The following is a 71,919-nucleotide window of genomic DNA, read 5'->3' on the forward strand; positions in this document are numbered from 1 at the left end:
ACATTGACACAGCCCTAGCCTGAGCTAATGATGTCCACTCCACAGCTCTATGTAGGGTCGCTGTAAGAACTCAGTGAGGCTGCAACTACAAGAAGACTCCAGGCGATCCAACAGCTGTTCTGATGAGAGCTCATTTTCTGTGATTATCATGTGAGTGTCTTTAAGACTGTATGTGTGTGCAGGCGTTTTAAAAAGATGTATTTATTTTTTATTGGAAAGATTTACAGAGAGAAGGAGAGAGAGAGAGAAAGATCTTCCATCTGCTGGTTCATTCCCCAAGTGGCTGCAATGGCCAGAGTGAGTCAATCTGAAGCCAGAAGCCAGGAGATTCTTCTGAGACTCCCACCCCAGTGCAGGGTCCCAAAGCTTTGGGCCATCCTCTATTGCTTTTCCAGACCACAAGGAGGGAGCTAGATAGAAAGTGGAGCAGCTGGGACACAAAGCAGTGTCCACATAGGATCCCAGCAGATGCAAGGCTAAGATTTAGCCAGTAGGCCCAAGACTGTGTTTTGTGTATTTTTTTTTTTAGTGATCTACCTTATGACAAAAAGATAATTTAGGCATTCTGATGAGCCTGCGGTGGTGCTAACATGCATTTATCCAGTGAGTAAGAAGGAGCACGGCTGTGTGAAGACAGAGGCCTACTCCTGGGGCAGAGCACGTGACAGGCTGCCAGTTCAACGAGGTCCCCAGCCTGCCAGACCCATGGCCTTTCTGGCCTCATTAGTGTGTTGGACAGTCCCTCTAATTATCCTTCATTTAGCACCACCCAGAGTCCACGCTGGCACACAATTGGGCATTTCAGAGGGCCCAGGCTGAGCTATTGTTTGGTAAACGTGGTTTGGGCTGTGCCCAGAGGCCAGAAACCTGTTGTGCCTGCTTGCCAAGCTGCGTGCTTGCCAGCACCTCTGTTTTCTTGGCCGTGGAAGAAGCATAAATATTTGTTGGTGTTTTAGCTACCAAGCATTCCTGTGGCACCTAGGAGACAGTTTGGCGAACTGAATTCAGATATGTCTAGGGCAACTTTGAAAGTGTTTAGAAATAAACTTTTTTTCTCCTTCTCTTTCGGCAAAACATCAGGAAAGTGTTTGCTTGGCAAACCAAAACAATTCTAGGAGAAAATATTTGTGAGCCCAGCAAAGTCCTTCTTATTGCGATGCCCTAGGCCAGCCCTTGGGGTTACACATCGGGGTTGATTTTCATGAAGTGACTCTCTTTATACTGGACACACGTAACTTCCAAACTGGTGATAATTCAGACAGCACTGCTTCGAAGTTGACTTTATCACTTCTGATGAGGACAGATATACCGGTATCTGAGTGATCTGATAGGGGATATGTTTTTTTCAAGTCCTTTTTAAACTCAATGTGAACAGCTGGAACTGAAGCGCTAGCAGCAGAGGCCTGAAAGGCTATGCACGGGGCCTAACAGCGCCTTACAGCTGTGGGCAGAGTCCTGGCTTGAATCACTCCATCCCTGCAAGCTGTTTATTCACCTGTCAGGTGGCAAAGCAGGTGCTGGGATCCACACGCCAGACGGGGTGCTTTCATGAATGTTTAAAGGAACTGCCTCTGTCTCAACTCCACTGCTGGGAATTCTGTTTGTTTGCTCTGTGCAAACATTGAAGGGCATTGCTAATTTCTGCCCTCAGTAACATCCAGCACGTACAGTGCTGGGTTGCAATAAAACTGGCAGGAGACAAACAGGTCCTCAGCCGATATGCACTTTGATGCACACACGGCCCCTGATCGCTCAGATGGACATGGACTGAGATAGACAGGAACAACATGTGCTGACACTCAGGGGGAGGGAGCAGGGCTGGGCGTGAAGCCTCCTGCGTGTTCTCCTTGCCTGCCTTTGTAACTGGCTGTGAGGAGGGTGAGGGGGCTGCGCTGACTGGTTTGTGCTCCTCTTAGCAAATCACCATAATTGTAGAGGCTGGAAACAACACCAGTTTGTTGTATAGTTCTGTGGTTCAGAGGTCCAACACAGGCCTCAGTGAGCTAAAATGAGACGTTACTGCCACAGGCTCGTTCTGCAGGCCGTGCACCTGCTATTTCACCTCTCACAGCTGGCCATGACTGCCCCCGTTCATCAGCTGGCTGGTGGCCCCTTCCGTCCTCAAGCCAGCAGCTGTACCTCTCTGACTGCTTCTGTCATTGGGTGTCTTTTCTGACTTGTCTCTTCCTCCTTCCACGGTTCAGAACCAAGTGATGACCTTTGGTCCACTTAGATAACCCAAGACTGCCTCTGGCCTCAAGGTCAGCTGATTTATAACCTTCACGCTTGGCCACGGCACCTGACACACTCACAGGTCTGGGGATCACGATGTGGATGTATCAGAGGCCTTTGTTCAGTGAACTGTAGGGAACAACATGGTAGAAAACTGTCTGGGTTTCTACCCATCAAGATGGAAATGCCAATGGTTTTGCTGAGGAAGCTGCTGTGAGCATCCAGGAGCCATGGTTTTGTCCTTTGCTTTGAGACTCTGACCAAGATTTGAGGCCTTTCTCTAGAGACACTATCGCCAGAGATTGGTCTCCTGTTAATTCTCAGGGAATTCTGTGCTGTGGGACAGACTAAGCTGGCTTATCTCTGGCTGAGGTCATCGTCTGAGCTTGGGAATTCCATCTCCGTGATAAGGACCTAAAGCTCAGGATGACTGCAGAGTCAGAAATGCATGCTGGGGCTGGGGTTGTGGTATAGCAGGTTTAGCTACTCCCTATGATGTCAGTGTCCTATATGGGGGCCAATTTCTATCCCAGCAGTAGCACTTCCAATCCATCTCCCTTCTGATGTGCCTGGGAAAATCAGCAGCAGAAGGCCCAAGTGTCTGTCCCTGCACCCACATGGGACACCTGGAAGAAGTTCCTGGTTCCTGGCTTCAGGCTGGCCCAGCCCTTCCTGGCTGTTGTAGTCATTTATTTGGACGAATGAACCAGTGATGGAAGATCTTTTTCTCTCTGCCTCCCCGCCCCCGCCCTTTCTTCTCTGTATCTGCCTTTCAAATAAACAAATATTTCCTCAAAAAATTGTGGGCACACCAAGTATGCCCAGCTGCCACCTGGTGGGACCCCATTAACTTCACTCGGGTGTCTTGGTGTGTTCACCAGCCCACTGGTATGAATCCCAGGAGAATTTAGCGAAAGGACAGAATCCTGGGGCCAGGGAAGTTGCCTTTGTGCATGTTTTATTTTTGCACTTTCCTCTTGGATTCTCATGCTTGATTAAGTTGAGAACTACCTGTATATAGACCCAGGAAGCTTGGAGCGACAGGTGCTGTTGCTAAGCAATGGGCATAGAAACCACTGGGTGTCTTGCTGATCCATCTCCATTCAAAATCGCATCCAGTTGTGAGACCCATCCTTGCAGCTATTAGCTTCTCTTCTATTCCTGAAACTTGAATTGTGGTGACCACAGAACTAGTTTCAGAAATAGTGCTGCTTGGTAATCCGCATTACAGATACGGCTCTTTCTCATGTGTGTGTCATCAGGGAACCTTGTGGCAGACTTCACCGCTCCTGCAACCGTTACAAGATCAGCCCCATCAGGCAACGCCCTCTTCTCCTTTCTCAGGGTCCTTGCCAATTCCACGGTTTCTGTCGCTTGCTTGTGGATGCCCATTTCTCACTTTTCGTTGAAGCATCTGCACATGTTTCCCACGGCAGTAAAAACCTGCTTCAAACATAATTTGCGGTGTTGAGTAGTAGAACTTCTTTTAGCTCTTACAGGCCCTGCAGTGTGAGTAAGCAGACACGATGACTGTGCTTATTTTCCTTAAGGAAGCCAAGGGGTGGGAGAGGACGCCTGGCTGAGTGTTTTCACACATCTAAACAATGGCTGTGGGCACAGTGCTTGGCAGGTGGCAGACCTTCTAGGAGAAAGTGTACCAAGAGACCAATGTCTCATCTTACCAGGATTGAGAGTGAGCCCAGATTTTTCAGAGTTGAGCACAAGTGGCCCCAGGATACCACCCTTTCTCAAGGCCTCCAATCCCAAGCCCCCTGACTCGGCAGACACCTTGCTCCCTCCATCCCACATGGAATTCTCCAGCACAGGGTTGCACTCATCTGAGTAGGATGGGACCCGTGACTTGTCTCAGCCATTCTTGGCCATGCAGCTGACATTCACCTGCTGGCCTCCTCCCAACTCGTGGGATCACTGCCCTGAGCCACGGGAAGCGGGCTGTGCAGGCAGGAATGCTCCTTGCTTTAGGAAAGATGCTTCAGCAAAGTTGATTCCTGAACCTTCTAGGCTCATATATCTGCACTTCCTTATAGAATCCAGTGCTACCAAAGCCTGTCAAGTTAATTCAGCAGGAAGTCCCCGCCCTTGGTGTGTGATTGGTTTCCTCATTTTCCACTTTCTGGCATGCTCTTCACTATCTTGTCTGTCTGCCTGGCTTGCCTTCAGCAAGAATCTTGCCAGGCCAGTTTAGTTGCCGCCCCCCCCACCGCCCCCTTGCTCCTGATGATTCCTCTTGGTCATTTTCCATCTGCTGACCTGGGGTCTGCTCCATGACTATGAATTGCCACTTGCTTCTGCTGCATGGAGTTACCGTGTGTACTAATGTCCTGTGCCTGCCCCCTAGTCACACCCTAGTGTCCCCACCACATACATACCTGGATATTTCTTTTCAGAACTCAGCCCTCCTACATCGCTAAAGGATTCATGCAGAGTTCTTCCATATGACTAGCAATGCTAGTAAGGGTAGATCAGCGTGTGGTCTTCCCCAAATTCAGCTTGCAGCTGCCTTTCTCAGGAACATGGCTGTGGCTGCCAGAGAAGGTGTCCCCAGTGCTTCCTGGATGTCCACGGGGCCACGCTGAAGCCCTTCTGTAATAATCAGCCTCTCTTTCTGAGTTCTGCAGCTATTTCCACGAGACCCTTCACGATATTAAATATTGATTCATTTTAATGAATGGCAAAATTCTAACATATGATCCATAATAAGCACTGAGCTTTTTCTAGCAGCTCCTGTGCTTTGAAGCTGATCAATTAAGGCCTTGATAATGTCCTGCTAGGCACAATGGTTCAGCCCATCACAAACCGAGACCCACAGTTGAGACTGCCCATTGTTGACTAGCCTCCTCGCCCTCCTTTCACTTCCCCTCCCCGTCCCTCTCAGGTCCCAGCCCTGGCTTCTCCTCCACCCCAGATGATAGTGAATTTCCCACGTGACAGCCTAGGTCTGTTGAGGAGCAGACACTGAGACAGGATGAAAGTTGCAAGGATTTTATGAGACTAAGCACCTGTGAGCATCGATGGACTGGGTGGTAGAGGAGGCTGGACCACAGTGGGCCTGGTCTAGCAAGGGAGTCGGGGAGGAGCTTGGCAGTGGGGACCTTTGTCAATGTGGTACTCACCGTAGCTCCCCAAGGCAGGTTAAATTCTTGGGAACTTGGAATCTGGCGGTTAAAACACTGTTAACTTGAAATTAGCCATGATCCTCACTAGCAAGAGGTGATCGCTGTTCCCCTACTAGTTGTCCTTAATTGATTCTGCACCTTGCAGGATCTGGGCTTGCCTGTTTGTCCCTGCTAGGCTGGGTCACCATCGAGGTGTAGTCGACAGGGAGTGTGCCGATTCCAGAGGACAGTGGAGCAGGCTCTGTCCATCAGGTCGTGTAGCTGTACGTGATAGATAAGTCATGGTTACTCATTTTCAAACAAAGCCTAAATTGCACACCTCAGTGCCCACGGCTTTGCATGGAGGAACTCCCATCTCCTCTTTTCTGCTGAGCTTCCAAACGCCTTCCCCCACAGGGCTTCTCTGGCTGTGCCTGATCCCATGAAGACATCCCCCACTTCATCAACGCTGCCTTTGCTGTCATTGAGGCACCTCTGGGTCAATACGGCTGATACTCATCCCAGAAGGGACAAACTGCTGTCAGGGAAAAGGGCTTTCTTAGCCCTCACGGCAGGGGGTGTGCAGCCAGGCTAGACTGGACTGGGCTGGACTGTGGCCTGGGAGGCCATTGGCATTTGACATGCTCTCCCTCCAATCTCTCCTTTATGCCTCTCCTCCTCATTTCTCTGAGCATGCGTGTCTCTCTCCCACTTTCTTTCTGTCTGGTGGGGTCCTCAGAGCCCGGATCTGGCCCCTTCCCTTGAATTTCTAGGTGCAGCCTGGCTTGTGGCAGGTGCCTGCAGCTCACCCAGTGCCGTCTTGGCAGGTGACTGCCACCACAGCCCCCTCATCACCTCCAAGACTGACTGCGTGCTCTGTCCAGGAGGTCCTTCAGCCAGCAGCAGCCTTGCGTTGTAAACACCTCTGTCTTGAGTCACGGCCACAAGGTCCCTGCTCTGTTTGCTTAAACACAGAAGGGCTGGCACCATGGACCCCGTGAACATACGCCGGGTGGGTGACTCACATGGAGACTGAGTGCCTACTAGATTTGGATTTTGCCTTGTCTTACACAATCAAATTCCTTCTGGTGGGGCTGCGTCTGTGTGGACGCCACAGTTTTCATAAGATATTTTTTTTTCTGTAAAACTAGAAACAAGGAGCCTTATGATTCAGGAGGAATTGGGAGGAAATGGGTGTGTGGTATGTTATTTCTTCTCCGTGATCTTGTTTCACACCCTAGAGCATTCTAAATGCAGAAACATATGTCTGGTGTGTGCACAAAATGAGAACAGACTTCTGCAGAATCTATTTACAGGCACACACAAGAATAAACATGGGTTACTCCATCCAGAGAAACACCCTTGACGAGTGGAGAGCCAGCCGCTTTCTACCGCAGGCACCACGACGGGACTCAGGTGGGATAGCCAGGTGCTCGCTCTGGTGTGCAGAGCTGCAAGTCACAGGCCTCCGGGTAATTCTATCCTATGACTTGTCTATCAACATACCGCCTGTCCCAGGGGGCTTCCTCTGGGACTAATGGGGGCCTGCTATGTTGATTCACACTCCATATGTGAAGTTCAACAGTAATCCCAGAGGTGCCATGTAACTCCCCTTCCTGTGCCCTCCCTTCTGTGGGGGGCCATCATTCGGGTGGGCGACCTCTCCTCCTCTCCCGCTGCAGATCACGGCTGGAGCTGCTACTCAGGCGCCCTTGCTGTCTCCCCTCCCCCACCCTCTTCCTTTTCAGCTACTGCACTAGCCCACTGCCAACTCTTTTTTTTTTTTTTTTTCAGTGATTGAGTCACTGAACTGTTGATTCACTTCCCAAGTGGCTGCAACAGCCAGAGCTGAGCCAATTCAGAGCCAGGAGCCAATAGCTTCTTCTGGGTCTTCCCCACGCGTGCAGGGTCCCAAGGCTTTGGGCTTGTCCTCTGTTGCTTTCCCAGGCCACAAGCAGGAAGCTGGATGGGAAGCAGAGCAGCCGAGACACAAACTGGTACCCGTATAGGATCCCAGTGCTTGCAAGGTGAGGACTTTAGCCACTAGGCTACTGTGTTGGGTCCCACTGCCCACTCTTGAGAGATGTTTTCTCTATGTGTGGGACAGTCCATGTTTGTTTGTGTGTATGTGTGTGTGTGTGTGTGAGAGAGCTCATTTTCTCAATCTTTTGAGTAAAATTTGCTACCACTTTGTGTACTTTGTACGCATCTGCACTTAGAATGCTTGTCTAGCTGTAAGCAGAAGGATAGAGCAGAAACACACAGCATACTCACAAATAACCACTACTCCCCCTTGCCTTTCTCCTCCTCTTTAGGGTCCTGGGATGCCCCTCAATGGCCTGTGGCTGGAGCCACTCACCAGATTGCTGTCTCCTCGACAGAATGAGCTCTGACCTTTACACTTTGCCCTTTGTCTTTTCCCTGACCTTCCTCTGCTGTGGGAAATAGTATTAAATTCTGACATCTTTATGCCCAACACCTCCCGGCCCCAAAGATGTCCAACACAAAGATGGCAGTGACCTGATCAGTCTGTTATGCAAGCTGTATTTATTGATTGGTCCTTCTGCTTCTGAAATTCTATTAAAAGAGAGAGAGAGAGAGAGAGAGAGAGAGAATTGAAAGACCACAGCGAATCAGAAGTTGGGCACCCAGGCCTGCAGATGTCACAAGGGCCCCTGGAATGAGGTGCTGGTTGAAACACTATAGAACTGGTTTTCCCGCTGGATCCTGGATGCACAAGGCAGAGAAGGGAGCAGGAGCCCAGAATCCCAGGTGATGTTTATTCATGGCCACACTCTGTTCCTTCTAGGTTTCTGTCTGCACAGCCTTGCAGCGTTGTTAAAGAACATCTAAAAGGTATGAGGCCCTGAGCTTTGATCTGACTGCTTAATTGCCTTTACTAATCACACCGAGATCAAGAGGATAAAAATAGCCTCTAGGGTCAGCGGGTGAGCTGGTCCCCTTGATGCGGCTTTGGAGGGCAGTGAGGAAAGAGCTCGAATAGACTCCTGGTGACTGACTGAAATAATCGCTGTAATTAGATCAACTAACCTTAACCACCAGAGCCAGGCAAACATCTGGGCGCCAGTTGTCCACAGTTTACACAGAGCAGAGAGAGATGTGCAATCTTCCGATTCCAAATTATTTTCCCATGAGCTGTAGCCACAAGCAAAACGAAAAGTCTCTTTCCTTTTCTTTCTCTGCTCCCTGACTCCCCCATCTCTCTCACTTCCTATACATAGCAGGGTTTTTTTTTTTTTTTAAGATTTTCTTTATTTTCCTTGGAAAGGTAGATTCATAGAAAGGAGAGACAGGAAAATCTTCTATATCTTCTGGTTTCCTCCCCAAGTGGCCATGATGGCAGGAGCTGAGCTGCTCCGAAGCCAGGAGCCTCTTTTGGGTCTCCCACATGGGTGCGTGGTCCCAAGCCATCCTGTACTGCTTTCCCAGTCTGTAAGCAGGGAACTAGATGGGAAATAGAACATCTGGGTCACGAGCCGGGCCCCCATGAGATCCTGGCACTTGAAAGGGGAGCATTGGGCAACAGAGCTGTCATGATGGCCCAAGCATGCGTGTCTGACGTACCACTACAGCTGCCCCTCAGTGATTCTTACTGCTTGTAATACACTTGGAACAGGCCTACCTGGGAGATAACATACTCTCACGGGACCTCCAGGTGGTCAGAGCCTGGGAGCAAGCCAGGTAGGAACCAGCTGCATGGAAACACTTGGCCAGGCCACTCCAACATGGAAAGCTTTCTGAATTTTTAAAAACATTTTGCATTGGTCTGTAATGTTTGTACATATTTATGGTATACAATAATTCAATATATTTAATCCATATCCTAAATGAATATGAGCAAAATATATCACATGGTTTCATAGCAAAAACTGGATTCGCAAAGCATAAACATACTTGTTTTGAAGCAGTACAACCTCAAGAGTGAAGACTAATAAGTTTTATGCTTGAATTGAACCTGTGATTTTTAAAGGACTTTTCCCCCAGGTATGGCTGAGGAGGGACTTTGGGCACACAATCCAGGACCAGAGAGGGCAGAGGAAGGCTGGAAGCACCAACCACTTTGGCACAGCCTGTACATCTTATCTGGACTGACACTCACCCTGGGGAATGGAGGGAGTTGGTCTCAGACACGGCTGCTGATTCTTGAACTGTAGGATTTTCTTGGTGTACATGTAGCTTTCTCTGACCCTACCAGGTATCTTTCAGAGGTGCCATATTGTCTATACAGGAAGGCAGCTTCTCACTGTCCCTTATTTCAGGTGGCAGGAAATCTTACAGTCTATGATAGAAAGAAAAATGAAAGAGCTAACAGAAAAGACGCATCGTGTTAATGGACGGTGCAGGGGTTCAGTCTGACAAGACTTCAGCCATTTCAGACGTAACTGCCCTCTGAGGCTTTAGGTGACCCTAATGGGCATCCCTGGCTCTCTGATGGGGCAAATACAACCTTTAAGATCACCTGTCTTCCCTGTGGGCACTCCCCGCAGGGCCAGCCATTGGCATATTCCATATCTGATTCCTGGAGTATTAATATTTCTTGAAAATGCACAGGTGCGCACTTAGGTTAGTGGTGGGTCACTTTAAATTAATTTAGCATAGAAACCCTTCACTACAACCTAGGGGAACTGGGAACTAGTGACTCATAATTTTCCAAGCCTATGCTTCTGTTCACATGTTTTCCCAATAAATGTAAGTTTTATAAAAGAGAGAGAGAGAGAGAGAGAGAGAGAGAGATAAAGGAAACATTGGGTTGGGTTTCAGCCTGCTGGGAAATGAGATACTTCTTGATGCTGTGAATGCTGCAAGGGATCTGGGTATCTGGGTCCATCTGCCCAGTGGCCAGGCAGAAATCTGGGCTGCGGCAGGGCAGGGGATGAGGCTCAGTAATCAAAAAAACAAAAATAAAAACAAAAGGTGGTGAGTGGCAGGGATCCAAGTCCAGCTTGTCTAAGCAGGAGAGGAAGTGAGATTTCCAGGGGCATCTTGCCTTTGGGCCATGGCTGTACTCTAGGCCCACTCTCCTGGCCGCTGGATGGTGTCCCACAGAGGTGAGTGGCCTTGGGCCAAACTGGATCAAGCCAAGGTGTTTCCTGACACCATTGGGAAAGGAGCAGCTGCGTCATCTATCCCAGGGACCATGGGGAGGGGTGGGAGCTGTGAGGTCCTTCCCGCAGCCTGCCATAGCACAGGCCACAGCGAGCTGGGCAGTGTGGTCTCCACGGCCAGCTCTCTCGGAGTTATCTTCCTCCCAACATCACTAGGGCAGGAACCGACAAGGCTTCCAAAACTGGTGTGGCAGCTATTTCCATGATAAAAACTAGCCTCACACTGAGACATGCTATGGATGTGGTGTGATTATTTCAAGTCCACCAGGAAAGCTTTGCCCAGCTCTAAGACATCTCCTTTCCTCTTCTTCTTGTGGTGGTGGTGGTGGTAGGAGGGGGGTGGTCTCCGGCTCCTTGAATCCCACTGCCTCCATCCCTCAGGTGGCCCACTGGGTACCAACCAGAGAGGAATGCCCTCCTGCACAGGAGCCAGTAAGAAGCGGGCAGGGGTTCATGTTCATCTCGGAGGAGATGCCCTCTGCTGGGTGTGGTGGATGTAGACGTGGAAGACGCTCTAGTAGGGAGATGACACGGAAAGCCATGACTTATTGGCTAGCTGCAGCAAGGAGGACTGCCACGTGGGTGGTTCTGGGAGCTGGCTGCCCAGCCCTGGGCTTCCTTGCTGAAAGTGGTCAGCACAGAGTGGACTGGGTGTGGGCCATGACCAGCACCCAGAGAACTCCCTGATGGAGCTGGTGTGACCACCAATTGACATATTCGTATTGTCCTCTGCACTGGCCACAGGGAGAGGGCAGAGTGTTTGAAGGTGAGAGGGGCCTGCCCTGCTCTGAGTGAGCCCCGCCTTCCAAGCTAGGTGCATGCACAAAACATGAGTGGCCTGTGGTGACAATGAGAGACATCTGCCAAGCCAGGATACTTCATGGCAAGAATATTAACAGCAGTACAAACTTGTTGAAGAGATTTTGGAAAACAAAAGAAAAATGAAGAACAAAATAAAAGTCATTTTGCATCTCAGGCTTCAGACCTGAGCACCATTAACGGATCAGTATCTATTCTAGAGGGATGTGTGTGTGTGTGTGTGTGTGTGTTTGTGTGTGTGTGTGTGTGTGTGTTTGTGTGTGTGTAAGAAAGAGAATCCGGCTGACGTTCAACACATGAACAATAGTAAGAGAGTCATTCATACTATTCCAAGGAGACAAATCTAGGCTGTCTAAACAGAGAGGCCTAAAGTTAAACGGAAAGTCAGTGGCAGTTCCCAAGATTGGCTCTAGCTTCGTGAAGTTTGACCAGGAAACATGCATGATTTTTTTTAAGGTACCCTCCTTCAGTTTGTGGGATTGTAGGCTGGTACAACCACTGTGGAAGTCAGTTTAGAAACTGCTAAGTATCCCACTTCTGGGAGTATATCCAAAGGAAATGAAATCTGCATATGAGAAAGGGATCTGTAATCCTATAAGTACAGTAGCACAATCTACAACAGCAAAGACATGGAGACAACCCAGAAGCCCACTGAAAGAATAGATAAACTGTGGTACATCTACTCTATGGAATACTGAGAGGAGGGCATCTTGAGGGTGTCCCCTGGAAGAGTCTGAAGTCTTTTGTGTTTTGAAGATTCCGTTTATTTTTTGACATGCAGAATTACAGGGAGAGAGAAAGAGAGCAAGAGAGAGAGAATGAATGAGAATCTTGCATTTACTGGTTCACTCCCCAAAATGGCCACAAAGGCCAGAGCTGGACCAGACCAAAGCCAGGAGCTTCATATAGGTGTCTCACATGGGTGCAGGGACCCAAGCATTCCTTTCTCAGGCCATTAACAGGGAGCTGGATTAGAAATGGAGCATCTGGGACTTGAGCCGACAACCATTTGGGATGCCAGCATTACAGGCGATGGCTTAACCTCACGGGCCACAGTGTTGTCTCAACAGCCTGTAGGCTTCATGCTTGGAATCTTTCGACTGCTCTCTGTGGAATCCCATTCCAATGCATCACCCCTTTTAGGTCCAGCTGGTTAGGACACACCTGCTGCTGTCTCCTGACATTTTGTCTCTGGGAGTCTGTCCTGTGGGCCTGGGCCTGGATGGGCTTCACACTTGGTCACCACCCCCGAGACTAAAGCTGGAAGCTTGTCGGGATGTGAACACATGAGGTTTCTAACCTGGTACTCTTTGTGCATCTCCCCCGGTCCCAGTGCTTACACAAATTATAGTTTGTATGTTCACTTTGTTCTGGGCGTGGTCCATGCATCTGAAGAGTCCCCCGTTGAAGTGTCTTTTAGGGAAGAGGTGGGTGGTGAGGAAGGTGTGGTCTGCATATTCATCAACCTGCAGGTATGGGATGGGGACTAAGAAGCCTAGGGAAGAACCAAGACTCTTCTTAGTGAATGTAGCCCCTGAGGGGAGAGGGCCCTCAGGGGAGCCCAGGGAACAGCAGGTAGCCTAGGAGGGGTGGATCCAGGGGCATCAGGACAGGGCAGGCCCAGGGACACCTGCTGTTTTGAGGAAAGATTTCAACAGATCTAGAGCAGACCAGCGACCTTGCACAAGACAGGGCCGTGCACCTCTGAGCCTTCACACAGGGCAGGCACCCTACCTTCCCTTTCTCATGGGTGCTAGATGCTACCATGCACAGCCAGGTCCCCTTTTACAAATGAAACCCAGCTCCTCCCTGCTGGGGTTGCTATTCTGAGGCCCAGCTGCCAGCCACCTGCAGGGAACAAGTCTTGCATCAATCCACTGGCACAGGGATTTGTGTTCACCTTCCATGCATGAACTGGCTTGACCTTGAGTCTGTGCAGCTGTAGAGTCTACTGCAGCTGGTCAGAGCCCCGCCCAGGCTGGCATCTGCATGTCCGCCAAAGCTTCCTCCCTTCCCATATCCCTTACTTAGACGTTCACTGTAAACAGATCTCCTTAAAGAATGATGATATGACAATGGCTCAAGGGACTCTGCTGTGTGTGCCTTCGGCTCTCACGGTTCTGTCTCTCAGTAGAGTAAGTTGAGTCAAGGAACTGGCATTAAAGCAGATGAAAATGTAATGTAATAGAATCTACAAGATGCAGTTGGTCTTGCCCTTTTACGTGTTGAAATTTAGGCTAGGGGTGCATCTGCAATGAGCACCTGGAAAGATTAGGATGGTTCAAAAATACGAGAATCCAAGCTAACTTTAATGCTTTAGCGGAAGAATTCCTCTCAATGGATTGATTGTACCTGACTGGCTGTTTAATTGAACTGTGAAAGGTAGGAATGGTTTAAGAAACAGATACATAAAATCCTAGTTAAACTTCAAATAGAAAATAGCAAGGATATGTAATTTTCCTATTTTTTTTTTTTGTCAGTGTCAGGCCACAGCTTTTTATGGAATTTGGGTTACGGTTCTTAGCACCTTCTTTTTTTTTTTCCCATTAATTGTTTTTATTTTTTTTTTTTTACATAGTTGATTAGGGTGTTTAGGGTGAAGGGCTACACCTGTATCTGGGGAGAGGGTGGAGGCAAGGAGAGAAGCCACACCCAGGCTCCCAAATGCCTCTGCACCCTGGGATGGAGGACAGTCACCTGACACGACCCCAGGGTCCCCGATACGGGGCATGCTCTGAGAGGTCTCTCAGTACCTTCTTGTAGAAACCATATGGTGGGGGCCCGGCGCGGTGGCGCAAGTGGTTAAAGGTCCTCGCCTTGCACGCCCGGGATCCCATATGGGCGCCGGTTCTAATCCCGGCAGCCCCGCTTCCCTTCCAGCTCCCTGCCTGTGGCCCGGGAAAGCAGTGGAGGACGGCCCAAGCTTTGGGACCCTGCACCCATGTGGGAGACCCGGAAGAGTCTCCTGGCTTCGGATCAGCATAGTATCGACCCGTTGCGCTCACTTGGGGAGTGAATCATCGGACGGAAGATCTTCCTCTCTGTCTCTCCTCTCTGTATATCCGCCTTTCCAATGAAAAAATAATAAAAATAAATCTTTAAAAAAAAAAAAGAAACCATATGGTGGGCTGGGCCTGGGTTTTCTAGGTAAGTCTTTCCAAAGTGGAGTGATTGGCAAGAGGGCCAGGATCGTGATTAAGATCTCATGGGGACAGAGATGCCAGCTGGAAAGGACACTGCCCATTTCCTAAAGGTCCATGTCTTGAGCCCCGTGGTAGTCAGAATTCATCAAACTGAAGGGGTACAACCAGGGTAATGTATTTTATGCCTCAAGAAAAAATTTTAATAAGATGGATGAGAGCTAAATAGGGTGGAAATTTCTGCTTTTTATGATAATTTTTTCAGTCTTTCACAGTCATCTTGCTCATACTGAAAACACAGGTGTTGACCGAGTCTTTGCAAAGCAGTTCAACTTAATTGTCATAGAAACTTAGCATTGTTTCTGCACTGCTCATGTGTGGCTGTGTTATCTAGGGGAAGCGTGACTGACCTCTGGCGGGACACAGGCCATGCCAGCCCTGGTCTCAGCACTCCGAATCCAGGGCGGAGAGAAGAACTGATGCTTCTTTAGTCATTGCTCTGATTTATTTTGCAAACTGTAGTTTGTTCTGCTTCCCCTTTCACAGCACGCTCCCTCCCCCTGAACTTTGGCCATCTGTGTGCAGATCAACAATACAACATGAGCTGCATCCCTGCCTTCTATTCAGCTGCTGAGTCGCTTCTTTTTGCCTGTTGGTTCACTTGGCAAACAGCACTATGAGCACTACGCTACCACCAGTAACTAGTGAGCGCTGGTCACCAAACGGAGCTCACTCCTGCGGTGCCTGGGTCCAGCCCGTGGTTCCCAAGCACAGGGAAGTCCCTCCCAGCCCCACGTCGCAGAGGACGGCAGTGAGATGCTCCAGTGCAGCCGTCGTGCTGTCTCCCTGCTTCCTGCCATGACCTGCATCCCCTCGTCTTTCCCCAGAACTGAACTTCCGGGTAAGCCCTGTGGCAAACCAGGAAGGAGGAAGAGGAGAAGGACCAGCAATGACAGCAACACAAACCCAGGGCCCAGCTGGGCAGGGAAGGTGCCCTGCCAAAAAAATACCGCTCTGCCTGTTGCTGTTCAGTTTCTGACGCCTGCTACCAAGAGAGGACTACTGAAAACATGCAAGGGTGCGATAAAAGATTTATAAAATCTTACATGGAGAAACACAGTAGGGTATAAGGTTTTGTAATGCAATGTGTTAAATGGATTCTTTTCATATGTTGAAAATCTTAAAAAAAAAAAAAAGATTTGTTGGGCCTGGTATGGTAGCCTAGCAGCTAAAGTCCTCACCTTGCACACGCCAGGATCCCATATGGGCACCAGTTCTAACAGTTCAGCGACCCCACTTCACATTTAGCTCCCTATTTGTGGCCTGGGAAAACAGCCTTGGGACCGTGCACCTGCCTGGGGGACTGGAAGAGGCTCTGGGATCCTGGCTTTGAATCGGCTCAGCTCCGGCTGTTGCAGTTGCTTAGGGAGTGAATCATCAGACAGAAGAGCTTTCTCTCTGTCTCTCCTCTTTTCTGTATATCTAACTTTCCAATAAAAATAAATATATATTTTTAAAGATTTTGTTTTTATTGGAAAGTTAGATCAGATTTATGGAGAGATGGAGAAACAGAAAAAAAGATATTCCATCTGCTGGCTCATTTCCCAAATGGCTGCACTAGCCAGAGCTGAGATGATCTGAAGCCAGGATCCAGGAGCTTCTTCCAGGTCTCCCATGCGGGTGTAGGATCCCAAGGCTTTGGACCATCCTCCATTGCTTTCCCAGGCCACAAGCATGGAGCTGGAAGGGAAGCGGAACAATTGGGACATGAACTAGCACCCAGATGGGATTCCAGTGCTTGCAAGGTGAGGATTTAGCCATTGAGTCATCATCATGCCATGTGTTGAAATCTTGACCCCTAGGGTCCTGAGCTGTGACCTTATCTGAAGATAAGATCTTCCCAGAGATAATGAATGAGGTCATGAGGGCAGCCCTAATGACACAGGACTGATGTCTCTATCATGAGAATGCCGCGTGGAGCTGGCTGAAGATGACCCGTCACAGGACTGGGGACAGTCCTGGTACAGACCATTGCTCACAGCTACAGAAGTAACTGTCTGCTTGCTCCTTGACCTTGCACTGCCAGGCTCCACTGGCACGCTGCCATGCAGGGCTCGCCACTGCACGTGTGAGCTTTGCATTCCCCGAGACGAGCCACTTGGGGAGGAAGTCTGGGGGCTGCGGTGGCCCACCGTCGTCAGATGAGGGCAGCCCTGTTGTTTTAGGCATTTGATAAGCACAGAAAATGACAGGGTAATCACACAGGGCACAGGAAATGGTGGCACACAGGGAACACACTCTGCTTTGATAAGCAATCTTCTTCGAGAATCTTCCAGGAACATGCCCTTGGTGGCAGACTCCTCACCCAGACCCACTCCTAGATGTCTGCGCTCAATCCGTCCACCATTAGCACTATCCAATAGCTAATAACTTAAGACTTCCGGGTTTAAACATTTGCACGAGTTTGAGAAGCCAAATCCTGTCCAATTTTAAAACCATCAAAGAGAGAGAGAAAGAGAGAGACGTAATGGCATAATGACATGGGTCAATTATATCACATATGTCATCCTAGATAAAACAGACATGGTAAAAAACAATACTGGGTTCAGGGAACTGCTCGCATTTGGGACTCAGGCATATGTAGATGGGAGTTCTGTTTGGCAAAGTACAAGAACTTGGCAAGGTCTTATCTCTGTTTTATTGTTACGGATGCTGGAGACTTCAAGGGCAGTTACAGGCAGGCAGGGTGGCTGTAAAGATAAGGGAAGTTGGTAAACAGGAGCCAGGAGGAGCCTCGTGGTGAATGCTTGGTGACTTCCTGCCTGCCTGCGTATCACCTCCCATGAAGCAGGTGTTCCGGAATCAACAGGGAGTCCTGGTAACGGTGCAGGTTGTTGCCAGGCCGCAGCAGTCTGAGTCTATAGATCTGGGAGTTGTGGGCAATTGTCGTGTTCCTGAGTTCTGGAATTGGTGCTTCCAAAAACAACATGGGACCACTGGGAATGGGGCTGCCTAGCACCCTTGGGAGCCCTGGAGGGCCATCCCCTCTCTGCAGCTCTTAGTAGCATCCAGTATGGAAGCTCTGGGTCTCTTTCTGCTCTTTTAAGCTCTGTTCCTGTGTCAGATGGGACACATGTGTGGTTTGCAGCGCACACAGCAAGCAGCATTGCCAAAGGATCTGCTGATGGGAGGTTTCGAGTTAACTGCATTGCAAGTTCCCCTCCTGGGGCTTTCCCTGGCTGTCTGCACTCCACCTTCTGTCTCTTCCCAGAAACCCACGGCAGGTGGGCCTGTCTTTGGCCTCAAAAAGTGTCCAGCTGTCCAAGGTCCTGGGGAGGTGATGGTCTCCCTCCATCCCCAATTTCACGCAGAACTGAGGCTGGGAGCTCGAAGGAAGGGCTGGAAATTCCAGGAGTGTGTGGGAAAATGTCAAGTCCCTTAGTGATCTGTCACCAGAATGCTAACGAATTGAAATTTCAGGGTCACAACTCAGGGCCCAGCGGTGTTTGTGGACTTCAGAGGGTTGGCTGTAATTAGCATGCCCTTTAAATCAACTCGTATTTGGAATTTAAGGTTTCACTATGTCTACATGGGCTGAGAAAGCGCAGCGGATGAAGGCAGTCCTAGGACTCAGCCAGGAGGGAAGGAATGAGGACAGGTAGGGGACCTCCCCCTGAATTCCCGGGAGGGGCTGGTCCCTTAGGTGACGACATGCCTGTCACATGCAGGGTGATGTTCTGATGCTGTGCTGCTGTGCAGCCCCTTCTGGGGGTGGATAGTGCAGTGCTTCTGTTCCCTATCACTCCGGATTATTTGCTGCAAGTGTGTGATGTATCTTCCTAGTCTCTACACGGTGCTCTTCCATGGGCTCCAGCATGGGAGTGTGAAGCATACAATGTGATTGGCTGAAGGTATGGAGAGCCGTTTTCTTTACCAGGAATGAATCATTCATCCAGATGAATTTAAATGAAGTATTTAAATGCAATGCAGTAGAGACAGTAGATACTCCTCAGCCCTGCTGGCTGTCCAGGGGGCTTCATGGTCACTTCCAAGTTGGCAGCTTTGTTGTTCATCCCACCTTTTTCTTTTCTCTGACTTCGGTAGCTTTGGGCTCTTGGAAAGTGGGGCCATGCAGGCAGGCTCCCTTTCTTATAGGTGAGCTGGATCTGAAACCAGTAGTTCTCCAGGACAACAGGTGCCATCAGCCAACACGCCATCTCTCCTCACTTGTCAACCCTGATGGGGGCAAAGTGACCAGGAAAGGTTATGGCTTAAGAATACATATACCGGGCCCAGCACAATGGCTCAATTGGCTAATCCTTCCCCTTCAAGTGCTGGGATCCCATATGGGCACCAGTTCATGTCCCAGATGCTCTACTTATCATCCAGCTGCCTGACTGTGGCCTGTGAAAGCAGTGGAGAATGGGCCAAAGCCTTGGGACCCTGCACCCATGTGGGAGACCTTGAGGAGGCTCCTGGCTCCTGGCTTGAGGCCTTGCTGCCTTTTGGGGAATGAACTAACAGACGGAGATCTTTGTCTTTCCTTCTCTCTGTATCTCTGCCTTTCCATTAAAAATAAATAATTCTTTTAAAAAAAATGCATCTGCAGTAGGATTTAAATGTTTAAATGCTACTGGTGAGCTGTGTAGCAGCTGCTAGGAAGGGGGGGGAGGTTTTGACTTCATTGATTGGATTTGATTATAGGAGCCATATGATTACCCTATACAGTGTCCCCCCACCGCTGCCAGGATTCTTTGTAAAAAAAAAAAAAAAAAAGTGTATTTATTTCATTGACTTAAATGTCTGCAATTAGCTAGTGCCGGGTCAGGAATTCAGTCTGGGTCTCCCTTTGGGTGGCAAGGACCCAGGCACTTTGGCCCATCACCTCCTGTTTCCCAGAGTTCTCAGTAAAAGGAATGTAGGGTCAGGAATGGTGTGGGCGCTCTGTTATGGGGTGTGGACATCGAGAGAGGTGTCTCAACTGCTGGGCCAAATGCCTGCCTCCCAATCAAGAATGATTTTCAACCCTGGGGCTGGCCTTTTAGCACAGTGAATTAAGCCTCTGCCTGTGACAGCAGCACCAATTCCAGTTCTGGCTGCTCTGCTTCCCATCCAGCTTCCTGCTAATATGCCTGGGAGGGCAATGGAAGATGGCCCAGATTCTTGAGTCTACAATACCCACATGGGAGAGCTATACTGGATTCCAGGCTCCTGGCTTCAGCCCTGTCCCGCCCTATCTGTTGCAACCACTGGAGTGAGAAGTGTTCTTTCCTTTTTCTCTGTCACTATGTCTTTCAAAATACATCTTGAAAAAAAAAATAAATCCTTAGTCCCATCCCTAGTGTATTCTTTCTTGTCTCTCTCGGATGCTTGGAGACAAAACATGCGCATTCGTAATTTCTAACCATTGCTGCTTTTCCTTCCTGTTGTACTTTGATGCAACAGTGGCAGTTTCGGGCAGGATGTTTTCCAAACGATATCTGTTTTGTTTACAAATGCTGAGGGATGCCCTTGTGGGGCAGGGAAGGGGGAACAGCAGCCAGGCGGATCCCTTCCCTTCCCACAGGCCTTCCCTGTGTCTCTCCACAGTTCTGTCTCCTTTTCTGGGGGAGCCGGGTAAACTGCCCTCCTTCCGGGCACGACATCTAGCTGCCTGGGTCCAGGCTGGGCTGACCGCTGTGCAGAATACGGCCCAGGTTCATGACAGTCATAGCCCATGCTTGTTCTCCGTAGATGGGTTCCCAGGGCTCCAAACAAGCACTGGCAAAACTCTCCTACAAACACCAGGGGCACAGCACTGGGGATCCACTCTGCTGGGGGCTTTGTGGTTTCCCCTGGCTTCTCTTGACTTCTTCAGTTCTTCTTCCAGTCTTTAGATCTATCTCTGCTGTGGTTCCCCCAACAGGTCCACCACTCACACTGGTCTGCCAACTCCCATGTGGCAATGTTGCTTTGTTTTCCTAGCACCCAACACCTGTCAGCCTGTGGGTGGGGTCTGGGAGTGGTGATAGTGTGTCTGCGCTTGGACTCGTGGCATCCTAACCTAGTGGCATCAAGAACTGAGCTCCATGGGATCCTAGAACAGCCCAGAGTTGACTACAGGATCCTTAGTGGAGCTGTGTGGCACCCCGGTAGAATGCCAATAGTCAAACAACATCACTGTCTTGGCCCCAAATTTTACTTCTTCCACTTTCTGCTCTCTTTGATGAAACTTTTTGTCCTCTGTCTTTTCCGCCTCTTCTGATCACAGCCGAAGAATCTAGATTTGCCTTTGTAAAGCCAGTGCCATCCCTCTGGCCGTTCCAGGAAGCCTGTTTATGGCTCCTCTGTGGCTTTCAGACTATCCTGTAATCAGTCACTGGGGCACCCACCCCTGGTTTGGAGTACAGTGGTCTCCTGCAGCTGAGCAGGAGAGGATTCCCTAGCTTTGACAGAGCGACCGAACTGGGCTTCCTTCTGGTGTCCAGCTATCTGCCTAGGAGCATTTGCTCCAGATCAAAAGCAGCAATCATGACCCCTGATTAGCCTTCAAGTACTGTCATAGCTGAGCCCAACAGTCCAGAGGCAGGTGGCTTTTAAAATAAGATTTATTTGTTGGAAGGGTAGAGTTACAGAGAGGCGGCGAGAGAGAGAGAAGGAGAGACAGAGACCTTCCATTGGCTGGTTCACTCCCCAAATGGCCATAATGGCTGGGGCTGGGCCAGGTTGAAACCAGGAAGCTGGAGTTCCATCCGGGTCTCCCACAAGAATGGCAAAGGCCCAGGGATGTGGGCCATCTCCTGCTATTTTCCCAAGCACATGAGCAGGGAGCAGGATTGGAAGTGGAGCAGCCCAGACTTGAGCCAGGGTCCATATGGGCTATGACAGCTTACTCTGTGATGCCCTATCACCAGTTCCACTGGCCCCACCTGCTGGGAGAAATCCCTTGGTCCCAGCCCCAAAGGAGTATAACTTCAAATGGAGTCTATTCGTGACAACACAGGTGGAATTACCGGAACTACTCCAGATTGAACCCTAGGACGTCACACGTACTTGGAAGGAGGAGGAATGCTCTTCCCAGCCCTGGGGAGGAAGTTCTAGCTGTGAGGGACTATTGCAGTAGGGTCCCCTTCATCCCTTCACTGCCAGGACTGCTGCCAGGACAGCAGGCTGAGTGTGGCCTCACTGAGGTTACCTATCCCCCAAAGACTGACTAATGAAGGAATTTAAGGCCTGCTTCTGGGAGAGTCTGCTTATAACATAGCCTTGTCATTTATCCTACTTGTCCCCATGTTTTAAATAGTGTCAAAGAGAATGAGTGTGGGCCCGGCATGATAGCATAGTGGTTAAAGTCCTCACCTTTAATGCGCCGGGATCCCATATGGTTGCCGGTTCTAATTCCGGCAGCCCATCCAGCTCCCTGCTTGTGGCCTGGGAAAGCAGTCAAGGATGACCCAAAGCTTTGGGACCCTGCACCCACATGGGAGACCAGGAAGAGCTCCTGGCTTCAGATTGGCTCGGCTCCAGGCGTTGTGGCCGCTTGGGGAGTGAACCATCGGGCGGAAGATCTTCCTCTCTGTCTCTCCTCCTCTGTATATCCGCCTTTCCAATAAAAATAAATAAATCTTAGAGAGAGAGAGAATGAGTGTGACTGTGTGGTTCTGCACTGCCCTAGTTCAGAGCACCAGGAGCAGGTGCTCCAGTACAGCTTTGGCACACGCAGCCCATCTGACACCTTCCTTCCCCAGGAGCCAATCTTACCTTACCCTCTCCCTCTAAGCTCCCGGTCTTCTTCCTGCTGGATGGGCATGTTGGGCAAGGTCAGGAGTGGGGAGGATAATGAGGTGGCTCGGTGGGATCCCTGTCCTGTGATTGCTATCAGAGTTGGATAGGAGAAGTCCAGGCTGTGGGCTGGAGACTCAACTCTTGTACAAGTATGCGGATACTGAGACACACCCACAGCGAGGCCAGAGGCCCAGGGCAGGAACTGGGGACAGGATCGGAAAGCCACAGCAGTAGAGCCCTGGGGCCAGAGGTCCAGCCTGAACAGGGAGCCTGTCTGACTTATCAGTGACACCTTTGCTGCAGGTGTGGTGATGTTTGCTGATTGTGCGTGGACCAGCGAGCCCTGGGTGTAGGGATGAGGTGGGGTGGCCTAAGGCCAGAGCCCAGCACTGGAGACTAATTCTGAAGCTTCACTGACCTGTTTTGCCAGCTCCACTGTCCCTCAGTTGTGCTTGTTGCTTGATGAACAAATTCATTTCCTTGACTCCCTAAAGCATGGCTTGGAAACATTGGACTCTGGGTAGATATTTGTCCATAATAGAATTTTGGCTGGTATATGACCAAATGAGTGAAAATGGATGATTTTGTTTTACACTGCACATTGTTAAAAAAAAAAAAAAAAAACCTCACAAGTGGAGGAGGGCATTCAGTATCATTGCACAGTTAACTAGTGATTGGAAAGTAGGCACGTAGGGAAGTACCACCCAGCCATTTTACTCAAGAAGTGCCATTATACCATCAGGCCTCCTATAAGAGACAGCTGCCGTTGGCCTGCTGGCGCCTGCTCTCCCCAGGCAATGTGCCATGCAGGTAGACTCACTCTTATGTTCTTGCCTTCTTGCTTCTCCACATTGCCACAAGGAGATGTCCCATGCTGCTTTGCATAGCTGAGTTTTATTCATTGTCTCGCCACGGAGCAATGCACTTGAGTTAACTACAGCTCACATCTCCATTTCAGTCCTGGTGGAAACGGGTCTTTCTATCCCTCATTCTATTTCTTTTTTTGCTCTTTCTGCTGCTATTATATAGCATGCTGCTCATGAACATGTCTGCCCACGTTTCTTCATGTGCCACACAGCTGGATCTCTCTAGGCCGTGCTTTCTCAGTGGGGACATTGTTCACAGGGTGCTGCTGGACTGTGCTAGCACTGTAGGGTGCTGGTCGCATTCCTGGCTCCCATTTGTTGAATGCCGGAGTCCCTGTACCCCTCCCCAAGTCCCAACAATCAAAGAAATCTCCAGACATTGCTAAACACAAATCATAGCAACAGCTTGTAGCTCACAGTGAAATTGCTCAGTCACAGGAGCCATGGATCCTCAGATTCCTCAGCAAATGCCAAATCAATTGCATGAGATTTTCCTTTTTGGAACTCATGTTTATTTCTTTAGGAGCTAGAGAGAGACAGAGAGTGAAAGACGAAGGGAAAGAGAGGGTGCTCCCATCTGTTGATGGAATTCCTAGTTGTATGCCAGCCAGGCAGCCAGGAACTCAGTCCAGGTCCCCAATGTGGGTGGCAGGGACCCACCACTTGAACCGCCACCGCTGCCTTTAAGGTCTGCATTGGCGGAGAGCAGGAATTAGGAGTCGGAACCAGTCGAAGAAGCCAGGTCCTCCAACATGGGAGTCCAAGTTTTCATGCATGTATGGGTTTTTAAAAAAAAAAATTAAGAGAAAGAATTTTGTTCTAATTGTCTTAATTTTTGTCATTAAAATGGCCTTGAAAAGTTAAGAGCCTTTGAAAGCTCTTACTTGATGAAGGAAATGTGGTCTCCCTACCTTGGTTCCCAAATATGTGCTGGAATAGTCCTTGTTGACACATGGCCAGGTCTGAGGTTCTGAAGGTGTCCGTGCATCTAAGGCCCTCTCTGGTTCTTCCGGCTCCCTCTCAGCCACTCTTCCAGGGCTGTGACACTGCTTCTGTGGAGTAGCCACCATTCCTGCAGCGTGGCCAGGCCTCTGCGACTGTGTGTCTCATATGTCCCCACCTTCCCGAATGTCTTATTTTTTTTTTTTTAAAGAGCTTCATTTATTTTTATTGGAAAGGTAGATTGCATTTATGGAGAGAAGGGGAGACAGACAGAAAGATTTTCCATCCTCTGGTTTCATTTCCCAAGTGACCACAAAGGCCGGAGTTGAGCCGATCTAAAGCCAAGAGACAGGGCCTTCTTCCAGGTCTCCCACATGGGAGCAGAGTCTCAAGGCTTTGGGCCATCCTCCACTGCTTTCCCAGACCACCAGCAGGAAGCTGGATGGGAAATGGAGCAGCTGAGACACAAATTGCTGCCCATATAAGATCCTAGTGCTTGCAAGGTAAAGATTTAGCAACTTGGCCATTGTGCTGGGCACCCTTCCTGGATATCCCTAAGAGAGGCTCTGACTTTCTGAGGACACCCTGATCTGGCCTGGTTATGTCTCAGGGGAATAACAGGATAGCCCTGTTACTTAGAATTACACTTGAGGGGGCCTCGCTGAAGCCCCTTGAGGGATGAACTCCACTTGGGTGCTGCAGGCCAGGACAGCCCTGTTCAGGCTTTGGTGGGCATCAGCCTATCTCACTACCATCTTCCATGGCTTATAGGTGGGAACATGCAGACAGCTCACTGCTCTTCCAAGTCTTCAGTGATCAGGCCGGGGGTGGTGCAGGTGCTTGCCATACCCGGAGGCATAGGCTAGATGTTACAGGTATGCTACATAAGCCACTCCCCAGCCCCCAGGACTACTTGGCAGAACACAGCACAAACCACCCCTTGTCCTCCTTCCAGCTTGCAGGAAGAGGTGGAGTCTGAGAAGGGATTGGACTTCAGATTGCAAGTTATCTAAGGAAGGAATGATAGTCATGGGAGAGGCTGTGCATTCCAACTGCATGTAATTACAGGGCTTAAAGCTGCGGAGGGAGGAGGGGAGGAGAAGAGTTATGTGTGTGGCTTTGATGCCAGAGCCAGCCAGTGATTCAAAAAGAGAAATAGCTGCATCCATCTTGGGTTCTGGGAGAAGAAGAGAGATGTTGACTCAGAACAGGCCACTTAGACTAAGCAAAAGCTATCTTGGGCAGGTGCATGGTTGTCTGAAAAATGCTGTCGCTCTTTTTAACGATCTATTTTGTGTTTATTGGAAAGGCAGATTTAGAGAGAGAGGATGAGACAGAAGACGCTGTCATTTTCTTGCTTGTTTAAAGGCTGAGTCTCTCTGAGCTGTTCTTCCTCTTTTACCCTCCCAGAGCCCTCGGTAGCACGAAGACCCTGATGTACAGCTCGACCTGTCCATCAGAACCAAAATGTGGGCCCTAGTGGTCATGGGACCTCACTTGCCTGTTCCCCTTCCTGCTTGACCTGACCTGTCAGCTTTCAGCAAAGGTCACTGTGCCAGCAGGCTGTGTGTCCTGGCCCGTGCAGCGCACTGCATGAAGTGGGCTCCGATGCACTCTGTGGCTGTAACATTGTGAGGAAACGTGCAGGGTTTTCAGACGGACACAAGAAATACAACCCTGTCTCTGAGTAAGGGTCTACCAACATGACACAACATGACATTAGCAGTGCTAACAAAACATAATCAATCCTTTTAAAGGCATTTGTATACCCTGGGTCAGCAGCATCCAATTGTGACCACGGCATTGACATCTGCCACCAGTAATGAAGACAGCCTTGGTCCAGGTGCCTTGAAGCAGACACCTGAAGTCGTTACCCCCATTTTACCCAATGAAGACCCGGAGGTTCATCTTCTGAAAGTTCATATGCAAACAACTCATATGCCAGGCTGAAACCAGGCTCAGGATTTGGCCAGCACTACTCGGCATGGGCCTGGCAGTGCAGAGGGCTGCGGGTCAGCGGAGACAGATCCTGCTGAAAACTGGCAGCAGCGCACTCAGTTCTGTCCCGAGTCTTCCTTCCACCTGCTGTAGGACTTGACCTCTAACCATTGCTTCTCCCCTCTTCCTGCCTGAGACATCCTCTTCCATGTTTATGATCCTGCCTCATACCCTCACCTTGTCCCTTCAGTATAAGTTAAGCGACATATCCTAAAATATGTCTGAGTTTGCATGTGACTGCCATGCTGTGCTCCTCATGCTTTCCTCGCTGAGCCCTTGGACGAAGACGGTGGATGGCAATTAAACTGGTGGGTCAAAAAGAGGGAATTTCAGACAGAGAGCAAGTTATGAAAGAGTTGAAAATGAAAGTGTTACATCAACCTCAGTGGTTGACTGCATCCGCAGCAGCTACTGTGAGTGGGGCTGGAGGTGTATTTCAAGAGGCTAGTCCCATTGAGCCAGACCCAAGGCAGGGACTGCTGGGGCACTGTGGCCTTCAGCGAGCAGGCAGAGGGAACATTGCAGGTCAAAGGTTGAAGCCTAGTCCACAGGGTGTTCTTGTAGAACAAAGTTAACTAACGCAACAGGAAGCAGGCTTCTGATAGTTCAGTCATTCCTGCCTGCAAGTAGAGGCCATTCAATCAGAGGTGCATAGAAACAGAAGCCTTGAAACTAAGGCTCATGGGTATATCCATAACTTCCAAGAAACAAGTCTTTGGTGGGGCGCTGGGATCTGAGCACCTTATGGTCAATGGAAGCCCTCAGGAGTGGGAATTGGGCTTCTTTGGATGCAAGGCTGCTTCCTCTTTACATGGACACACTGCAAATGGGAAAATTAGTGGTTAGTAGTCCGCTTCCAGGAATTGCAAATAAGACGTCTGATCATTTCCCCAAACATATGGAGAAATCTCTTGCTGACACCCCAGCCACATGTAGATATGTTGGTTAACATGCAAGCCACCATTTGACATTTGACCAAGCCTGATGATCTTGTCGGCTCCAGTCCTACAAGAAGTCAGCATTTTTTTTAAAGATTTATTTATTATTTATTGGAAAGTCAGATATACAGAGAGGAGGAGAGACAGAGAGGAAGATCTTCTGTCCGATGATTCACTCCCCAAGTGAGCACAACGGCCGATGCTATGCTGATCTGAAGCCAGGATCCAGGAACTTCTTCTGGGTATGCCACATGGGTGCAGGGTCCCAAAGCTTTGGGCTGTCTTCGACTGCTTTCCCAGGCCATAAGCAGGGAGCTGGATGGGAAGTGGAGCTGCCGGGATTAGAACCGGCGCCCATATGGGATCCCGGCGCGTTCAAGGCGAGGACTTAAGGCAAGGACTTTAGCCGCTAGGCCACGCCGCCGGGCCCAAGAAGTCAGCATTTTGAGGACTGTCCCTTGCTTCCTCAGACAGAGATGGTGGCCACTCCAGGGGAAGATCAGGGAGATGAGGCCAGGGGAGGAATGGTCCTAAGACTGTCGACAATGAACTTTTTATCACGTGCCTGCCTCATCCACATCTACTTCACCATCAGGAAGCTGACATGCTGATCCCTGGAGACTTTTGGAGGAAATGAATGAGAACTGTTCTCATTGAACTGACTCAGGTTTAGGTTGTGGGGTGTGTGGACTCCAGGCATGCAGTGGCTGCCGGTGGGGTTAGAGGTATGGGGCTAGGGGCCTAGCCCATCCATGCCCACTGGCTTTCCTGCTCAAGGCTGTCCTTGAGCCATTCAGTGGAGCGCTTAGTCTCCTCTTGGCTGCTCAGGTGGCCTGGGTTCTCCTGATGTCTGCTGCAGCTGTCTGGCTTGCTCCTCCTGATTTCTTGGCCTTGACCATGGCAGGTCACAGGTCGGTTCTAGTGGACAGATAGGCTCTGTGAACCACAGTGTCTCAGGGTGTCAATGGCAGGTGCCTCTGTTAACTGAAGCCAACCTCTCCCGCACCTGAGCAATCATGATAACTTTACCTTACTAGAAATTCTTCCCAAATCTCAATGTTAAGGTTTCCCAAAGACATTGCTATTGTTGGGGGTCACAGGAAGTTTGCCAAATCTAGGGCAAGTGCTTGGCGCAGCATCTTAAGTCACCTCTTGGTATGCCCCATCCCATATCCGAGTCTTTGCTGCTCCACTTCTAATCCAGGTTCCTGCTAAGCTGCTTTCTAGAGACGTGATAGGAGATGGTTCAAGAACTTGAGGCTTTGTCACCCAGGTGGGAGATCTGACTCCTGACTAGGCCCTGCTTTGGTCACTGTAGGCATCTGGAGAGTGACCCAATGGGTGGAAGCTGTCTCTCTAACTCCCTACCTTTCAAATGCAAGCTGCACCCTGGAGGGTAGTAGCCAGGGTAGGCAGATGGTAGGTACCTGGTAAGTGCAAATTCTGGGAGCACAGGGGAGGATTACAGGGCCAGGTCTTTGTCCCAGCCACTTCCTCTGTGCAGGTGTCCCCTGCTTAACTGCTTAATCAACCAATCCAGAAGGATGGCAGGTCATTTGTGCAACAGCATTAAGAAAGGAAAGAAAGTCTGGAAAAAGAAATGCATTCATCTACATGGAGATCAGCTTTGCCCACTTCCCCAAGAAGGCAAAGGATGAAAGTGCTTAGGCGTTAAAAAAAAAAAAAAAGGTCTTACTAAGCTAGAGTTTTAAATAAAGCAAGAATTTCATAATATCTCTCACAAGTGCCTTTAAAGTAGGCTCTGACACCTATTTTTGGTCAATGAAAAGAGGAAGAGACAGTGGCCCCAGACAGAGGTCACATATAGGAGATGCTGAGTGGCCTTTGAGCCAGTGTCTGCTTCCTGGGGACCAAGAGGTAAGCCAGGGACAGCTGGAAGAGTGTCCTGTGTCAGCAGATGTGATCTACAGGGCACAGCACCTAGCAGGGAAGAAGCGAAAAGCACAACCAGGTGGGCGAGGGGCTGCGGTAGCGATGGAGGCCCACCTGCAGCTCATCCTGCTCCCTGACAGGCAGGTGAGGGGTGATGGCAGAGAGACCAGGAGCAGAGGAGCTGACCTCTGGAGAGCAGATTCTGCCACCGGATTAAGTCCAAGAGTTACCAGGCTGCTCGTTAGAAAGCATGGAGACACAGAGCAGTCCTGGGGCCCTAGGACCCCTGCAGATACGGCGGGTACCGAGGTTCACCTCGCTCTCCCTCTGCTGCCTGCAGGCACTGCCCACTCGGCCTAATCAGCTCTGGGTGGCTCAGCAGGGACTCACAGCCAGCCACAGGTGGCGGTGTGGGGCGGTCAAGCAGGATCCATGCTCCATAGGATTCTAACTTCCAGATCCTCAGTGGCCCAGAAGGAGTTTGAAGGCCTGAGCTGGGGTGAGGGTGGGGGTGATCCTAAGCACTGCTAAAGGGTTAAGTAAACTACAGAGAGACCTCACCAAGACCTGGCCCACCAAAGTGTGTTGCTCATGGCAGCGTGAGCACAAAGAGACACGTGCAGGAGTGTGCCTCGGTGTGCAAGGGAGCATGGAGAGAGGGAGAAGGATGGAGAAGACCTGTCAAGTGGCATGGAGTTGCACATCACAGCAAACCTGTAAAACCGAATATGCACGTGGACAGGATGTGGCAGATGCAGGCACAGATAAAAGCCTTGTTCTGATCAAGCTTTTGTGACATAATCCAGAAGAAAGTTGGCCTGAAGCGCAGGAGTGTTGGGGAAGGGCGGGAGAGAGCCCTGCAATGGGTGGGGCAGAGAGGGCCTTGGCCTGGGCTGAGGCAAGCTGAGCTCATCTTCCCACCAATCCCCCAACCTCTGCACTCTGCAAAGCCTCCCATTTGTGACCAGGGAGTCAGGCTGTGCAGAAGCAGGGTCTCTGGTCTCTGCATTCAGACCCTTCCCAGCCAACAGGCTAGCACAGAGGAGAGGGCGGAACTGGCTCCCAGGTCTGCAGAGACCTGTCTTGTGAACGAGGGATTGCCCTGGTGAAAACGTGGTTGGAATTTGCTAGGGCAGCGACAGCTGCAGGGTGACAAGATCGGCCTGTTCCCACGGGGGGCAATGGCCCGGTTGCTCTTGAAAGCAGTGGCCAGGCTGTTCAGGAGCACTGTTGGGCCCAGGTGCGAAGGCCTCTGTTGGAACACAGGTGCACCTGTCTTCTGGCACCCACCTCCTCCACTCTTAGGCCACACACTCAGGGACTTGGTGGGTCCAAGAAACACTCTATCCCTCCATCTGCTTGCGTGTCTGTCCAGTGCCGCTCCTGGCATCTGCCCGTTATAGCGGGAGGAGAGCATTCAGCAGAGGAAGTCTCTGAGCAATGTGGACCTCCGCCGTTTCTATCTCCTGAACAACAAGCAGTTCCAAGACCTGTTTGGATGTCAGTATCATCTGGAAGGTGGTTCCGGACTCAGAAGTCAGATGGCGTGCCTGGTTCGGCTGTTCTCAGCCAGTGTTCCAGTCCCTCCATTCTTGACCACAAATGGGGAAGCCAAGGCGGTAGTGCTTGCCTCAGAGGCTCAGTGAAAATTAAGTGAGTCAATATTTGCAAAGGGCTTTTGGCGATGCCTGGGAAATAGAAAGCTCCAGGTGTTTGCTCTTCCTCCCGCTCACCTGCGAGGCTCAGCCGACAGGTGACTCGGTACACAGAACAGTGATGTTCTGGGAGGGGTTTGGGGCAAGACCCGGAGCTTGGGTTCTGTTTTCGAGAACTCTTCACACTTCTAGAAATCACCAAGTCCTCCAAAAAGCATTTGGCTTGCACGGGTTGAAAGCATCAGCATGCAAGTTAGAAACTGACCGTATTAGTAACTAAAACGGACAACACGCAGAGGGATGATTAGTTTATTAGCAACATGGGGCTGGCATTGTTGCCAAGTGAAGCCAACTACCTTCAGTGTTAGCTTTCCGTACAGGCACCTGTTCAAGTCCTGGCTGCTCCACTTCTGATCCAGCTCCCTGTGGATGCTCCTGGGAAAGCGGAAGATGATCTATCAAGTGGGAGCGGGGGGCCGGGGGGGGAGGTCCTGCTACCCACATGAGGGACCCAGATAGAGTTCTGAGTTCCTGACTTCATCCTGGGCCAGTCCAGGCTGTTGTTTGTTACATGAAATAGCAGATACAAGATCTCTCTCCCTCCTGTACCATGTGTGTCATCCTACCTTTCAAATAAATAAATCTGGGCCTGCTGCAGTAGCCTAGTGGCTAAGTCCTTGCCTTGCATGCGCCAGGATCGCATATGGGCACTAGCACATGTCCCGGAGGCCCCAGTTCCCATTCAGCTCCCTGCTTCTGGCCAGGGAAAGCAGTGGAAGATGGCCAAAAGTCTTGGGACCCTGCACCTGCGTGGGAGACCTGGCGGAGGCTCCGGGCTCCTGGCTTCAGCTCAAGTTCAGTTCTGGCCATTGTGGCCATTTGGGGAGTGAACCAGTGGAAGTAGGATTTTTCTCTTTGCTCTCCTTCTCTCTGAAAATCTGCCTTTCCAATAAAAAAAAAAGGATCTTTTACAAACATAAGAACAAATCTTTTATATTTGAACATCAATATTTCATGACCCACAGCTCTGGTTTCCTACACAAAGCAACAGTAGTAGAGAGAACAGTGGCATTTTGACGTAGTTTGGCAGCTTTTGTTGAACATTTCATTTTCCTGTCTGCTTCTGCATTACTTCTCCATGTTCCAAAATGTAACGTCCTTTGGGTTGAAGAGTATTCAGGAGACCTAGAGATGTGCAGATGTAAAACTGGCAAGGGGAGGACCTTGTGTCTCCCTTGAGAAGGGCTTAGGGCCTCCAGGGCTCCAGAAATGCAACTGAGAACCATGCATGTGGAATTCCAGGGAGGTAAACGTTTCTATCAGGCTTACCTCTTGCGTTAAATGTTTGTAGAAGAAAGGTAAGTATGAAGTGCTCTAGGACATGAAGTTGTTCTGGAAAGCTAAGGCCTGGCACAGGTTCCACAGAGGCAGAGCCCAGGTTTGGACGCTGCCCCAAGGCCCCCCACTGACCCTGTCACTTGCTCCGAGTCTGCCTTGCTGCTGGCTGGCTGGGTCACTCAGTTGCCTGGTTTTTATCTTGGTCTCTTCCCCAGCACATGTCCTTGTTCAAGTTTATTCACTTACTTCCCATGCAGTCCAAAGCCAGAGCGTCTGAGGATGGTCACTGCCAAGTCCCCAGTGCCTTGATGAGCTGTCCTGAGGAACCAAGACGGCGAGGGTCACTGCCAAGTCCCCAGTGCCTTGATGAGCTGTCCTGAGGAACCAAGATGGCGAGGGTCACTGCCAAGTCCCCAGTGCCTTGATGAGCTGTCCTGAGGAACCAAGGTGGCAGAGGCCCTTGAATCTCTCCTGTGTTTCTCTGTGGCCTCATGGATCTGTTTCTTTGCAGGAGGCTCTGCTCATCCCAGCCACTGGCTGAGTGTTCCTTCTGTGAGACGGGTGCCCAGCACCTCCTTCACCAACACTTGTGGTGCCCAGGACTCCTGGAATTCTGTCTTTAGCCTCATAGGGCTCCCTCCAGGACCGCGGTGTGTGTGTGAGTGTGTGTGTATGTGTGTGTGCGCGCACATCCATGGATATAGGAAGCAGGGGGAGCTGTGGCATGAATGTGGAAGGCCAAGGGCTGAGCCTGAGCATGCGCTGTCCTGATCCACCTGATCCACCTGATCCACTGTCCTTGATCCTGATTCTGGAGGCAACAACTCCCACGTGTCTTTTGTCCTGCCCTCCTCTCATTAACAATAGTGTTCACGGAAGCAGGAAGAACCAGACAGAAGTCCTGCGGGAAGGCAAGCTTTCAGGAATGGCCCTCTCTTCTCTCCTGTGTGCATGGGGCTGCCATGATCTGAGAACTGGACCACAAGAAGGGGGAGCTCACCCCTCAGCTAGTGGATGAGGCCAGGCTCCGAGCGGGGGGCTGAGCCAGCAGCAGCAGCAGCAACTTGATCTTGGACTTTGAGGCCTCAGCTGCCTGGGCACCCCCTTGGCTTCCCGGCTCTGGGTTCCACTGAGCCCTTCAATGCCTGCTCCATCCATTTCCGCTTAGAGCTTCCAGCCTCCAGGCTCACCCAGCCTTCCACGAGGATGCATAGAATACATATAAATGTGTGTGCACACTGGTGACAAACAGAAAGTGAACGGAGCAACTGAGGGAGGAGCCACAAAACCTTCCTCCAGAGGAGGAACCAGGGACCCTGTCTCTACCTGGGGCCACCCAAGACTATCCAACTGGCGGCTTAACTTGTGGCTAAAGTGTCCTGATAAAATGGGAGCTCAGCCAAGTCTGTGAAGTTTAGTTAATGCAGAGTCCAGAGGTACACATTGCCAGATGTCAATCACAAATGTCAATCATAAGTGTCGCAGCCAATTGCCAATCAATGCCCCTCATTGGATAAAAGCCTCGGGCTAAGCAGAGGAGATATCGTCTTTCGTCTGGCCTGTTCCTCTCTTGGAACATACTTTAGTAAACTTTACTAGTCCTATTCATCTTACCGATGAATAAAAATCAGGGCAAATTGGCTTCCAATGGCATGTATGCGTATCATTTTATATATGTAGGAAATGTGCGAACACACAGTCACACCCTATATAGGAATGCTTTGTTCAGCAGCTGACCGTGTATGTGACAGTAATTCATTTCCTAGATTACAATGGAGCCAAGATCTCCATGGCTGGTGACATCATAGCATTGTGATGTCCCAGCACAGGACATGGTGATTTGCAGGGGTGTAGATACCCAGACCTGCCGTGCTGCCAGTCCTGCAGCAATGCAGCACGTGTAGGGACTGGCACTGTGGCCCAGCAGATCAAGTTGCCACCTGAGACAATGGCATCCCATATGGGGATGACTAATTCAAGTCCTTGGCTTCCCCACTTCTCATTCTAGCTCCTTGCTGACGCACGCGAGAAAGCAGCAGGAAACGACTCAAGAGTTTGGGCCCGGGTCATCCACGTGGGAGATCCAGATGGAGTCCAGGCTCCTAGCTTCTGCTTGGCCCAGAAGCAACATAGGCAGCTGTTTAGGGAGTGAACCAGCAAACGGAAAAATCTCTCTTTTTCCCGTTTTTCTTCCCTACCCCCTCATATCAGTAACTCTGCCTTTCAAGTTAACAAAACACATCTTTCATGAAGTGTAGTGCTTGTCATTGTCTGCAGCAGATAATACTTGATAACAACAATAAATGGCTCTGTGACTGGTTTGCATTTCTTATCCCTATCTTAGAGTGACTGTAAATAGAAACATATGATGTGTGTGTTTATATGACACACATACATAGCAAGAGGGGCTACACGCGCTGGACTCACACTGACCATGGAGGTGAAGTCCCAGGACCTGCAGTCAGCGAGCTGGAGACCCAGGAGAGCTGAGGGTGTGAGTTCCAGGCTGACAGAAGGGGAAGCCTGACATTTCACCATGGAGGGAAGCAGGCAGAGGGAGAAAATTCCTCTTCATTGTTCTTTCGTTCTACCCAGCTGATTGGTGGACTCCCACCCATGTTGGGAGGAGCTGTGGCTGACCTCAGCGGGCGGGCCCACAGCTTCAAATGCTGGTCTCATGCAGATACCCCTGGGTGCCTGTCAGGTGTACACAATGAACTATTACAGCTGGTGATGGCTGCCTGGGTTCCTCTCTTCCCAGAGTGGGGCAGAGCATGATCAGCATGTGACCCAGTCTTACTGATTTCTTTGTGCACTAGAGAGCTAAGGGAAGATGTGGTGCTACCTTCCAGGCCTCAGCCTGGAGTAGCAATGGCCTTACTGTAGGGCAAACTTCCCGTTGGTCACTCTCCCAGCTCCTGTATCCCAGGGGTTGGTATATGAGAACTCTGCGGGGCGAATGCTGGAGTCAGTCCTTTCTGCAGCTGCTGGCTGGAGTGCTGGATCTGAGAAAATGTGGTCTCCAGGCTGGCAGACCTTGCACAGCCTCCCTCCAGCATGCCCTCTCCTAGAATCCTTGGCAAGGGTCTTGCCTACCTGAGTCCAAGTTGGAAGGCCGGCTATAAACAATTTCCTAATGTTCTCCAGAAATCTGCTTTAGGAGTGTGTGCCACAAAGCCGGGTGAGGCTTACAGAACACACGGGAAACCAATCTGTAAACTGATTGGTGGAGAGGTCACCTGCCAGCTGCAAGGGCAGTTGGTCTCCCTTCGTGGTACTGGCCCTGTGGGCAGTAGTGTGCTGGGCATTCAGCACCGTACGCTGCACAGAACACTGGCCCAGCCCTGGGCACCTGGGAGGCCAGACACCGCGCTTCCATGTGCCACACCTCTTCACTACAGCCTTTGCTGGCACCAGGGCAGACTTGATGGTTGCTTACAAGAAGCTGTGGCCAATATGAAGTCTTTTTTTGGAACTAAAATCCAATTTTAAAATGATGAATGGTTTTTATATTGTGAGTTTTAGGTGAACTCAGTGAAGACGCCTCAGATATAAAACAAAGTATAAATCTTTGGTGTGTCATTCAGTGTAATCTCTACATGCATGTACTTGCGTGTTTCAGACCCACGTCATGGTACAGACCACAACCATCCCTTAGATACTCTTGCCTCCATGTCTTCTGATGTTTTTCACCACAAATTACTTTGACTTACTTTAGTATTTGACAAAGACAGAACCAAACAACTTGTGTTTTGTGTGTATGTGTGTGTGCGTGTGTGTGTAAATTCTTGCTCACTCAGCATGTTTTGGGGATGCATCTATCTATGTGGTTGCTAGTACCAGAGGTAGTTTCATTTTTGTTATGAAATAGTATTTTACTGTCTGAACGTGCCAGTCTCCTGTTGGTGGATACTTGGACTTCCAGCTTAGGGTGTAAGGTCTTAAGATGATTAGGGGCTGACACTGTGGTATAGCATGCTAATCCTCTACCTTCAAGTGCCAGTATCCCATATGGGCACTAGTTCCTGTCCTGGCTGCCCCATTTTCAATCTAGCTCTCTGCCTGTGGCCTGGAAAGGCAGCAGAGGACGGCCCAAATCCTTGGGACTCTGCTCCCATGTGGGAGATCCAGAAGAAGCTCCTGGCTGCTGGTTTGAGATTGGCTTAGCTCTGAGCATTGCAGCCATTTGGGGAGTGAACCAGTGGATGGAATTTTTTTTTTTCCTGTCTGTTACTTTGCATCTCAACTAAAACTAAATTTTCAAAACAATTTTAAAAAGAAAAGATGATCATAGGGACTGCATTATGGCATGCCACTTAGCAGACTGACATCCCATATGGTGCCAGTTTAAGGCTCAGCTGCTCCAGTTGTGATCCAGCTCCTTGCAAATGCACCTGGACATCCAGGGGAAGATGACCTGAGTCCAACCCTTGCACCCACATGGGAGACCTGGATGAGCTCTTGGTTCCCGGCTTTTGTTTGACCCAGCTTTGGTTGATGTGACAATTTGGGGAGTCAATTTAAGGATCTCTTTGTCTCTACCTTTCTCTGTGTGTAATTATGCCTTTCAAGTAAGTAAATAAATCTTAAAAATTAAAAAAAAGATGAATATAGAAAAGAAACCAAAAGTTAAACCTGGGTAGTTTTGTCCACTGATTTCTCCTTCTACAAATTGGAATGACATGGACACAGTTCAGGGTGGAAGGGATGGGCCCTGTGCCCCACCTCCAGGATCCTTAATGTTTGTGTGTGTAGCGGGGGGCTGGCATTCGTGAACACTGCCTCATTTCAATTTTGCATTTGATGGGGATAGCATTGAGGCCCAGAGAAGCTGCCCTGTTCGGGGTCGGGATTGCTCCAGTTTCCTGCTTCTAAATCTAACAAGTTGGTTCCTAGAGTGTTGATTCCCAACGTGGCTGCCTGGGAGATGTTAAAAAATAAAACGCTGGGCACTGCCCATCCTGAACATCACCCAGGGAGTTGCAGGCCTTGGCTTTTTTGGAAAGTTCCTGGAAATTCTAATTCTCAGCCTTGCCTGAGAATTCCCTCTAGTATAGGCTGGATGGGGAAGGGGCTGTTTTGCGGTGCTGGTTCGCTTTATGTGCAAAGTGGGGGGAGATGCAGAAGACTGAAGGTTCTTGATTGTAGATCTATGAGAACTGAAGAGCTGTCTGGACACCTGTGTCCAAAGACTTGCAGGGATGGGACTTGACCACCTCAGGTGTTGGGAAGTAGGCTGTTCCCAATAAGGGTCACTTGGGCCACAGGAAATACAATCCATGGACCATGTGGGTAGCCGGGGCACTGCTCAGATCCTTCAGGACTGAGGCCTTGTCTTGTTGTCAGTGGCAATGTGAGCTGCTGACTGCTCACCGCTGGGTCCCTTTCTGGAATTGCCTTCAGAGAGGGAGCTGCCTTACCCAATGTCATAGCCCTCCTGAGGGCTCGTTCCCATTCCATGATGGATGGATGGATGGATGGATGATACAGGCATTGGTCCTCTTCCCTGTCATGGCAGCTTCTGTGTTCCCCAGGGGAGCAGATTCCTGGCAGAACCTGCTGTCGTGGCTGGGCCTTCCACCTGGCCCAGTCCTCACCCTCCCTACAGGTGATGTTTTCAAGGGCACTCTCCAGAAAACTCCCTTCAATTTCTGCTTTAGTGACTGTTTCCCCAGAGTCTAGCTCCAGATGGTAACCTTGGAGAGTAGAAGAGCTGAACGGGGAGTCTGTGGTGAGGGGGAGGGGCAGGGTGGGCACCCAGCCCACCTCCTATCAGCAGAAAACAGATAGTATGCTCATCTACCTGAGTGCACAGTGGTGCAGAAGGGTCCTTAGTTAATCTTTTGGCGTTAGTGGGCCTTAGTATTTTGGCTGGCTAAATGAAGGAATTAAGTGAATTCATTTCTAAAAAACATATTATATAGGGTGTATATATTTAATATATAGTAAACTCTTCAGTTTTGTTCTTTCTGCACTTTCTTAAGGGATCAATAAAAACATAATCCAATGGCAAAACAGGGATCCCGAAGAAGGTTCTGATTAGACATAAGACAAACTGTTGGACTGGCATGTGGCACAGCAGGTAGTCCAGTTTCCTGCTTTTGCAAACTCTGAGAGGCAGCAGGTCAAGTACCTGGGTCCATGCTTCCCACGCGGATCTGAGCTTCTCACGTTGGTGACACAAATTAAGTTCTGGGCTTGTGGCTTCCTCACTATAGTGGGCATTTGGTGAGTAAACCAGCAGGTGGAAGATCTCTTTCTGTTGAAAATAAGTTTTTAAAAAGGAAGAGTACACAAGTCTGAGCTCAACTTGTGCTACCACCAGCTTCAGCAAGCCTGTTGTTCCTCATCCCATTTCCTCACGTGTACAGTGGGAGGTTTGGAAGCTGAGTCCGTGTTTGGAATAAGCATGCAGGCTAAGGCATTATCGTTAGAGTCAGCATGGATGGTTACCATCGATGGTAAATAAAACACCTTCTTTGGTTTCCATTTCCCTATGTGTGAAATGTTGGATTGGCATTTGATGATCTCAAGGTCTCATTCCTTTCCCCTGTACTTTAAGGATGGCTGATCAGACCAGTTTTCAGTAACCATAGTGATCAGGTTGCTATGGGGACACTGCAATTAAAGCCGGCTGGGACCATAATTCTGGCAGTGGGCCTGGCTGGACCTGGAGTGAGGCTTCCCCGCCTCACATGCATATGTGATTGTGGTGTGTCTGGCACCTTGGCAACGGCAGTGGGGGACCCTGTGCGGGCTGAGCATGGCTGTGGTTTGAGAACTCTCACTTCTCTCCGGACATCTGCCTGAGCAGAAGTCTGCTCATCTGTGAGGAAGCTGTTAGAGTAGCAACAGTATGACCAGGCTCGGTCAGAAAGCTAGTCCGGCGAGCGTGGTTCTTAAGGTCACTGCCAAGCTCCAATGCCAGACCGTTGCCTCACTCCCATCTTTTCCTGAGCCAGACATTGACCTTTTACTTCATTCTTAGAGAAATAAAAAGCCATGTGGCAAACGAGTGCCCCTGTGAAAGCCTCCAGCTGTGTACAGACATACACAGCAAAAGATGAGAGCCCTTCCCTCCCCGGCTTTCCATCCACTGGTCTCCTCTGAGCTAAGCGGCTCTTCCTCCTACTAAACATTTTGCAGAGAAGAGACATGGCAGCAAAGTACGGTGTCACCTTCTTTGTTGGTGTGCCGGTGGGCTGATGCTACACAGATGGTTAGGTAACTTGGCCTTTTCACAAAACAGAGTGACTTGAAGGTCTTTGCATGTCAATGAATTGGATGCATTTCAGCCTCTTCTATGGTTGCCAAGTGGCAATGATGCTCAAATGTTTTGGCCCTGGACTTTGGTATGTCCTCAAAAAGTGGTTGAGGACTCTGAAGAGTTCCTGCTATAATAGGCTATATCACTGTTGTTTGCGATAAGTATCATTAAAAGGAAGAAACTGGAGCTGGTGTTGTGGCACAGTGGGTTAGGCCAGTCTTGTGGTTCCATATCCCTGAAAAGTACTGATTTAAGTCCCAGTTGCTCCATTTCTGAACCAGCTTCCTGCTAATGGACTTGGGAAAGCAGTGGAAGATGGTCCAAGTACTTGGGAGATCTGAATGAAATTACACATCAAGAGAGAGCCTATATGTTTTTATTTATTTAAAAGTTAGAATTAGAGGGCCCAGTGCAATGGCTCAGTGGATAAATCCTCTCTTTGCATGCATCAGGATCCCATATGGCACTGATTCATATCCCAGCAGCTCCACTTCCCATCCAGCTCCCTGCTTGTGGTCTGGGAAAGCAGCAGAGGACAGTGCAAAGCCTTGAGATCCTGCACCCATGTGGGACACCCAAAAGAAGCTCCTGGCTTCTGGCTTCGGATCAGCTCAGCTCAGCTTTATTTGTTGCAGCCACTTGGGGAGTGAACCAGTGGACAGAGGATCTTTCTCTCTGTCTCTCCTTCTCTCTCTAAATCTGACTTTACAATAAAAACAAATCTTGAAAAAAACACATGAAAGTTAAAATTAGAGTGAGAAAAGGAGAGAGATCATTTATCCTTCGATTCTCTCCCTAAACGACTACAATGGCCAGGGTAGATTTGGGCCAAAGCCAGGAACCAGGAAACTTCCCGAGTCTCCAAGTAGTCTAATGCTCCATGATGTGTCTCCCGTGGCTTCAGTTAGGCCATAATTTTAGCATTGTCAAGCAAAAAAAGTTTCACATTCTACTTTTTCATTGTCAGCTTCTCTATTTCTGGTCAAGATATGTGACTAAATATATCTTTCTTTTTCCCAATTCACTTAGATTTCTCCAGTTATTCTTGATTGGTTATAATTCATTCTTCAGTAGTTTCTTGGAGAATAAGTCATGTGCAACACAGCCCCTAACGTTCTCACACATTCAGAACCATTCGCATACAACCTTCAGATATGAAAGTTGCATGAAGAATCATTTTTCCACAAGATTCTGCTACTGATGAGCTCATTGACATGATGGGCTCTGATACTAATGAAATTTTCATGTGAGGAATAGCTTGACCTTTTTGACTGGATACCTGAAAAAATTTTGGCATTCGTTAGGTTTCGTTATTCATAAAATCAGGGGAAATAAAATCTAAAGCAAAAAGGATCGTATCTTCACTCCTTCTCTGCCTTTTATTTCCTTCCCTTGGGAAAATATTAATTAACAGTGAAAAGCTGGCATACTTGTTTGGTTGCATATCTTAGAGGAAATATATCTATATGCCTCAACTGAGGCATATCTCAATAACTATAGGTCTGCTAGATTTACATATATGTACATTATTATAAAATAAACGCAGGATTTTATTGAAAAACTCCACTAGCTTAAAATCTTTAAATTTTGTTATGTGCCTTTGAGGCTTACACATGTTGTCATGGGATACGCAAAGTTGTCACTAGAGTGGAGCGGATGAACATGTCAACACATTGTCGCTTATTTTGTGTGTGGACAAGACCAGCTGAAATCTACTTATTTAACAGAAGTTTGAAATGTGATACAATTTGGTTCACTCTTGTCCTAATATTATGCATGAGTTTTCTGGACTTGTTCCTATACAGATAATACTTGAATCCTTTGATCTGCTGATTTGTACAAGCTGTTTTAGTGTTGACTGTCTGACCAATTTTATCCCACATATATAGGTTCTGCTTTTTTTAGTTTCAGAAAAATCTTGCTAAGATGCATGCGAATATGTTTATCCTAGTCTCTTTTGTCAGTTTTTATTGTCTCAGACTGTGGATAAGCACGTATTAGATATGTTCTACTGCTTTTTCTAGCAATCATTTTTACCATTCACTGTTTTCTATAATTATAATGTTCCTTTTTATCTGTTTCATTTGATCAATTTTTTAATTTTTTAAAAAAATTTTTATTGAAAAGGCAGATTTACAGAGAGAAAGAGACAGAGAAAGATCTTCTATCTGCTGGTTCACTCCCTAGTGACCACAATGGTCAAAGCTGAACCAGGAGCTTCTTCCGGGTAGCCTAAATGGGGTGCAGGGTCCTAAGGCTTTGGGCCATTCTTCGCTGTTTTCCCAGACCATAAGCAGGGCGCTGAAAGGGAAGTGAAACAGCTGGGACATGAATTGGGGCCCATAGGGGATGCTGGCACATGCAAGGCAAGGATTTAGCCACTAGACCATCGCACCGGGTCCTCATTTTATGAATTTACTTATCTCCTATATGAGGAGCCTTCGAGCAATTCATGGAAATAGGTATTGGGGGAAAACAGCATGCCTGAATTTCAAAATTTACAACAAGATAGACTTAATTCCCAAATATTGTTACCTGTGGGTACATGCAGTTTTCTTTCATCCATCTTCCTCTTTGCAGCCTACCGGGGAGGCTGACACTTTTCTAGTTGTGAAATTTCTGTACCAGTGACATGATCCTCCTCAGAGGGTCTGCTGCTGAGGCAGGGAGAGGCCAGGAGAGCTTGCTAAGCATGGGGAGACTCAGGGCTCCTTCACCTGCCCTTCAATGTTAGTCTTTACAAAGATTCAAGACCACATCGCCTTCACAATCTCATAAGAGCTAGAATCTTGTTTGTCAAACCCAAATGCTACCCCTGATCCCCCTCAGATTCCTGCTTCTTTTATAAACAGAACAGTACAGATTTAGTCTAACCTGTCATGACCCTGCCCATCCCATCTCCCTTCCTCTCTTTCTAGTTACAGATTCGATTGTCTTGGGGCTCTTTGGTGATCTCCAGGGCTCTGTGCTCCCCACCTTGATGAAGTATTGAGGTGAAGCACTTTGCATCAACCAACCCCTCTTGCTGGGTATCTCTGGCTACTCCTTATATTGGCAGGAGGGTCCTCCTGTCAGCATGATCAGGCTTGTTGGAGTATGAGCCCCTCTTGCAGGCTTCCCCTCTCTCCAAGTTCACTCTAAGCATCTTTGGATTCCCTGATTCATCTTAGAGTTTTAGAGAGCAAAAAGTCAAGAAGAGCAGCTCACAGGACTGTCACCAACCTCCTCCAGGATAGTCAAGACATTGGTGCTACTTGCTTCAATGGGAAAAACAGAAGAGGAGAAATAGAGCAAGAGAAACACCTAAAACGTCTTCCATCATGGCGAGAAGGATCAAACTCGGATCCCAGAAATTCAGAGCAGGTAAAAGCTTCCTGGAGAGGACATCCACATCAAAGAGAGAGGTATCAGGGAGGCACCTTCCTTAGTGAGAAATCAGTCATCCAAAAAAAAAAAAATCTTGGATACAGATGTTGCTCTGAATGCAAGTGTATAAAGAGAGGTGGGGGAAGTGAGGATGGAGAGGGAGAGAGAGAGAGAGAGAGAGAGAGAGAGAGAGAGAGAGAGAGAGAGATGCATAGAGAAATGAGAAATAGTGTATGATGTTATCAGTAGAAGAAACTGGAAACTATTTAAATGTTTCATGGTAGGATGTGGATGATATTCATTCATTTCTGTTCACTCACAGGATGAAATTCTTTGTGGTATGCAAGACAACAATCAAAGAGGAATGTCAATCACACTGGAGGATTGTTATATGCATCTATGACTGAATATACATTTTGAGCCCAGATACATGTGTGTATGTGTGCATGTGCACATGCATATAATATAAAATAAAATAAAATAAAATAAAATAAAATAAAATATAATATAATATAGTCTTGTGTGTGTGCACATGTTTGAGAAAAACAAAGCGGAGGAAAACAAAAATTAGGAGTCATAGGAGCTGGTCTTGTGGTGCAGGGAGCTACACCACTGCCTGCAATGTGGGCGCCCCATATAAGAACTTTCGTTTGAGTCCAGGCTGTTCCACTACTGTTCTACTTTCTGCTAATATGCCTGGGAAGGCAGCCGAGGGTGATCCAAGTGTTCATTTCACCCAAGTTGGAGACTCATCCCAAGTTCCAGGCTCCCGACTTTAGCTAGGACCAACCCTGCTATGAGGCCATTTGGGAAGTAAAGTAGCGAATGGAAAATTTTTCTCTCTCTCCCCTGCACTCCTCTATCACTCTGCCTTTCAAATCGAAAATAAATAAACAAACCAGTAAAACAGCAAGAAGAGGAGACGCTGTAAAGGCATACGTTGGAATGCTAATAATTTTGGATCGTGAGACTACAGGTGGATTTTTATTATTTTGTTAATCTTTAGTGTGCCTTCTAAGATGCCTAAAAATTAAATGTAACTTTATTTCCTTATGTTTCTCACTCATCAAGATTTGAACTGGGATCTCCTGTGAATACCACAATGGATTCTTCTTTGTGGACTCAACTGGTATTTTCCTGCACAAGCAGCAGCATTTCAGCATGGAAGCCCTGTCCCTTCTAGCAAACGCCATTGTTGATCACATTTCTCAAGAGTTTATAGGACACGTGGTGTTCTCAGGTGTGGGACTGGTACTCTGAGGGTCTTCCCTTGATTTTCAGCCATGTGCCCAGTGTCATCAGAGCTCTGATCCTCACAAGAACATGGCATCTGGAGTGGAAAAAACATCCAGTTCCCCAATCCAGCTCTGCTCTTGTTTTATAGTCTTGGGAAATCATGTGGTTTCTCTGAGCTCTGTCCATAAAATGGATTGAATGGTATCTCTGCCACTCCTGGTCCTCGGATTTTAGGCTGTATCCAAAAGTTAATGTCCATGGAGCTGCTTTGTAAAGCACTACGGCACCAAAGCACTGTTGATGGATAAACACAGCTGTGTTTGCAATTCTCCTTCGGTCTTTCAACTTGATTGACAGTTGTGTGGTGTAAGTAAGTCTCAGAATTCTGTGAAGGCAGATGTATGTCCTGCACACAGTTCCAGGACGTCACACTTTTCCTCTGCATTTCTTCTTGCTTGTTGGTCTATTTTAGGTCTTTATTCAATTTGAACAGTTCCTTAATTCTGATGGCAAATCTTTCTCCAGGTTGTTAATAAAATCTTGAGGGGCTGTGGGCCCTTCGGACTCTTGGTTTTCGAGTTGACAGTCTAAGAAAGGCAGGCTGTGATGGCCTAGAAACAGACTGCTTCTGGCCAAGAAGGGGTTGGTGTAGACTCTGGCCCAGCTTCCAATGGGCAGAGCTGGCCAGGCCTGAGGGGAAGCACAGCCTCGTGGAGAGTTCTGCTCCATCTTTTGCTTTCAGACTTGAAGAACACAAGCCGTTCTTTGTTCCTCGTGTCTGGGCTGGTCAGTAACGTGCTCTGCAGGGAAGAGAGCTGGGTGACCTCCTCTTTAAGTGACCTGAACTCTTGTTTTCTGACATTGTGAATGATCTCATTTTGGAGGCCACGACCTTGGAGACTGATGATGACCTGAGCCCATCACGCTGGTGGACTGCACTGGGTACATGCAGAGAGGAATGCAAACTCCGATTTTATTTGGAATTCTACGATGTATGAGGGATCTTCATAGAAAGTCACAGAAAGTTATATTATGAACCAACCAACTGTGCTTGATTTTCAGAATTTTTTGAAGAAGTATTGATTGATTTGAAAGGGGATGGGGGAGAAAGGGAGGGAAGGAGAGAGAGAGAGAGAGAGAGAGAGAGAGAGAGAGAAATTCTATCTACTGGTTCACTCTCCAGATACCTGCAATGGCCAGAGATGGAACAAGCTAAAGCCAGGAGCTCGGAGCCAGGAGCTTCATCAGGATCTCCCATGTAGGTAGCAGGAGTCTAAGCACTTGGACCAACTTTAGTTGCTCCCAAGCAGGGAGCTAGATTGGAAGTGGAGCACCCAGGATATAAACCATTACCCAGTACACCACAATGCCAACTCTTCTAAAATTTTTCCACCCAAACAAACTTTTGATTTCCCTTTGCATGAACTTTTTGAAGTATCTAGTTGTACTTGAAGCCTAAGCAGATAATCCGGGATGAAAAATCCCCCCCTTAAGACCATGAACCTCATCACATCTTTTGCCACGAAAGGTCACATACTCCAGCCCCGTGGTCACTCTTTCCTTTGCATCATGAGCTCTAGCCACTGACTTGGAACGTTACATTCAATTCCTGAAGTCTGTGTTGTAATGTCTAACCTGCACGTGCTGCTTCTGGAGACACACTCCCTGGAACCGGGGGCTGTGTCTCAACAGCTAGTTCTGAGAAGAGTGCTGGCATCCTGGAGACAACTGCTCAATAAATCCTTGTCAGCGGTTCTCCAGGTCCTCCTCTCCTTCCATGGCAGGCTTCGTTTCTTCTCTGCAGCTACCCCCGTCTACCTGCTAGAGCCTTATCCTCCTTGGGTCTGGGGAAAGGCTTCTGCTTTTCTCTTCAATGCTCTCCATGGTTTTGTCAGTATAACTTGTCTCTCTTACAGCCTTACTTTGTCCAGCTAAGAGCGTCTTCCAGTTTCCCTCTGTCTGTGTGCACCCCGGTCTTAAAGGCTGTGTTGGTCATTTTCCCAGAGGTTGATTTTATTTATTTTTTTTTAAAGATTTATTATTTTTTTTATTGGAAAGGCAGATATACAGAGAGAAGAGACAGAGAGGAAGATCTTCCATCCGATGATTCACTCCCCAAGTGAGCGCAACGGGTCGATACTATGCCGATCCGAAACCAGGAGCCTCTTCCGGGTCTCCCACACAGGTGCAGGTTCCCAAAGCCTTGGGCCGTCCTCGACTGCTTTCCCGGGCCACAGGCAGGGAGCTGGAAGGGAAGAGGGGCTGCCGGGATTAGAACCAGCGCCCATATGGGATCCCGGGCGTGCAAGGCGAGGACCTTTAATCACTTGCGCCACCGTGCCGGGCCCCAGAGGTTGATTTTAAACATCTCGATTGTCTCTCAGCCTCCTCACCTACTTCAACAAGTTTGACAAGGTTGAGTATATTCTTAAAATGTTAAAAGGAAGCCTCTCACGGAAATAAACATGGAACAAACGCATTGATTTATCAACCCGAAGAACTGGCAAAATACTGAGGTTTGTTCAAAGTGTCAGGGAAAAAAGATTCTGTTTCATCAGCCTAGGCAGACATGGCAAAGTCAGTCTGCCAAACGAGGGGCAAAGTGATCGATGCCCTACAGGGAAATAAAGCTGCAACCTTTGGCTTTGTTTTCTCTTCTCAGACAGAAATCATTGGCATTTCTACTGACAAAAAGTCTGCAGATTAACATGTAACTTCACAAAGTCTGGGTCCTAATCAATAGTAAATAACAAGTGAAATCAAGGGACGTTAGATCATTAAGCAAACCTGGGGTGGAAGTACGGGTAGGCTGGGTTCCAAGGTAGAATTGGGTAATGGGGTGCCAACGGTCATTTGCCTTCCTGTTAAGTGTTGGGTGATTTTTTAGGACATAGGAGTTTCTGGGTATGACTGCCAGGGCGCAGAGCTCGCCCTGCCCCAAACTTGCTTTTCCAAGTTTCCTGGGATTCTTTGCACAGAAGCCAGAGTACATACTCCTGAGGGAGAGGCAAGAGTCAGGAACTAGAATCCAGGCCAATGCCAACAGGGCACAGCACAGTGCCAGCTCTTGGAATGCTGGAAGAACAAGTTTGGATATGGAGGAATTTGGGGCTTAAGAGGAAGACCCCCCCCCCCAAAAAAAAAACAGCATGGGTGGGAGAAAGGGTAGCTGGAAGCACTTCTCCGGAAGGTGCTCCCTGAACAATGAGGCCAGCATCTCTCTGGAGTGACAGGTGTAGTTCCCTGCTCCCCTCAAACAGCCTTCAGCTTCACTGTTTTTCTCTCATCATTCTGAGTCCCCACTCCCTTCCCCGGTCCTCACAAGTTGAGAGTAGGGACACTGGGAGGGAGAGATAAGCTTGACTGAAACACACTGTGATGTCTGGGGAGACTCCTCCCTTCCTGCAGGTGCCTCCTCCACCCACTCCACCCAGCATTCTGGAACATCAGGGACTCTGCATTCTGAGAGTGGAGTGTGGGTGTGGTCGGAGTGCCAGGCAGGGGTCCCTGGGAGTCCTGAATCTCTTTGAGAGGTTCTGCGAGCTTAAGCTTTCCCACAAAAATATCCAGGTGCCTTTTGCTTCTTCCCTGTCCCATATGTCCATGCAGTGGGGTCTTGCAGAGGTGGAAAGATGCAAGGTACAGGAATAGCGGACTCATTGTAGCTCCATTCTTTGCAGTCATCTTTTCTGCTTGGGAAGCTGTGGTTGCGTTGCAGGAATGTTCTGCATGGCAAGTAATGGGTGTTACCACTATTTAAAAGGGATTTAGCTGGCGTTATTTTTAGTGCTTTAGTTTTCCCTTGTGATTTGGTTGTCAGTGCGAAATGTAATCAAATTCTGTGGGGCTCTCTCCTTTCAAAGGGATCCCCAAACCAGAAAGTTTACAGGCCCAAATTCCACATTCTCCCATCTTTTCAAAACAAAAATTTATTTTTATTGGAAAGTCAGATATACAGAGAGGAAGAGCTGATGATTCACTTCCCAAATGGCTGCAACAGTTGGAGCTGTGCTGATCTGAAGCCAGGAACCCAGAGCCTCCTCCAGGTCTCCCATGTGGGTGCAGGTGCAGGGTCCCAAGGCTTTGGACCATCCTCGACTGCCTTCCCAGGCCACAAGCAGGGCTGCCAGGACATGAACCAGCACCCATATGGAATCCTGGTGTGTGCAAGATGAGGACTTTAGCTGCTAGGCTACCGTGCTGGGTCCTCTTGTCTTTTCTGGAAGTAAATCTGAGGCTTGAGTGGGGGCAGCAGATGGCCAGAACAGGCACTTCTTGAGCTCTGCCTGCCTGCCCTAAGGAGCAGGTGTCATTTCTTCTTAGATGGAAGACTTGGCCCAGACTCCTGTGAGGAGAGATCTTTGAGGTGCCCATGGCCCCCACTGCCTCTCTGTCCCCCAGAGGCCTGTCTGTCTCCTGCCCTCAGTGCAGCATCAAGTTCCTGGCTCTTCTGCCCACCCACCCAAGTGCAGCCACTGTAGATGCCAGCTGGATTGATGAAAGTGGATCCCTCCTTAGATACAGAGACCAAAGACATAGGTTTGGGAGACTGGCAGAAGTGCCCTCCATTTTCTCAGCATCAGAAGTGTGTGCTGTCCCCCAGGCGGCCCTGCCTGTTGAGCCCCATGGCCTGGCAGCCCTTCCATCCATTCTCTGTAAGCCCCAGCTACCCCGGCTGAGGCCTGTGGTCAGCCCCACCCCACCGAATCCTTACACCTGCCGCATCAGTAGCTTAAAATGTTTGGTTTAAGTAAAGAGTAAAAACAAATAGGTGAGACTCCCTTCAACTGTGCTGCTCATCACACTGTCCTTTCCACAGGTAATTCATTAAAAAATATGTCAGTGACCAGCTCTTTTTGGGGGGGTACCAACTCTTTGAAATCCAGTGTCGCACCTTCTCCAGCCATTAAAGTGAAACTTAGTCTACAGAACAACGAAGTGCCTTTCAAGGAAGAATCATTGGTTCCGTGTCCATCCTTCGATTTCAATTTGCCAGAATTACAAATTTGGTTTTCAGCCAAACTGGGTTTCCCTTTGTGGACTGCCAGCCACAGGCCCGGTGGGAGCGGGGGAACGAGAGCCAGCTCTGCCTGGCATGAGTGCCACTCAGTGGCCATGTCTGGTAGTGCAGTCCCTTGAGGGATTTGAGAACATTCCAACACCTCTAGGTTAAGATCTTGTTTGAGTTTTCCATCGGCTTTTCTGTAACAGACTGTGGGATTGAGCCAATAGGGACAGAGCAGGCTTCGACAGCGTACCAGAGGAGGGCTTGCCCTGCAGTACTACTCAGGGGGGCCAGGCCGTCACAAGAGAGGAGCAGTACAAATGCCAGGAAACCAATCCAAATGAGATCTTCATGACCCAAGTTAAGCTGTCTTCATTATAATACTAAGTTATCTGCCAGGGCAGGAGACAGCCACCATTTTCCAAACATACAATGTACAAAGATGCATGTGGCTTATGTGCACAAGCAGGAGGGGCCGGCCTGCCACCCCTGTCCTTTTGCTAGATACAAGACACTCCTCCAGACACTCCTCCTATCCCATCACAGTCCCAAGCTACCAGGGCTCCACCCTTACCATCTCACAGAGTTCCTCTCTCCAAATGCAGTCCCACAGGGGGGTTTGCGTTCCAGCCCAGGCTTTTCGGAGGATACAGTTCTGTCCTTACTGTAGCAGTTAGTCCATTCCACAGCTAAGCAACAGACGCTCCAAAAGCCATGACACAGCCAGCGTCAGAGACGTCTTGTCACCGCACCGATTGCTAATGGGTTTTGCTCATCTCTTCCCAACTGAGCCTAGAAGGGCCCGTTATGGAAAGACCCGCAGGCTGCGGTAAGGAGGACTGTTTTCTGGGTAAGCAGTTCTCGAACATGCTGTAGATTTTGCTGGGCTTGTGTTACCAACTCAGTGCTGGGTCTCCAATTCAGGCAGTCTGGGGTGGGCCAGGAATTTCTATCCCTAATCAGCTCTGTTCTATTTTAGAGATGTTCCAGAGCTGACATTGCATCACCAAGGGATTTAGGTCATGGCAAGGCCAATCATTGTTACGAATTGCTGGGCAATTTACCGTGGCTTTTTCTATCCTTAGGATTAGTCTCCAATGCCACCCTGGATAGGCATCCCTGCCCTAACTTGGTCAAAGACAGATCGTCTAGCTGGCAGTAACCTCCTTCAGTCCTTTCAATAAGCTCCATGTGGCTCAATTACTCAAGTGAAAGATTTTTTTTTTTTTTTCGTAGTAGAAACAACTTTGTTTAAAACTCAGGGACCCAACAAGGTAGCCCAGTGGCTAAAGTCCTCATCTTGAAAGCGCTGGGAACCCATATGGGCGCCGGTTTGAATCCCGGCAGCCCTGCTTCCCATCCAGCTCCTTGCTGGTGGCCTGGGAAGGCAGTCAAGGACGGCCCAAAACCTTGGGTCCCTGCACCCATGTGGGAGACCTGGAAGAAGCTCTTGGCTCCTGGTTTCGGATTGGCACAGCTCTGGTCATTGCGGCCACTTGGGGAGTGAGTCAATGGACAGAAGATCTTCCTCTCTGTCCCTTCTCCTCTCTGTATATCTGATTTTTGCAATAAAAATAAATAAATCTTAAAAAAAAAAAAGCTCAGATGCAGCAAGTGTAGCAGACTTTCATTCCCAAACATGGCATCCCTGCTCCTCGGTTCTGACAGCACGCCCTCCTCAGACCCTGGTCCACACACCTCCTAACTCCATGCATGGCATTCTGCAGAAATGCTGGTGAGCTTGGACATGCTGTCTCCAAGGGCCTCCACATGATACACTCAAGTCTGTGATAATGAACCTAGAAAAAAACACAGGACTAGCAAAGGTGTCAAGAAAACTTGACCTGAGGAACAACGGCCCCAAGTTTGAAAGCAGAGAGGGGCACTGACTTGGAAAGATGCAGACATGAGGCTGAGGCTACTGAAGATGGCGCCTGGGGTCGGAGTGCACGGTGAGTCAGATAAAAAGAAGAGGCTGAGACACCCACGGGAGAAACGTGAGCCTGGAAGCCATTCCGGATCCCAGAGGACGGTGCTGGTGGGGACTCTGTCTCACACACCCAAATCACACGAGGCAAGACTGCCATGGACGACTGGATGCCAATGACATTCCTTCTCTAACAAGAGAATTACCTGTCACAGGGACTGGCATCCTCAAAGACCCCGAGCAGAGCACACCGGCTACAGGCAGACACAAATCATGATCTCAAAGTTGGCCAGGGCATTTGGAGACACACCTTGGAAACCACAGGTCCTGGATGTCGGGCGGTACCACGCCTGTGTCCTTCACATCAGGGAGAAGCCAGGGAGGAAAAGGGTGGGGTTTTTTGGAGCTAGGGGAGGACTGTTGATTTTATGTCTGTTGGACAATTTTATCCTTTTCAGAGACTTGAACCGTAAAGCCCAAGTCACATTTCTCTTTGTTCTAGAAAAGTGGGCAGGTAACTTATTTTTCCTTAAGAAAGTAAATCAAAGGTCATCTGACTACATTCTGTCATTCAGGGCCGTCAGCAGCGTTGCTATAAATGTCTATTAAGGATTGCTAAAAAGACCCAGACAGCACCACTCACATAAAGCTACTCCTCCAAAGGCTGATTGGCTGCTGGGCAGGCAATGGACACAGAGAAAAAAGAGGAGGGAAAGAAGTAGAAGGAGGAGGAGGAGAAAAAGGAGAAGGCAAGAGAGAGAGAAGGGTGAGTGGGTTGTGAGAGAGAGAAGAGTGAGAACAGAAGAGAGAGGAGAGATAGAGGAGAGTGAGAAGGGGTGGGGTTTTGGAAAGGAAGGAGGTGGAGGACTGGGAAATTGTTCTGGGCACATCCAACAAGGAGCAGGCATGAGCCACATCCAGCCAACCTTTTAGAATCAGAGCTAGGCTCCTCTGACAGCCGTATGCATGCTGAGTGGCTCTTCACAGGCAATCCGGGAATGTTTGGTGCCCCCTCCTTCGGGCTTGTAATACTTTCTCAGTTCCATATGATTTAGCATCCCCGAAGTCCATGGATATAGGGTAAGGCCATGGTACAGTCCCTTTACGACCCTTAGGTTCCCTGAGATGTTGGGATACAGAGGCCATTGTCAGCTCAGTGGCCCTGGAGACCTTCCCAGATCCAGTACCTCTGCTGTGCCTGTCCGGTGTGGTCCAGATGACTGGGGTGCGCACAGCTGATGTGGTCAGCAGGATGAACAGAGATGTCATCTATACTCTAATTCTGTAATGGGGAAATGGAGGCTGTGTAGTGCATAGTTCACTTGACCTAAACATAAATTTGGCTTTGTACTGTTGCACAGGAGTATTTTTATTTGCCTGGGGGCTTTGGCAGTGCACAGTCTATCGGCATGACTTACAGCAGGTGTTTTGGAACTTAACATCAGCGCTAAGCTCTGGAGGGAATGAAGACCTGAGAGCAGTCACAAGGCAGCGTGTGGTCTCACCCCCGCCACAACACAGCAGCAGCTACCCAGGTTGTACTAGTCCTACATGCTGTCACACATCAGGGGGACCCAGACCGAGCAAATGTGAGAAAAACTAGGGGTACCTGTTACAAACGCTAAACAAACAATACGAAAAAATACAGCTTGAAGCATATGCCTTAATAGGAAGGGGAAGATTTCTTTTCAAGGAAGCACTGGTTCCTGAGGAAGCATACAAGATGGACTCCATGGGAAGTCGCAGAGCTCCGAGGGCAGGCTCCCACTCCTTTGCAATGTTTGTCCTCAGGGAGGCTCCATCCTGAGAGCTCAGGATGAGCTCTTTGGAGTGTGGGGTGAGGATGATCCTGATGACAGAAGCCTTCATCCTGCAGCACGTGCTGTTCCCAAGCCAGCACTGCTGCTTCCTTCTTTGGTTAAGGACAGTTCCCTCTGTAAACGTAAATACATGAGGCATTTTGAAAGGTTCATGGCACGTGTGTTTTGTGAAAAACCCATGCATGGTTTTCTAAAATTTCATCTTGAAAAATAAATTTATCTTTTGATTCCATTTTCTAGGAAGTTTTTAAGGGCCTCTCAACTTTGCTGGCAATAAAATCAGTGGGCTCTGAAAAAGGGAGCAGCAAAACAGTGGCTGAAAAAAAAAGAGGGTTTTGTCGTTATTTTCAGGGGAAGAATCCAGGCTATGTTCTTTCCTAAGGTTTCCCACCGCTGGATTTGGAGCCTACATCATTTAGGGTGGTCTCAATCTGAGATTCCAAATCCTAGAAACAACTTAGTCCAACTGTGGTCACATGTGCCAGTTCTGGGTGGACAAAACTTTGGGGACCACACTTCAACGTGCTCCAACTGATCATCACAGATGAAGGTGCAGCCAACATGGCTTTTCAAAGCCTCTGGAGGATCAACTTCTGCCACCATAGTCCCAAGGAACAGGCCACTTTTAATGCAATGCTTAAAAAGAAGAGCACTTTATTTCCATTGGACTGTAGTTAATGGGGTATCTGCTGGGATTGGTGCTTGTATCATGGTTTGCATGTGTCCCTCCCTCCGAATTTCTTGTTGGGAGATTCCTCCCCAAATTCATGTGTCGATGACATTTTGAGCTAGGGCTTTTGGGAGGTCAATAAGGCTTAGTTGAGGGCCTGCAGCTGAGACTACTGCGATGGAATAGGAGGAGTCAGCTGAGTTGGCATGCCTGCTTTGTCTTGTCCTGTGACATGTCATGATGCAATATGGGGTCCCACCAGAAGCTGACACAGTGTCTTTGGTCTCCAGAACTGAGAGCCTCGTGAAGTCTTATCCTTCACTAATCCCCTGATCTCAGGTATTCAGCTGTAGCAAACAGCAGGAAGCAGACTAGGACAGAAGGGCTTGCGACAGACTGTGGGCTGGATTCAGAACTGCTCTGCACCTCTCATTTTCCTTGGACCAGGAGACACCCAGGGCGTGGACTCCCTATGATGTGTAGTTGGAGCGCATGAGATGATGACAAAAGACCTAAGATTACTTTAGACCTCTGTATCATCCTTTTCTTCACAGTCTACTGGCCATTGTCAGTCACCTGGACTAGCCCAACCTCTGGCATGGGGAAGAGTACTCCACCCACAAAGAAAGGAGCAGAAAGGTTCTGTGACAAAGGGCATGGGTATGTAATCTTCTTATAGGAGGAGAGATGAGGAGCAGTATCCGCTCTACTACAGGTGCATGCAAAGGAGTGTCACAGCCACTTCATGCAGTATGTGCCCACTTTGCTCCATCAACAATGACCACCCCAGTCACCATTCTGGCACTGCATGGTGAGAGTCTTCATATCATCCCAGCCTGCTAACACTAGGCAATTTCCCAGCTTTGGGCAACCAAAACACTACCACTCTTTAAAAACTGGTGTTTCCATGGTTACTAGCAGGTAGGATGTTTCATTACTTCCTTGATGTCCTATTGGATTCCTTTTCTGGAAGTTACCCCGTTCAGACCATTTGTTTGTCCCCGTTCCCCGCAGTTAGGTCACCATCTTTGTCTTGTTGGTTCGTAGGATTTTGTACTCCTTAATTGGGGACATTACAGCATCTTCCTTTATGTACAAGTCAGCTTTTAGTTACAACTAAGAGACTTTAGAGGAGCTTCTAAAGAAGAGGGTGTCCTCTCACCCGCAGCTTTGGGGGTTCACAGTCACAGATTGGACAGTCCAAGAAACATGGCATTTGAGGAGGAGCACACACAGGGCAGGGATCACATGGCAAGCCAGGAAGCCAAGAGAAAAGCCAGGCCGAACTCAGCTGGCAGAACCAACGTCTCCTGAGAACAACCTTGTAAGGCAAGCTCCTGATGGAATAAGGACCCCCCAGCCCCAGGCTACCTCCTGGAAAATTAAAGCAAGTCTCCGCCTTTATCCATCAGCCATTAACCTTAGCCCATTTATCCCATCAACTTAGGAATTCGGGGACCAAATATCTGGACTTTCGGGAGATATTCAAGGTTTATTTGCTCTGCTTTCTGCTACTCTGCTCCAGAATCCTGTTATACAGAAACCGTCAAGCTATTATGCTTTCATGTAATCAGATGCACAGGAAGGTCCTGCAGGCAGAACTACTGTGATGGAATTAGTGGCTGTGTGTGTGTGTGTGTGTGTGTGTGTGTGTGTGTGTGTGTCTATGTGTGTATCTGATTCAGAAGTTTTGTTTTAGAAGTCTTTCTCTACTTCCAAGATCATAAACATATTCTGAAAATTTCTCCCAGGAACTCTGTGGTGCCACCTTTCACAGTGAGATTTTCCTGTCGCTCAAGTCCATCTTCACATGTGGAGAGATGGGAATCCATTTCTATTTTTCTTTGAGAAAGTTTAATTTTGGTTCATGATATTACTTATACTTAATTTCTCAATTTATTCTAGGGTTTTTTTTTGTAAGATGCAGCTATTTTTCTATGGAAGAGGACAAGTACAACTTGTGTCGAAAGTTAGAAAGAGATTTCATAACTGGTGGCTACAATTTCTTGTGAAATACACAATGTCTGCTAGTGACCTAGCTATGACACAATAAATGAGTTAAAAATTGATTTCTAGCTTAGTGCTTGGAGAAATCATTAAACTTGACATTCTGTTCTGTTTGAGGTTAGAACCTTTATGAGAACTAAAAATAATTCCAATTTACTTCTTTTTCCATGTCCTGGAAAGAACATTTCATGGCCTAAATAATACAAAACATAATGAGAATAAGACATTCCAAAGTGGAATAATTGTGAGAACTTAATTTTATGCCAATAACTAGGCAGTGTAATCACTTCCTTTTCCTTTTGTGCTTTAGATAATTTTAGGGTTTTTTTTTTATAAAAACATTCTTTTTCCTTTTTTCCATTTCTTTTCTCAGTCTCATATCCCAACCTCCTTTTACTCTCTACTAATTTGAATTAATTTTTGAAACACAGAAAGCCTTGAGCAAGCAAGATTTAGATTTAGATTTAGATTTAGATTTAGATTTAGATTTTACTAAATCTAATCTATGCATAACACACATACTTAAAAGTATATCAACTGTACACTACGAATTTCATAGTACAATCAGCTCCAGATCAAAAAATTAAACCTCTGACATGTCTGAAGTCATTTTGTGCCCCATTCAGCAACTATTGCACTCAAGAAAACCTGGGGCTGTTGCTCAACAGCCTGGACTAACGGTGTCTGGCCCTCAGCTTCAACTCGGCGCACTCACAGAAGGTGTGCCTCTGTGTGTGGTGTTCTTTTACCAATGTGTTTATAGCATCTGTCTGTATTGTGATGTCTACCAGGATCTGTTCTGTTTGCATTTGTGTAGGGTAATGCACTGCGTAAATGTTCCACAATTTATTTCTCTATTGTGGTATTACAAATGTTGGCTTCTTCTCTGTTTGGGACTATCATGGATAGTGCTACTGTAAACTTCCCTTTTTGTTGTAACTTTTATTTACTTGAGAGGCAAAATGAAACAGAGAGAGAGAGAGAGAGAACAAGCATTTCCACTCTCTGATGCTCAGTTGCTCACAATAGCCCGGTTGGGCTGGGTCAAACGGGGCACCAGGTGCTCAGCTCAGGTCTTGCACGTGGGACTCGACCCATCAGCCGCTGTCTTCCAGGGTCCTCTGGCAGAGAGCTGCAGCCAGAAGTCAGGGCCAGCTGCTGAACCCTGACACTCCGGTGTGGGTTGCAATGACATGAACATCTTGAAGACATAAACATGCATAAACTTCAGATTTCTTGCACCAAGTAAGCTTATTATTAAGTTCATGTTCCAGAAATGTTTTGATGTACCTTCTTGTACTTATTTTGTCTGTCTTTTTCTTTTTATCTTGCCACAGGGTGGGAAGTGATACCTCCTTATGATTTTTTTTTGCATTTTCTGATGGTTAATGAAGTTGAACTTTTTAAATGTGTATTTAAGCCATTTACATATACTCACATGACATTCCTATTTCCCCACATTTCCTTATTGATTTATAGATTATGAAAAATATACATAAGCATATCCTGGAGATATTGTATGTTTAGTACAATGAGCTATATGAATTTTTGGGTTTCCCATTATTTGTAGAAGTTATGTCTATATTATACTATAGTCCAGCACATTTAATAACATATGTCTTTAAAAATTATACTTCTTAACAAAATCAACAACAGAAAGAAAAAAATTAACAACATGATGAAGTTAAATAACATGCTACTGAATGACTAATGTGTCACTGAAGAAATAAAAAAGAAAACCAAGAACCTTCTTGAAAAAAAATGATGCTATTGTATGGCGTATGAGTCATTGAAGAATTTGAGAAGAACGTGTTTTTGAAGAGGTAAAATTAGCAAAAAAAAAAATCAAAATCCATGAGATATAGTTTCCACTGATCTTTATTGGTGAAGTGCATCTTCTGTAGGCAACAAATAGATGAGTTTTGGTTTTAATTCAATCTGTTAATGTATGACATTTGACTGATACATTTAAGTCATTGATATTCAGGGTTAATATGAATGGGTGGTGGTTTGGTCCTGTCATTTTAGCAATGGGTTATTCATTGATTTAGTCTTCTGTTGTTGTTTTACTGGGATGTTGATTTTGTTTTCTGGATTTCCGTTTAAGGAGATGTATAGTAGCTGTGTAATGGAGACTATCATATGTAGCAGAATGTTATTTAACTTCATGGCATTATAAATTTTTATTTTTCTTCCTGTTGTTGATTTTGTATTGTGGCTTTTCATTTAAGGGGATGTATAGTAACTGTGTAATGGAGACTATCGTATCCAGATGTGAGGATACAATGCAATATGCATCTCTACTTCCAGACTATAAACTCCCAATGAAACTGTTTACTATATCTTGACAATAGGATGCTGGACTCTCTGCTATTGTCCATGCCTGCAATGATGGAAATATGACTATGTGTGAAGAACTATACTGTAATAATGATATAGGAAAACTCGGTGAGGGGGGAGGCAACTGGGGAGGGGATATGGCAAATCCCAGGGCCTATGGAACTGTATTATATAATAATAATAATAAAGTACATTTTTAAAAAATGAGTTTACAAAGGGAAAAAAGTATACTTCTTAATTTACGGTTAGTTTCTTGCTAAAAGCATGCTGCTAAGGATCACCAGAGCTTTCTGTAGGGTAGAATGCTAACACTCTCAGGATCTGTCTGATACACACTTCACAGTGAAAACCTCAACAAATGTTTGAGTGGAAGGTGACCCTGGATGGCTTTTCTATCAACAGGATTCCTCCTTTTGACAGCAAGTGTTCCCTGGGCAACCTGGACACCCTTTATAGATGAGTTCCACATGGAAAGATCTACTTTTATCTTGCTATAGCCCGCTAATGATCTAACAGATCAAGTCAGGGCACAGAGCTGTGGAACAGACCAGGGGGACCAGAGCATGCAGAGCACAGGGTCTCGGTGGCTACATCAGAAAGGAATTGAGAAAGAGCTTGGTGAGCAGTGCAGGCAGCATTTGCATGTGTAGGACCAGATGAGAAGCCTTCGAAAAGGACTGGATTTTCTGCTCGTAGATGATTCAGACTTCAGGTGGTTTGACTTGGCAGTTCCTCAGTTTCAGGTTAGGCATAACAGCCAGTCTATTATTATTATTTTTTTTAACCTTCAGTACAGTATTCAGTGAATTACATGAGCGATTCAAGCCTTTATTATAAAATGGACTTCATGTTAGATGATTTTGCCCAACTACAGGTTAAGGTAAACGTTCTGAGAATATTTAAGGCACAGTAGGCAAAGTTATGATTTTTGGTAGGTGAAGTGCGTTAAATGTACAATAGACTTCCTGGGATGCAGCCCGATCGTAAGTCAAGGAACATCTGTGTTCCTATAACACACAGCCTCTGGAGACTCAGTCCACTGTGACACAGGGAGTCCGCTCCGGGCGTAGAGCCTGCTGGAGCTGCACGCTGGCACTGGTCACGATGCTTTTTCACCCTTGATGCTTCACATGCACGTTTTTTTTTTTCTCATTTATTTTTTCATCCACCTTGTGAAGAAAGGTGCTGATATTTTACACAGGAAGAACTGAGGCTTCAAAGGATTAAACAACTTGCTCAAGGTCACCCCAAGTGTAAGAGGTGGATCCAGGATTGGAACCAGGCAGCCTCCAGACCTGCTGATTAATAATCAGAAGCCCTGAGCCCTAGGAGGATCAGCAGGCTCCCTTGAACTCCCCGGAGTTTGGTTCTATTTTTCATTTTTCCATCTGTTGGCTCCAACAGCTTTGGCCAGATGGTGACGTCAGCTCCTGCTCAGGTTCATTTTCTTCTCAGGAAGGGGTGCTAATGTGCTGGTTGTGGCAAATTGCAGAAGCAAAGCGGAGGGAGATGCCTGGAGTTGTGGGGGTGGGAATGGGTATCAGAGAGAGAGAGAGAGAGAGAGAGAGAGAGAGAGAACAATGGGAGACTCCCATTGATGTGTGCTGTGGCACTGAAATAATAAAGTGCTCCGAAGTGTGGGGACATGAAGAGCATGTCAATCTAGAGGCATCTAGGCTGTATGGATAAATAGAATAGTGGCAAAATTTGGAATACAAATCCTGATTCACAAACTTCCATTTAGTGCTCTCTTCTCAATACACAGATGCCAGCTGGGATCACCAAGACCAGAAAACCATAAGCTCAGTTTCCATCAGCCTAGGGCAATATTGGCCTTGCCTGCTAGGTCACGGTACAACTAGTCAAACCCTTTATAAGGACACAGCACTGCCTTTATCTTTCTAACCAATTGGTAATAGCAGTCGCAGATACAAAGAAGTACATATATGGTCTGAAACTCTAAAACTCATGTTGATCATTTATTTATTTGCAATATTTGTTTATTTGAAAGTTAGAATTATATAGAGAGAGGAAGAGACAGAGAGATCTTCCATCTGCTGGATTGCCCTCTACTTGGCTGCACTGGCTGGGGCTGAGCCAGGCCTAAGGCAGGAGCCAGAAGCTTCTTCCAGAACCATCACTTATGTGGCAAGGACCCAAACTTTCAGGGCATCTTTTGCTGCTTGTCTTGGGCCATTAGCAGGGAATTGTATCAGGAACACAACAACTGTAACATGAATTGGTGTCCACCTGCCTACTCAACCACAAGGCCAGTCCCTCGTGTTGAAATGTAGTTGCCATTAGCCGTGTGAAGAGGCAGGGACAAGAAGCAGTAGGGCTGCTGGGCTAGGAATGCAGGATCACGGATGCATTCACTTGGAAAACTGGCATTTTTAAAATCTCAGTGAGCTCCATGAAATTATCCCTCTGTGAATCCAAATAGTTGAATATTGGAAATACCATTTGGTTTAAATTGATGAGACTATGAATTCTAGTTAGGATGTCTGTGAGACACAAAATGGCAGAAGGTGGAAAAGCATGGGTGGCGGACTTGACCATCTCAGTGGGGTCAAACCAGGGCCAGCAGGTGGGCAAGATAAAGCAGGCGGACACTGACACAGCAGAGGGAATGCGGTTCCATGATGACAAGACCCAGGCGATGTCATGAGAAGGAGAGAGAGATAACCAAGATGCGCCACAGCCTTCATGGTGCCTGTGTCTCAGGATTGATCCTAAGGTGACTTTAAATGTAAAAAGAAGATACTGTTGGTCAGCTGATTTTGCTCAGTCCAGGGAGGTAAGGCTATGGGAATCTGAGGCTACCCAGTGACTTGGTGGTTACACCCTTTCTATTTTATATTTTACTTCTTGAATGCTCCTGTTGTTCTTCCATTAAGAGCTCTTGGTAGACCGATGGTTCAGGAACCACAGATTTTTTTTTTTTTAAGATTTATTTATTTATTATGAAAGAGATATATAGAGAGAGGGAAAGAGAAATAGAGAGATCCTCCATCCTTGGTTTCACTCTTCATAGCTGTAATGGTCAAGTGGGTCCAATGTCTCATGTGCTTTGGCTGCTAGGGAGGCTCAGGCCCAGGCTAGGTTTCACATGCATGGCAACTGGGCTGCCATGAGGTCATATGTGGAGGGTGGACATGACAAGAGGAGTCAAACATTAGGAGGGAAGCATCAAGAAGGCAAGGGGTGTCCCATGATGTGAAAATGCTATCTTTGCTGAATGAGAGGTGGGCAGGCCAGACGAATCCATTGCACATGCTGGCAGGCATAGGAACCAGAGCTGGGAGCCTGTCCAGTGAGGGCTACTGGAGCTTGTTCTGACGGGGCTATAGTTCCCCCTGATGTACTTGAGGGCTGAACATGTGATGGGTAGGCCAGGGCTGGGCTGCATCACCAATGGTTCAGAGAGGAAGGAGGGCAGAACCAATTGAACAGCTACCCCAGTGAAACTAGACAGCAAACTTCTGGGTGAATGGAGACTCAGAGGTGAACTGTGTCAGCCAATTGACCTTGGAAGGATTTCCTCATCCTTGGAGCAGCATATTAGCAGCATCTCAGAACTATCGGAACTACTTGAGTGGAATCCTCAGAAATTGCTCCACAATGAGGACCCTGGGATGACATCGGGTGCTGGGAGGCTGGGCGTGGTCTCTTCCATTGTATCCTCCCCTCCTCCAGATACAGGAAGAAGAAAAACAATGATCTTGCCCACTTTTCCCTGATTTTTGACCCTTTCCACCCTGGTCAACTACATAAGCATCATCAAAAATAAAATTTTGAAAAAATTTTAAAAAGAAAAAGAAATAGTCTCTTTATTTTGACGGATCAAATTATTAAAGCAGCATATGGAATTAGTTACATTCCTGCACCAGACAATGTCACAGGGATATTTCACCCAGGGACTCTGCAGCCAGGGGCATGAGGGTTAAAGTTTGTAGTGACTCTGGGAGCCAGCTTGGTCCTTATTCTTGACACTTACCTCTAGCCCATACTTTTGACCTGGCCCAAATCCTGACCGCCCCCAGCATTGTAATTTTCATTCTTTCTCCATGCTGTCTATTATATCTGGCCCTGCTCAGGAAGCAGACTTCTTCTGTTTCTTGGCACATTCTTAGCCTTCACTTCACCAGGTCCTCATCATGATATGCCTCTAGGTCCTTCAATGGCCACCTCTGGCTATGATCACCTGCCTTCATGATCAAGGCCTCTACCTGAGCCGGTGACTATGACTGGCATGATGGGCAGCATTGAAGGGGCAAGGAAATAAGAGGTCTCACAGGTAAGACGGTGAGTCCAGACAAGGCTTGAAGCACCTGTCACCTACTGTACGTCCATCTTAATGGCCTTCCAGAAATTGGTGCAATTATTGTGCATTAGATTATAACCCGCAGGGGTTTATGGGCAGTTCAGAGAGATGAACTCTAAATGACACCTGATGTAATCAATTATTTTAGTTTATGTTGTTTCAGATTGGGCTGTGGTTCCAAATCTTGATATGACCCAAGGGCAAAAACACTTCTCCACCCCTTCACCATGGCATCACCCAACGTCAACACGTAATTGCTTGTCTTTTGCCTATTATTTCCAATAATAAATTGAAAGCCTGTGGCTTTCCAGCCTAGATATTTTTTTGATGATGTCAAGGGTGTCTGGAAGTTGATGACTTAATTTTCTCAACTGCTCTAGTATCATCTGTCACTGCCCAAGAAAATGAAAATTGCAGCTTTCTGCCCAGGAGTGCAGTCACTTCTGATTTGGGGAAGGTGAGAGAGTTGAATGTGTCTGGGTCAGTGTGAGGGAAGGACATTGCTGAAGACTAGAAGGAATTCGTTAGCATCTTGGTTAAAATTCTTGCTAGTACATGCCAGAAACTGCAATAGTGAGGGGCCACCTCAGTAGGAAAAAGAGCCTTGCTCGACTATTAGGCATTTCAGAAAGAAAATGCTGATCATTTAATGTTTATTTCACTCACTAGAATCTACATTCCAAAAGGTCAGGAAAGTGGCAGAGGGAACACAGCTGTCAACTAGGCAAGATCCTCCCTAAGACGGGTCCTGCTTCTGCAGCAGGAAAGATTCATCTCAGTTTGGGACATGGTCTGTGGCCAGGAAAGAGTCCACGATGCCTGAAGGTGGACTTCCGTTGGGTAAAAGGAGCTGACACCCCCGGGGCCCCAATGAGGGAAACGGCATTCTTTGGTGACCCAGGATGCTGAGGGAGAATATTTTAGCCTGGGAGAGAGCAGACAAGGATGGAGAACCTAGAAATTCATGAAAATCTAAGGTGGGAAGTAGGAAACTCTGAATTGTTGGGTTGGATCATCTCATCTGTATAAACAACAGATAGATGCAACCATCTTTGCCAAGACTAGATTATGTGAGGGGCTGGCACGCTGGCTCAACTAGCTAAACCTCTGCCTGCATGTGCAGGCATTCCATATAGGTGCCTGGCTGCTCCACTTCTGATCCAGCACTCTGCTTATGGCCTGGGAAAGCAGTGGAGAATGGCTCAAGTCCTTGGATCCCAGAGCCCACATGGGGACTCCTGGCTGCTGGCGTTGGATCAGTTCAGCTCTAACTTTATGGTCATTTGGTGAGTGAACAAGTTCTTTCTCTCTGTGTCTCTCCTCTCTGTAAATGAACTTTTCCAATAAAAAAAAAAATAAGTAATTTTTTTTACAAAAATAATAGCTCATGTGGCAATTGAAGTAATTGCCATGATTCGCAAATTTAGACTATTTGAGTTGTGAATGACTTAAAATGAACTCAAAAGAAAAAGAAAATTTTTTCTTTGGCTCACACTTTTGGCAAGTCCAGGTATGAAGCTGGTGTCTATTCATAGTCGTAAGTCATGTCACAGATATTTCTCACCCCTGACTTCTGCATCCTTTCTCTGTTTGTTTTATTCTTGGGCAGATTTGATCCCCAAGAGTGACTGGTCTCCATCTTGTGTATAAAGGGAAGAAGTGAGATTAAGAGATTAAATGGATGTGGGGAGCAGAGGGGGGCCATTTGGAAGACAGGCAGCATTTACTTGCTACATTGTCAAAACATCTACAATGCTATGAAGATTCAGTCACATTCAGCAACACAACCCCATTCTATTATCTATTTGAATTAATGAATAGAAGGTAGATTGCAAGTGTTCTCATAGACTACGGTTACAGAAAGAGGCTACTAGAGCTCAAAGATTTGGTGCAGTAGCAGAATTTTCTATCTAGCAAGGAGCCCAGTGGAACAGACCCTTGGCAAAACAAAAAAGTTCCTTTATTTGTTTTGCTTGGAAGCATTACAGAGAGGGGGGAAACAGAGGTTTTTCATCTGCTGGCAGAGCTGGGCCAGTCCAAAGAAGCCAGGAGCTTCTTCCAGGTCTTCCACAATAGTGCGATAGGTCAAGGATTTGGGCCACCCTTCATTGCTTTCCCAGGTCATTAGTATGGAGGTGGATGTGAAGTGGAGCAGCCCAAACTCGAAATGGTACCTATATGGGATACCCACGACACAGGTAGAGGGTTAGCCCACATTGCCACCATGCTGGCTCCTCCACCCTTCCTGTCCTAATCCAACAGACTCTTGATGGGCTCTTGAGGATAGAGCTCAGAGGAATAGGAATGGGGTAGGTCTTTGAGGTTTGAAGTGCTTCATTCTCTGTTTGGAAAGTGTCTGAGTGATAGGATTGGAGGAAATGCAAACTTCCTGGGGAGCAGACATTAGATTGCCTTAGTTAGACTGCATCACTTGCAGGGTTGCTTTGGGACATGGCATCCAGCTGCCCTCTGCTGGCACGTGAGGTCCCTGCCTCTGTGTGCGTCTAGGTACCTCATGACAGTCAAGCCTGTCTTGGTATCAGCAGCCTTGGGATTCTGGCGAGTTTATCAACAGGAAAATGTGCTGGAGGTAGCGTCAATAACGTGGCTAAGCTCTCATTGTGTTATCAGTTGCTCCATTTCTAGTCACAAATCATAAAATGTGAGTGACAGCGCCACGGTAAGCACACAAGCCTCTAGACACAGCCTTCATCCCATAAGGAAAAGATACACACATGGCAATTTAATATTATCCTGGAGAACTCGGAACACATGGGCACATAGAGGTCAAGAGGCAGTGGTCCTTCCAGAAGGATGGCTCCCACACACGCACTGTGTCTCATGGAACACAGTACAGGAGACAAAGGCTGTCAGAGCTGATGGTGAGAGGCAGTCATGACACACTGTCCAGAGGTAAAGCTAGCAAAGAACTCAGCAAGCTATTGACAAAAAGCTTTCTATTAAGAGTAACACTGTAAACCAGCTTTGTTATAGGGCAATAGAATACAAGACAGACTAGCAAAGTCCCCCTGCCTCGAAGTCCATTACACACAGTTAAAATTTTAATCAGGTTTCTTAAAAAAAAAAAAGAGGAGAGACAGAGAGGAAGATCTTCCGTCCAATGATTCACTCCCCAAGCACTGCAATGGTCGGACTGTGCCAGGAGCCAGGAGCTTCTTCCAGGTCTTCCATGTGGGTACAGGATCCCAAGGTTTTGGGTCATCCTCAACTGTTTTCCCAGGCCATAAGCAGGGAATTGGATGGGAAGTGGGGCTGCCGGGATTAGAACCGGCACCCATATGGGATCCTGATACGTGCAAGGGGAGAACTTTAGCCACTAGGCTGCCACGCAGGGCCCTTAATCAGGTTTTTTAGTTGGTTATACTGGCTTCCCTTGCTACGATATTTGGTACTTAGTCACTCCCTCCAAAATTGTGGGCGTTTGGAGACAAATCTGAAGAATTGTTTAATATTATAGTTATCCAAATAAAAATGAAAAAGGAGCGATGGCATAGCATCTTTTTAGATAAACAATCAGATTAAATCTTTTTAAATCTTTTTAAATCAAATAATCAGACAGGAGAGGAATGAACCCAAAACTTTCTGCAGCTTATTTCTCATTATTGTATAGTTCTACAGGCTCTGGGATTTCCCGTCCCCTTCATCAAGTCCTCTCCCTCTGCTGATTTCCCCCCTAGTATTAATGGGTAGTCCTTCACGAACAGTCGGAAGTCCATCATTCTGTGGATTATATATACTTATATATGTATTATATATATTTCACATATGCTACTGAGCTATTCCTCGATGTACAACAGGATCCCTAGAAATCCCTCGTAGGTTGAAAATATCTGAAGCTCAAAATGTCACTCTGTGTCACCTCGCAAATAGCGTCACTTAGGCTAACCTACTTTGTCTTTCAAGCACTGACGCTAACCTGCAGTTGAGTCATGCCTAGAACACATAGCCTAGTTATAATGTGGTGTTGGATAACTCATTTCATGTGTTGGGTATTTATCTCCAGAGACCACTGGCAGCACAGAACACCAGAGAGGATTGCTGGTTGCCTCTGTTATGGCATGGGTGATCGACAGCCACAGCTGCTGTGACCAGAGACGATGGTGTGACTGAATGGATATCATGTTCACACCATTGTCAAATCCAAAAACTGTCAGACTAAGCAACTTAAGTTGGGGCCCCCCAAAGCCTATGAAAATTCTGTACAAGGTGAGGGGGCCTCTAGTACCACTGTCAGACGCCATGTTCAGGTAAAGAGAAACACAAGCCAATGGTTCTTCTGACACAAGGACAATGAGCAGAATGGAATTTTTCCCTTCCTCTGAAATCAAGAAGAAACCTGAACACTGAATGCATTCAGATTTGGTCAGATAAAGATTTCACTGGAATCCACGCTGCCAAGTGTTTGCATTTGTTATTTTTTTTTTCAAAAAAAAAATATTGTTAAAATGTTGATTGTTCCAGCAATTCAAATCATTACTGAGTCTATGCACAATTTTTTTCTAGGGATATGTTAGCATGAAACCGACGCTCAGGGGCTCTTCTCTTCTTAAAATCTTTGCAGATAAAACTTAATCTCAAAGGGCTCCATACCCATAGCCTCATGTATTTAGAATCCACAGTTTCTTTATGAAAAGGTCAATATCTTCGAAAAACAGCAAGTCAATAACTTGGCAGGAGATGTATGCCGTGGAGCTTTCAGTCTGGCCTGTAGGGAGGCCACTTTCCAGGAAAGATCTTCATCACAGGATTACAAACGACTGGGTGTGGCAGGTGGCCACAGCGATCCTTGCACATCCGAATTTACACTCGAGCTATCAACTCCCTTGAGTGTGGTCAGATGTACTACCTTTCCACGTATCCTTCTTCCTCTTCCTCCTCTTCTAAGTTATTCCTCTTTTAACTTGACTTATTTGAAAGACAGAACACATACACACCCAAAGAGGGTGAGAGAGGTTTTCTACTTGTTGGTTCGCTACCCAAACGCTGCAACACACAGGGTTGGGCTAGGCCTTAGCCAGGAGCTAGGAACTCCATTCAGATGTCTCCCACGAAGTACCTGGGCCATCCCTTGCTGCCTCCCATTTTCTTCTTTGGAATTGCGCATGTTTTTTGTCCATTAGCAGAAAGCTGGATTCAAAGTGGTGCAGCCAGCACTCCGACATCTGATGAAGGGCTCTCAAGCAGTGGTTCAGTCTGCTCTGAGAATCATCACGCAAACAGGAAGAACAACACGTAGACAGGAAACATCACGCTCTAGGACTTAGCACTTGTCATCACTGTGCAAATTGTCAGTTACGCTGAGAGCCCCACCGATGGGACGTTTCCACCTACTGGAACGGTGCTCAGTGCTGTAGAATTCCCTGTTGGGAACGAAACTGTCAGATCTCTGAATGCACTCACAGAAATTCTTTTTTTCTGTCAAACGTGGGAATCATCGCCTAGAGAACTGGACAAAGAGCCAAGTTTATTTACCTTTGCTAGGATGGAATCTTTGACATCTGCCTGAATTGTTGTCAAACAGCATTTCTGTATATTTTTTTTTAAGACAATTGAACCGAACGGTATCTTGAGACTGATTCACTGAAATAAAATAGAGAGAGAAAAGTAAATCTGAAGGATAGAATCATCTGGTTTTAAAATGGAATTTTTAGGTGTTTTTTTTTTACATAATATACAGTGAATAGACATCTGTACTATTTTAAAGAGGAAAACAAATACTGACAAGTAGCTCTGTGAGAGGAAAAACCCAAAGACTGACTGTGCAGGCATAGTGCAAAAGCATTGTGACAGCTGACTGTAGACTCTTCTGCAAGCCCTTCCAATTCCACCCTTGGTCACGATCTCTTACCTTCTGCAGGTGTCATCACAGAAAGGAAAGATGGAATTCCAGATCATTGTTCTGGACAAGAGATGCTTCATGCAATCACTTCTCAAAATAAACTATATTTAACACTAATTCTGTCATAAAAACCTCTGTGATCCATGCAATACATCATGACACATTGTATTCTTCTATTGTTCTTTTATGATTATATTTGCAAACTCACCTTCTTGTCTTCAGGAAAACAAGCTAATAAATCCTCAAGTTACTCAAACAAGACTTAAAATCATTTGAGTAACTGGGAAGAGTAAGATCAGGTAGGGGTCATTTTAAGTGTATGCTCAGTGTCCACCAGAGAATTTAGACACTCTTTAGAGTGTCTGTCTCATTTGCACCTTAAATTATACTCTGTAATGATAAAAACTAAAGATCTTCACCAACCTGTAGCTCCTTATGTTAGCAGGATCTCAAGCAAAGTAGGTAGAACCTCAAGTGACCCAATCTTGATGTCCTGAGCCAAGGTGTATGTGTGAGCATCTTTGTATTCCTTGTGTTGTGTGTATGTGTGTGTCCTTGTGTCTGTGTGTCTGAAATTATTAAGATGTCAGTTACAGATAAAGATACTGAAGATCCTGTTTCGACAATCTCCAAATTCTTTCCGACTTTCCGGCACTGAAGCCAGGAATCTCTCCTTTGAGTAAGTTTGCATTCGTAAAACGTCACTGTGCTGCTAGGAACACTGACACGAACAGGCCTCTCCCTGACCCAGGCTGCTTCATTCTGAGATGCTCAACATCAATCTTTTCTCTCTGCCTGTTCAAAGACTCACAGCTTGTAAGCCAGGTGTTTTGTAGTTCGTGGCTATGGCCTAGGTGTCATCACAGGTCATACAAATGAGACAAGGGGATGAGCTGTGTAGGATGTTAGGAAGAAAGCCTGCAAATCATGGGGACTGTCAGAATGAAGTCAGTTTCCCCAAAGTTCTTATCTCTCTCTTGACACCTGTAATCTAACCACAGTAAGGGAAAGCAGGGCATCCTCACCTGCATGAGGAATGTTATTTGTGCAAGACTCATGAAAATGGGACATCCCAAGTCCAGCGATTATAAGAAAGATGGTATCCAAAACTAAAATAAAATAAATGTAGTCAATTTAACGTGTTAATTTGGAAACAATGATGGCATTATATTCCCAATGTTGATCTCCAACTTCTCAGAATAAATCTCATTCTGTTCCAGTATGAGGACTGTGTTGTGTCTCTCCCCAAATCCATAGATTGAAGACTGTGCCCTCTGAGAGTGTGGGAGAAGGCGCAAATGAAGGAGCGATTGAGTTGAAAATAGTACAAGATTGAGATGCTGATCTGTCTCTTTAGTGTCAAGTGTGATTGATGAATAGTGTTTCTGTTATATATGCCTGTCCTTGTCTTGGCATTAATATTAAGCTTCCAAAGCAAATCAAGACATTTTCGAACTTTTCCTGTTTTCTAGAATGGTTTGAAAGGCCAAGCAATTTTCTGTTAAAAGATGTGCATTTTTGTATTATGTATTAGTTACTTTGTTGGTGCCTGGTGTTTGGTGGAGGAGTCTATGCACTGCCTGAGGATGAGGTGCTCCGGGGCATCCCTGCTCTGTCATTTGCTGACAGAGGGCAGGGCGGTGCAGCCTGCTCCCTCATTGATTCATGTTGTATGTGTGTGAGATTCGAGACATTTCATGGAAAATGGCATTTAAGGTAGCTCACTAAATGTGAGCCCTTTAAAAATGAATTTTACCCTTTTAGATATACTACCTCTTGTTTCAGAGTCTGTTAGTTTGAATAAATGTGAAGGAAGCAACGTGGAGCAATGCCAGTGCCCTGCTGCTCAGACCAGTCCCTGCAGACAGAGTGTGGGGACTCCAGCCTTGCCTGGACCTCAGGGTCTTGGCTCCCTTCATGGTCTCTGTTCACTCAGCAGAAACTCTAGGCAGATCTTTGGGCCATTGTTGTAGATCTTCATTCTTCCAGACTCAGCAATAGACAGCCCAGTGGCATCACTAGTCTTGTTATTTTTTTGGACATTTTAATTCAAATGTGCTCTTCGGTGGAACTTTGCGTGCTCTTGTCTGCTTCTGTGTGTGGTCTTTCCTCCTGCAAAAATCAAATCATGACAGCACATTCTGGGCCCTGGGCATAACATGTCAATTGAATGAAAATAATCAAGAACTACCTTGTGAGGCTGAGAAGGGGAAGAAGGAGTTCAGGGTTCCTGTGCTAGACTTCCCGTCCAGTTCCCATTATCTTACTCCACTAGCTTCTTGCAGGAGCCTACCCCAGAGCCGTATTGCACTAGCTGGGACAGGTCTTTGTTTAGGAAGCAAGTCTGTTTCCTATATACCATTAACTTTCCATTTCTAGAATTATTTCCTGGGATATGATGCCTCAAGATAGGGCATACTTCCTAGATGTTCTTCTACTCTTCACTGTTTGTTTATTATTCATTCAATGAGTATATATCAGGTTTCATGCTAAACCCTGAGTACTGAATGTGAGAAAGATACTGCCTGTGCCTCCAAGTGCGACAGAGACACATCTACAGACACTGGAGTGAACTCATGATTGTGTACATTCATGCACTTGGAGTATGGAAACCTCTCTGGAAGAGGCTACATCTGAACTAAGTTTTTGAGAAGTGAGACCTACAGGTACAGGAAGGGATATGTGAGCATGGACAAAAGGGTTGTGAACATCTGACAAGAGGAAAGTACTAACACATTGGGGAACCAGCAGCAGCTCATATATCTGCAATTAAATGTTTAAGGTGCATGTGCGGGAAGTCACTTGAGAGTTCCTGGTTAAACCCTGTCACTCAGGGGTGCTAGGCTGACCCTGAGGTACAGGAGCCTTTAAGACTTCCTCCATAGGGCACAGTTTCAATCTACTTAAAAAAAAAAAAAAAAAAGAAAGAAAAGAAAAAGGAACACAAACACTACAGCCAGGGTTGACAATAGAGGGCAAAGACTGGGCCAAGAAGCCACCACAATCACCTAGGGGAAGATGAAGATAGCAGATCTGAAGCCAAGACAGCAAGTGCAGTGGAGGAAGGCAATGTTGGAGGGATGGAGGTGGTGGTGGTGTATGACGAATGAAAGGATTTGTCGCTATTGATGGTATAGCACCAGGGGGATTTGGATGTTTGGTCTTACTTGACTTCACAAAGCCAAGATAGTCCACTAAGTAAGGAAATAAGATATGGAAATGTCTTTGAAGGAGGAAAGGAAGCAGGCTCATTCAGACATGTTGAGCTTGGACGGCCAGCCTGGGAACACCACTGCAGATGCGCCTGGGAACTGTAGAACTATCCTTTGCCAAGAGAGGCTAGCCAAACTTTCAAGAGAGTTCTTGACTAAGTCCTTTCAGCTTCTATCGCAAAACACCTTAACTTGGTTGGCTTATCAACAAGATCTCACAGCTGTTGAGGCTGAGAAACCTAAGGCCAAGGCATCAGCAGACTCAGTGCCTGATGGGGGTCAGTCTTCTAGTGCAGGGATGGTTGCCTTCTCATTGTGTCATCACATGGGAGAGTGGCTCCAGGGCCCTCTGGGACCTCCTCTAGGAATCCCATTTTTGAGAACTCTGCAATTGGGGTTTAATCACCACCAAAGGTCCCAGCTCTTCATACCATCACACCGAGGGAAGGCTTTCGTTAAGTTTATTTGTTTTTATTTATTCAAAAGCCAAAGTGACAAAAAGGAGAGATCCTTCATTCTACTGATTTATTTCCCAATGACCATAACTTATGGGGCTGGGCCAGGCCAAAGCCAGGATCCTGGGACCTAAGGCCTCCCAGGTGGTCAACCACTTGAGCTATTACTTGGTCTCTTCCACTAGCAGTAAGGTGGATCAAAAGTGGAGTAGCCAGAGCCGAAAGTAGGCTGCCTGATATGGGTAGTGGGCATCCCAAATGGCAGTTTAATTCCTTGTAACACAACCTCCGCCTCTCCTCCCCAGGGATTAGATTTAATACATGTATTTCTTGGGAATCAACCATCAGACCACAGCAGTTTTCATTCCCTCAGTGTAAGTGGAAAAGGGCACAGGTTAAGCTTTGGAGAACAGCAGCACATAGTGGGAGAGACAAGGAGGAGCCTGCAGAAGAACTTGAAAGAGAAAAGAATGAGGGGTCCAGGAGACAAGAGCAGCCAGTGGAAGAGAAAATGGCATGAATGAGGAAGTGGTCCAAGCACTAATTTTGTAAGAACAAGGGCTCCAGTTCTCCAGCATGGCTTCTGTGCTGGGACTATGCTGC

At 47.4% G+C, this 71,919-nt stretch overlaps 1 long non-coding RNA gene across 1 annotated transcript; it reads left to right on the forward strand.

Moving 5' to 3' along the window:
* The first annotated feature begins 42,348 nt into the window (after positions 1-42,348).
* Positions 42,349-44,250, forward strand: LOC121159275. The gene is made up of 4 exons (XR_005884328.1): positions 42,349-42,457; positions 42,783-42,896; positions 43,363-43,436; positions 43,532-44,250. It is a non-coding gene; the product is annotated as an uncharacterized LOC121159275 (long non-coding RNA).
* The last annotated feature ends 27,669 nt before the right edge of the window (positions 44,251-71,919 follow it).

The sequence above is a fragment of the Ochotona curzoniae genome, unplaced genomic scaffold (genome assembly GCF_017591425.1).
Source record: "Ochotona curzoniae isolate NIBS_2020 unplaced genomic scaffold, NIBS_Ocur_1.0 contig_4105, whole genome shotgun sequence".
Taxonomy (NCBI): Eukaryota; Metazoa; Chordata; class Mammalia; order Lagomorpha; family Ochotonidae; genus Ochotona; species Ochotona curzoniae.